The sequence below is a fragment of the Magallana gigas genome, chromosome 3 (assembly GCF_963853765.1).
Source record: "Magallana gigas chromosome 3, xbMagGiga1.1, whole genome shotgun sequence".
Classification (NCBI taxonomy): domain Eukaryota; kingdom Metazoa; phylum Mollusca; class Bivalvia; order Ostreida; family Ostreidae; genus Magallana; species Magallana gigas.
The window spans coordinates 10,206,579-10,276,937 of record NC_088855.1 but is presented as its reverse complement, the minus strand read 5'-3'; the positions used below and the strand labels follow the sequence as shown (position 1 = coordinate 10,276,937).

General features: G+C 34.2%; 8 protein-coding genes across 8 annotated transcripts; 4 read left to right on the top strand and 4 right to left on the bottom strand.

The window, feature by feature from the left end:
- The first annotated feature begins 5,366 nt into the window (after positions 1–5,366).
- LOC105346619 (aquaporin AQPAn.G) lies at positions 5,367–8,269 on the top strand. Its single transcript, XM_034481900.2, has 3 exons — positions 5,367–6,018; positions 7,169–7,249; positions 7,479–8,269. Exons 1-3 carry the CDS (start codon positions 5,461–5,463, stop codon positions 7,707–7,709), a joined length of 870 nt encoding a protein of 289 aa, XP_034337791.2. The 5' UTR covers positions 5,367–5,460; the 3' UTR covers positions 7,710–8,269.
- Positions 8,270–11,573: 3,304 nt separating this feature from the next.
- LOC105346617 (uncharacterized) lies at positions 11,574–29,825 on the top strand. The gene is made up of 7 exons (XM_066078451.1): positions 11,574–11,607; positions 17,169–17,285; positions 27,670–27,822; positions 28,135–28,278; positions 28,535–28,689; positions 29,117–29,280; positions 29,664–29,825. Exons 2-7 carry the CDS (start codon positions 17,269–17,271, stop codon positions 29,796–29,798), a joined length of 768 nt encoding a protein of 255 aa, XP_065934523.1. The 5' UTR covers positions 11,574–11,607; positions 17,169–17,268; the 3' UTR covers positions 29,799–29,825.
- Positions 22,259–26,439, bottom strand: LOC105346618 (uncharacterized). Its single transcript, XM_011455284.4, has 6 exons — positions 26,320–26,439; positions 25,312–25,509; positions 23,769–23,912; positions 23,309–23,460; positions 22,918–23,066; positions 22,259–22,462 (listed from the first exon to the last, which is right to left on the bottom strand). The coding sequence occupies exons 2-6, from the start codon at positions 25,491–25,493 to the stop codon at positions 22,319–22,321; spliced, it is 771 nt and encodes a 256-aa protein (XP_011453586.3). The 5' UTR covers positions 25,494–25,509; positions 26,320–26,439; the 3' UTR covers positions 22,259–22,318.
- A 41-nt stretch (positions 29,826–29,866) lies between the features above and the next one.
- LOC105346625 (hyaluronidase-4-like) lies at positions 29,867–34,569 on the bottom strand. The gene is made up of 6 exons (XM_034481876.2): positions 33,481–34,569; positions 31,477–31,699; positions 31,053–31,303; positions 30,770–30,910; positions 30,426–30,633; positions 29,867–30,294 (listed from the first exon to the last, which is right to left on the bottom strand). Exons 1-6 carry the CDS (start codon positions 33,663–33,665, stop codon positions 30,214–30,216), a joined length of 1,089 nt encoding a protein of 362 aa, XP_034337767.2. The 5' UTR covers positions 33,666–34,569; the 3' UTR covers positions 29,867–30,213.
- A 3,619-nt stretch (positions 34,570–38,188) lies between these two features.
- LOC105329279 (uncharacterized) lies at positions 38,189–42,001 on the top strand. Its single transcript, XM_034481877.2, has 5 exons — positions 38,189–38,397; positions 38,701–38,844; positions 39,069–39,223; positions 40,782–40,945; positions 41,840–42,001. The coding sequence occupies exons 1-5, from the start codon at positions 38,210–38,212 to the stop codon at positions 41,972–41,974; spliced, it is 786 nt and encodes a 261-aa protein (XP_034337768.2). The 5' UTR covers positions 38,189–38,209; the 3' UTR covers positions 41,975–42,001.
- A 145-nt stretch (positions 42,002–42,146) lies between these two features.
- On the bottom strand, positions 42,147–44,635 carry LOC105346616 (hyaluronidase-1). The gene is made up of 5 exons (XM_011455280.4): positions 44,329–44,635; positions 43,738–43,988; positions 43,027–43,167; positions 42,646–42,853; positions 42,147–42,514 (listed from the first exon to the last, which is right to left on the bottom strand). The coding sequence occupies exons 1-5, from the start codon at positions 44,617–44,619 to the stop codon at positions 42,167–42,169; spliced, it is 1,239 nt and encodes a 412-aa protein (XP_011453582.3). The 5' UTR covers positions 44,620–44,635; the 3' UTR covers positions 42,147–42,166.
- A 132-nt stretch (positions 44,636–44,767) lies between these two features.
- Positions 44,768–47,966, top strand: LOC105346615 (serine/threonine-protein phosphatase 6 regulatory ankyrin repeat subunit A). Its single transcript, XM_011455279.4, has 2 exons — positions 44,768–44,965; positions 46,368–47,966. Exons 1-2 carry the CDS (start codon positions 44,935–44,937, stop codon positions 47,492–47,494), a joined length of 1,158 nt encoding a protein of 385 aa, XP_011453581.3. The 5' UTR covers positions 44,768–44,934; the 3' UTR covers positions 47,495–47,966.
- A 212-nt stretch (positions 47,967–48,178) lies between these two features.
- On the bottom strand, positions 48,179–51,781 carry LOC105346614 (cytochrome b5-like). Its single transcript, NM_001305298.1, is given in 6 exon segments — positions 48,179–48,489; positions 48,620–48,663; positions 49,559–49,585; positions 49,745–49,836; positions 50,226–50,262; positions 51,617–51,781. Coding segments are annotated over 6 exon segments (396 nt in total). The 5' UTR covers positions 51,728–51,781; the 3' UTR covers positions 48,179–48,404.
- Positions 51,782–70,359: the final 18,578 nt, after the last annotated feature.

Sequence of the window (70,359 nt, the reverse complement as noted above, 5' to 3'; positions counted from 1 at the left end):
TATTCAGGTCAGTTGTGTATAGGCATATTTCTTTATCAAAAGAACAAGGGAAAAATAAAATTGGAATGAACCGTGTGCCAGTTACGTGTGATATGATTGATGCATTTATGCAGAGTTAAACTTAAAGATCAAAAAAATGTATATTACATGAGTTTTCGAAGACATTTTTATTATATCGTAATACATGTAGTTAATGTGTATATATGTAAGGGGGGGTGCAAGTATTTCATTCTAATTAATAATCAAAATGAACCATGTGTTGTTTAATACAAAAAAGTTATGAATTTATATTATATATATATTTATTTACTGATGTTGAAATGAACTGTGATGTAAAGATTTACATCTTGTTTTGACCAATTTGTCTCTTTAGTTTTATTTCACGTATTTTACTCATCTTTTCTATTTGCAATTGACAATCAATGATTCTCACCGGTTTTAAGAACTGAATATTTATATTTTTCTGATTGTTGTTCGCATTTCGTGTGAAGAAAAAATTCTATTTTACTGTTTGTAACATATAATAAAAACAAATCTACAATGTATGAAATGTTGCGTTCAGAGTGATTTATGGTTTTTCTTGTACGTGTACGATAGGTGTGTTTTGTCCATGAAAATAATGGAAGTTCTAGATTTTTATTTTTTGAATAAGATATATTAATATAAGAGAAACACGACTTTGGCTAAAATTGTATGCTTGATGTATGTATTTTTTTCGTATATCTCATGCAAACCATTCCGCAAAATCGGATTCTGTGACACTAAAAGACATACAAAGATTGCATTGACGGGAAATCGTGCGTTTATTATTAAGATACAGCAATGATTTTTTGTTTTCTGTAAAATGCAGATTATATTGGTTTCTTCGTCTTTTGATAAAACCAAGAGTAAATTTTTCTTAATGAGATATTAATGGCGTGACGCGAGCGCCGGAATTCACAACCCAATATTCAGGCCACGGGCTTGAGTTTCGGGGGCAGATGTACCACTTCATTCCCGAATAAACATCATCAAAATCCTCATCTGGAGATCGTCAAGCAGGGGGTAACAAAGAGCGAACCCCCCAAGTCACCGTTCCAGCAAGTTATCAAAATAAACGCGAAATTAATAAATAATTATGGCGTCTATAAATTCAAACAAATTTTATTGTCAAAACTTCTAGGTATCTAAAATTAAACAACGAAAATTTTTATGATTTCTTGCAACCTGAATTAGAAATTGTATATTTTATGTAGTTCTTACCAATTAAATTCTATTTTTGCAACTAAATAATGCACTTTAGTTTTTTTATAACGACTACTAAAAATGTCCTTTTTAGCCTTGCATTAGCCGAATATTTTCGTCTCATTCATATTTTGATTGATTATCATAATTATATTTAAACACTTCTTGGAATTAACCATTTTGGTGTATATTGTTAGGGAAGACTAGAGCATGTTTGAATATTAATGATGGCCCTATACAGGTATGCTCCATGTAAAAATTTAAGACCACAAAAGACGTATTGTTAATTCCTTCAATTGTCAGTAGTTGTTCCGTTGACCTTTATTTTACATCAATACATATAAAATTCACGATGCGGTCAATTCTTTGATCATTGTATTGATTCTTTACACATAATCTACTTTTTCTTGTATAGTTTGAAATTCAAATCTGACTGTAATAGGCAATTTCATTTTAGATATTATGAATATTAAGAAGCTTCTCTTGGTTGTGCATCAGAAGAACCACGTTTTACTGTAAAATCATGGTATGTATATATACGTATATATATATATATATACACACCACAATGTACTCACTATTACTTTGAAGATTTTTGGTGGTATTCTTATATCCTTACACCACGGATCTCCAAATAATAACAGTTTATATTCAGCTCTGGGGGAGCGTATTCTTATTTTAACAGATGGTCAGTTCCAACAATCATTAGTTTATCAATTTGAAAAGCTACTGCACAGACATCAAGACGTTTCAAGCTTGCTTGAATAAAATCAAGTTCAACCATACCAATTATTCTACAACACTGATGTTTTTTAGGTCGCAGAATACAAGAGAAAATATATGTATTCTTTAATCACACGTTAACTATATGTTAAATAATAATATAAATTTAAAAAAAAAAACGCTGTTTATTATTATTTTTATTTAAAATAACGTTCGGGCGTTTCCTAAAAACCTATCAAATACATGTACTAGTATTGAGCTAAAGGAAATTAAAATGCCTATGAAATCAAGTCGCAACAGCGGTTCTTAGAAGTCGGTCAAAGATGTCAGATTAACAAGCTTGTAATAACGCGATAGGCCTGCTGAAAATTTGTTTTATTAGAGCTAACTACACTCAGAAAAAAATTAGCAGAGTGAGGGTTCTGAACACCCTCTGCTCTCTCGGTGAGATGAAAACACAGCAGGTGCAAGTTTTATTGGTATTGACACATTCTTATACATAAATATACATATATGTGTACATTTTTTATGAACAAACGGAAGGGAGCACGGTGAGAGAGAGAGAGAGAGTGTGTGTAACTTAAAATTAAGTAAATCTTTCTGGCGGAGATTTCAATTGTAACAACATAATTATAGATGAGAGAAAAATCCTTTTAATAGAATGATGAATTTAATAATATACATGTATATATGTAGTTTTAACATAGTTATGTTAATTTCAAAGATCATACAGATTTTGCGTTTTCAGCCAATTATTTGTGAAATTGAAGCATAACGGCTGCAATGACTTTGTAATTGAGGACACATACTAAACTGTGTCAAACGTCTGTACACTTTCAATGAGTCCTTGATTTCTCATTGACATTATCTCAAACATTATATAAAGAATGTCAAAAGTTAATCCGTTCGGAAATTGTATGAGAGCGCGGGGAGTACATATCCTAGAAAAGGTTAAAACCAGATCCCCCGACCTCAGAGTATCGAGATAAGCTAGATCTTTGAAGTGTGATAGGCAGTGAACAAGAACAAGAGAAATAGAACAGGCTTTGGCGGTTTATATGCATTTGTTTTAATTTGTTTGAAACCAAACCAAGGCGAGGTCGTAATAGTTTAGCGGTGAGGCAGAGAAAGGTTACAAACTGCTGAAAAAACCCTCAAACATACCGAAAGGGCAGCGAAGAAAATCAAGATGGAATGACAGAGCAGCTGTGGAAATAAAATATATTGGTTGTAAATTCTTCTCGACTTTGTGTTTATCATACCCACCCACGATTCATCAACAAGTCATTGAATAAAAGAAAATGACGAAGAATGAAACAATTCTCAGTAAGCTTGGTTCATATTTTATGGAAATATGTTTACGCTTCGCATTTGTTGATTTTTGTATCATAAACCTTAAATAGAAGAGGTTAATGTAGGTTACAGCTACTATAAGTAGTGTTGACTTTACAGACAGACTACTTCACAAAAAATGGAAATAACTCTCTCTCTCTCTCTCTCTCTCTCTGAAATATGCAATCGACGACCCCTGTGAAGACGGGTTCCTCTCTCTCTTTCTCTCTCTCTCTCTCTCTCTCTCTCTCTCTCTCTCTCTCTCTCTCTCTCTCTCTCTCTCTCTCTGAGATATGCAATCGACGACCCCTGTGAAGACGGCTTCCATAAATCAGTATCCCAGGGAAATCAATTCCCTGAGCTTAAAATGTCACTGCAATCCTGAGTGAAAATGAATTTTAAATTAACTTAATGTCAATATCTGCATCACTAAATTGATTCATTTATTCTAGTTTTGATAGAATGATATTTTTAGTTAACACATAACATTGGAATTCCAGTTTGTTTACAGGACAGCGAAGGAGTGGCGGTACTAGATGACGTACCATCGGACAGAACTGGCCACCAAAGACGAGGGGTCAAAGGTTAAAATAGTACATCAAATGATTGAAATTAAAATTTACAGTGTGGTGTATAGATCATAGTCTCTTTCTTCATAAACAAATGTTTCCGTACTAGTATTGCAACTTCATGTTACTAAGTGATGACATGCCCTGAATGATATATATCCGCGTTTATAATGCAAACAATGTAGCAATAAACATTGCGGAGGTTTGGTTTTTTTAATATAAAAATGTAATAAGACGTGTTATGAATTTGACCCAATTTATCATGATGCATTTGTAATCATAAATGCAAATTTCAATCAAACTGTATTTGAACTTGACCTTTTTGACAGCTAATGACGTCATTACAGTCTTATCAAAGTGTCACCAAACACACAAAAATGTCGTAGTCCAAATTATGTATATGTACCAGTTTGTAAAACGCATCGTCATTACATTAAAAAAAGTTCACACAAAATATGAACAATTTTCAGTTTTATAATTTTCTTTCCTGACAAATCTTATCCAAATTCTACAACAATGATAGGTCTGGTAAAGAATCTCTCTGCACCCACATCTTACAAGAGAAAGTTTGTAACGAGTGGGGGGATAACAACACAAGGAAACACAGGACTCATTGTTGTCATTGACATTTATAGATTTCGTGGTGGCGTGAACATTATATAACAGACGGGTTTAACACATCTAGTTTTTCTGATTCCTTGTCCTTCGGTCCGTATGCGTGTGAAAAACATATCCTCTATTTAATTTGAACAAAAACGCAACAATCTCTCTCTCTCTCTCTCTCTCTCTCTCTCTCTCTCTCTCTCTCTCTCTCTCTCTCTCTCTCAATTTGTTTTGTACTATATATACAAGGAAGTTTTATTATCAAAAGTACATTCAACTAGCTTTTTTGAATTTGTCATCACCTCCATCTGTCTAAAAAAAATGACCCCGTCATTCGTCAACGGTTAGTCAAACCCGACAGTCCAACTATTTATTTTGGTAACTATACAATGCACTGTTTCGAGTTGCCCTGTTTACAAGTTGACCCCGTTTCTGAGTATGACAGTCTTTCATGAATTCGTTAATAATTTTACCATAGGAGACGTGGTTTTTGTTTATAAGGTGGTACATCTGACGACTAGAACTCGTCAAATTTCACACCTAGTCGCTCGTGCATTTACGTAATGTGGAAATGTCCAATCATTTTCTTTATCGGAGATGGAAAAATAAACAGGCTATATAAAATAAGAAAAATATGTTTCAGATATAATCTAACCAAAAATTCTTTGAAAATGTAAGTTACGTTAACGATTTTAAGTTCAAATTTGCAATTTTCTTACAAAATTTTATAAACTTTAAATCTACTTTTTAAAAAGGTTTTAAAAAGATGTGCGACTTTAAATATTACACTAAATAGATCGCAGGGAGCATTTCAATTCTCTGTTGATCTAGAGGCTTAAAAGAGAAAAAAATCTAGAGGGAGGTCACTTTTACAAACCTCCCTGATCATGCGCATTAAAGTCGCGCAGCGCAATTTGATTCCAGTCTAAAATTTTCAAACATCTCTCCCAGGGTGCACAGGAAGATAAGCCTCGAAAATCATATCCAAGTCAGCGCTTGGTCCTGTAACATGTGGAAAATCATGAGGGAGAACTTAGAGGATTTGACAAGCCCAAACCTATGGAGAGCTGCGGCGGCAGAGCTTCTTGGAACATTGTTCTTGGTCTTTTTCGGGTGCGCTACCGCCACAGGACAGCAAAACCAGGCCGATACTACAGTGGACTATGTACAGATTTCACTTACTTTCGGACTCATCGTGGGAACCATGGTTTGGGGTATAGCCCATGTGAGTGGGGGTCACATTAACCCCGCCGTTACCCTGGCGGCCCTTGTGACAAGACGGGTGAGCATTGTCCGCGCCCTGATGTACATTGTGTCCCAGCTGATCGGTGCCATCGTGGGAGCAGCAATACTATTCGGCCTGACGCCCGCAGCGGCCCGGGGCGGGCTGGGCGTTAACGGTATGAGCGGGGACGTAACGGAGGCCCAGGGGTTCGGGGTGGAGGTTATGATCACGTTTGTTCTGGTTTTCACGGTCCTAGCGTCCATCGACGAGAAGCGAACAGACCTGAAGGGCTCCGCCCCTCTGACCATTGGGTTAGCCGTAGCTGTTGGACATTTGGTGGCCGTAAGTAGACTTAACAAGTCATTTGTCAATTTTCTTATCACGGAAACTTTTGTGAATTTTTCGGTATCCGTAAACAGTTCTGACCACCAATATTTTGACCCAGGCTATCAAAAAAGAGTAAATAAAGTGCGATAGTTTTTTAGTATTTCTTTACATTTCTTCAATACTAAATAATTTTCAAGTAACTTTGCATTCTGGAATTTTAAAAAATTCAATCACCCATCGCTATGTACGGTTCCGAAATTTGGCGTGAATAAGTACATGATATTTTCATACTTTTTGGTTTTCATTATTTATTTCAACTTTATCTGCTTTGAACATTGTTAAAAAGTCTTTAAATTTGTTTGAACAGTGTAAAAACTCCATTTTCATATCTGACTTGCAATACAATGTACCGTATGGTCAGCACAGAATCCCAGAAGTGTGGTGGTAAACCCGCGGTCCATTTATTCGTTTATTGCCACTTCTATTCCGTTTACTGCTCTACAAAGAAACAGAAGGTCCGCTTAATCAAAAGTTTATCTCTGTTTAATGTTCAAATCAGCGTAATCTAAACAATTTTGCCTTTCCGGCTCCTTAATCAGCGCGTAAGACGAGACCCAGGAATGATGCTAACTTATTGTAGTAGCCAATGTAGTGTCTGTTTACATTAGTTTGAGGTCACTTTTACCTGCGTTGAAAACTTCATATTTCACGGTACATGTGTGAATCTCAAATTTTTGTTTCATGTTCTAAGCCTTTTTTTAAAAACCATTACGCTTAAAAATATGGTATAATCTTTTATGAAGGAAATAATTACATAAAATTATGGAGTTCATTTGTATTTCGTTTTATTTGGTCATTTCCTTTAAATATATTTCAATTAAATTTAAGTAAAAAGAAAAGCTTTCAGTAAATGGGGGAAAAGACGTTTGGTATTTTTTTTTTTAGAACAATCCAATATTAAAACGCATCAAATAGTGACCACTTATCACCGCTTAACACGTGCAATGGCAGGTTCCGACAGAGCACGGTGTTCCGCGGTGTTTGCGTCCGATACTTCAGAATTTTCTACATAACAAACTCATGTTCCCTCTCATCTTCTCCCCGTGATAGTTAAAACCATCTTGTTATAATTTGATTTATGGTATTTTTTTTCGTTAAATTACAGATTGCCTACACCGGATGTAGTATGAATCCAGCCCGAAGCTTTGGCCCCGCCGTAATTCAAAATGCCTGGGAAGCTCATTGGGTACGAGCAAATGTTTATTTACATACTGCATATTCAATTTACAGTAATATTAATGTTTATATGTATTTATTTATTTTGTATGTCATAACTTGGATGAAAAAACAATTTGATTGGTATAAAATAATTAATACCTGAAGAGCTGTGTTATGGAAAATAACTTATAAATGTTTTCAAATATATATAAACTGCGATGTAAACATTTGTTAATTTGGTACATTTCTTGTGATAGGTCTTTTGGATTGGTCCAATGGTCGGCAGTTTTGTGGCTGCTCTACTGTACGAATACATTTTCTCGGCCGGTGCAACCCTCGGAAGAACCAAGCGCTGCTTAACTCGCAGTCGCGCGCCATCGGAACCGGAAAAGGGCGAGGAGCTGGAAAAGGTAGAAATCTGTGAACTCGACGAAAAGAAAGATCTGGAATCTGAGGATGAGCAGGCGAAGACACAAAATGGACAATAGACTTTGACTTACTTGAAATCAGTATTTGATATATTTATATATATATCGTTTGTATACATGTACATGGGTCATTGAGAGCGTGGTGATTTAAACCAAACTGCGGAAGAAGTAGATTGCCACTCTTTATGTGTAATTTTGTCTAGTTTGAAACTATCACTAAGCACTGTAATTTTCCTCAAAGAGAAACGTAGTTAGCATCTATAACTGAAATTACAGTCTACTCGCAGCTATTTTGATGTAATGCTATAATTGCAATGCTTTTTATTGGCTTCTTATCAAGAAACAAGCGCCAGATTAATAGATGCAGGCGATAACAGGGTTCCCACAACATCGTAAAAGTCTAGAGTAAACTAGCAGGTATCAATGGGACATAACGAGTTTTATTTTGAATGATCTGTATTATGTAAAATAGTGTAGGTATCACAATTTCCCGTTTGGCTCTAAATCTTTGTTTACCAGGGTCGCGTGTGTCATTTTTTGTCATTTTCACAACATTTTTTGTCTTCTTCTGATTGTAATCTTAGTGAAATAAGATTCTGTGTGTGAAACTCTATCTGCTACTGCGCATCGGAAAAAGTTGACCTAAAAACGATATGCACTTTCAACTCATTCAGGTTATGAAACAGAATAATTTAGCTTTGCATTGTACCTAGTATGCAACAAATTTGAGATCTGAAAGTCATGCCGTATGCGCATATAATGGTTTTATATTCTTTAAGTTAGTCCCTGTCACGTCACGTGTCGAACTTCATCAAAAGGCACGTGCATATTACAAACTGTTTCACAACACAATATGTTATATTATACTTTAAATTTTGAATTTGAGTGCATAAAATGAATTGAATAAAGTGTGCAAGTTGTACCACCTGTGTGTAAATAGAACTTTTTTTTACTCTTAGTTAGTTTTATATTGTAAATGTATTTAAATATATAACTTGTAAAAGAAATACCCTTCCTACTATGTAGTTTTTTTTTCTAAATTATATATTGTATTGTAGATTAAATGTATCCGACAATTCTATGTAACTTATTTATATGAAAAACTGAAATAAAGTATTATATATGTTCAGGTGTTTTGGTGTTTATATTATGATCTCTAGATCTGCGTTTTACCAAAGAACTTACTACATAGTCGTAAATCTGAAAAGTCCTCAATGTGCAAAAATTATACCGAACTATTTCTATCAAATCATTTCAAACGCAATAAGTATATTTGATTATGACTTTATCGTGAAAAAGTAAAAAAAAAAATGCAAAAATTTCTTGTTTCTGATTTAGTTCGATAGGAGAATCTAGTGCTATGCTGTGTCATATATATAAAAACAAAATCATGTAGACTTGAAGAATAGCATCAATGTTGGATTTTTTTCCTGTTAATGAATGAATAATTGGTTTTTGGAAACAGTGGTATTATCATTATTCTATGAATATCGAAATAATATACAAAAGGTGATTGAAAAGAACCCTGGGTTATAGATTAAAATAGAGAAGCCTTATGTACATACCGAAGGAAATACCGCGTTATTAGAACATTTCTTTACCTGCATAAAGTGTGCTTTAGAAATCATCGCATAGATTAACTATCGTTATATAACTGTAGCAAATGATGTGTTAGTTTGAAACTTATCTTGACATGTTAATTTTAAAAGATATTAACAAATAAATTTAACAACACCAATGCACTGAAGTTTGAACTATAAGGATGTATTCCCGGAACAGGGCATGTTTTTTTCCAGGAACTGAAAAATATTTGCTGTGAAATGATAATTTCCCACTTAATTATATACTAACTTGATGTACATGTACATATCGTTAAGCGTACAGGGGAAGGTTTTAACATTACAGTGTAACGTAATTATTCCGTCGAGGGGTTTGTCGTGATGTAAATGTATGGTTACTATACAACCCCTATGTCCTGCTTTCCCGAGTTATTGCAGCATATATAAGTCCGTAACTGAACAAATGGATACATTAATGAGGAATTTCTCGTTTTACATTGAGGTAGCACAACGTAAAATATTTTTTTTTTACCAGAGATGGTATTCGTTGAATTTCCGTGATTGCATTTTTTTATTGCCAGCCGAAAAAAATGAATTCTGAACTGCATGCAGAATTTGAACATAAATTGCCTTTGATTTATCAATAGCTTCATTCTCACAACGTCAGGGGTCAGGGGTCAACTCGAGACCCTGACCGTGAACATTCAATAATAGCATGTCTATCTTCACTTCATATACAGCAGTTTACACATACTTAGTAATAAAACGCCCTCTAACTGCTGACGCCAGTTTTATTTTTCAAACACATAGATAAAGCCATTGAACGAAACACTGAAATTAAAGTATAACAAATATATAGTACTAGGTGCATCCATAATACATGTAATAGCATATTAACATGATTTAAGCATCCTCCGCCGCTCAGGAAAAACCATAGATTAAAAACATTTAGTTGAAAATTCTATGGAAACATATGTATCCGCGGTCAAATGAGGAGTCAGCAAACGTGTAGGTGGCGGGTCTCCACTCTTACTTATATCATCTGATATATTTATAGAACTTTGATATACGAAATACACAGTCACATATATTATATACATATAAATGAATTATTTTAAAAAAGAACACACTTACTTGGGAAAGCGTGCGCTAGAAAGTGAACCTTACTGACAACCCATGAATCAATTCGAACACGTACACTCAATAATGAAATCTCATTGGCTGAATCCTACATAACAAACTAAACGTAGTAACCCCACGCCCTCGTGATTACCGTCTTCCTTGGAAGACGGTATAAAGAGTTAAAATAATTTACAGTCTCCGGGTTGTGCACTTCCTTTCCTTTGTGATTGGTTGAAAATACATGATGTGAAAATTTACATTCATTTCATTGGTTAAAATACTGTTCGGCGCAAGGGAGATAATTTTCTTATGATCTTTTTCACGTATGACTGAACAAATTTCTTAGATTTTAAATCTTAAAAAGTGAGAAAAACGAAAAAGCAAGACAAATTGCTATGAATGAAATGCAGCCTTTGGTTTTCAGGTCCAACTAATTGAAAGTAACATTCTGTAATATCTATTGAAATTATTTGTTTTTCTTTTAGAATTATTTATTCAAATATTTATACAAAAATGTAAAAAAAAATTGATGCGGAATGCCTAATATCGGTAAAGTTATTTGCACCTTAGATTGATAAATGCAGTGGTATAACAATAATAAGAGTCTACGACCCTACCTAAGATCTCTTTCACCCTATAGTCGATCTCAACTTACAAGCTCGGGTACGCAGTTCTCAATTTTAGGCACGCAGGCTTAAACGACACATGACACAAAAATGTTTGGATAAATCCACTCGCCATGCTATCAGTATGTATAGGAAGGTGACATTTATATAAAAAAGAATTAAACTGTCTTTTATAACTAAGTGTTGTTTAGAGATTGTCATAAGACGGTAAGCTTTTTAAAAAAAGCCAAACTTGTAGTTTACATGTCGTCAGAACAATTAGTTTTCGCCATACTTCATAACGCGAACAAATTTTAAAATACATGTAGCCATTACGTCTTTATTTAACATTATACTTTCAGCTGACTACTGTATACAAAGTAATATTTACATCTACCAAGTAATATTCCCTAGATTTCTTACGGAAACTTATAGTTAATTCATAGCTCTATAGAAACAGCCAGACTGATATCTAAACGCCCCATTTATCGATTGATCGAAATCTACAGCGTTTGAAAGTGACAAAAAACTGACAGGACTGAAATTGACACGCCCTCTTTATCGATTGGTCGAAACCTACAGCGACGTAGGAAAAATCACGGACTGCACGAAAAATTCATGATGATGTCAGACTCAAAGTCTCGCAGGAGACGATTTGGCTGTTTCTTTTGGGTAACGTACCTATATATGTACATTAACAGTAATTTAGTGAATTTTACTTACTTTTCATAATCAATTTATTAATTAAAGCTGCTTGATCCGATTATTTTTGTTATTACAGTATATCAATTTTTTTTTCTATACAAACCATTTATCTTTGAAAGTTATGGACTTTCTCCTATTTACATCAGCAGAATCAGTCTCCTTTCAAAGTTAAAAATATTCAAAGTAAATAAAATTTATTTCTTTTTGGGCAAACGAAAAAACAAACCAAAATGCATCACGGGAATGTTTAGAAAAGGAAACCATTTGGTTTCGTCCCCCGAATAATTGGGGTTATTCAACCCGCATGCTATGCATCGATTGTAAAGAAAGCAAACTTCAGAAATATTAGCGAACAAAACGAACAATTGTTTATTTGTAATTTTTTAGCTGATCATTTCTACCTTTATTTAAAGCGATGTCAAAGTCGTAATACAACCGTCTCGTCGTCTGGGGTGAACTTTAACATGAGGCGAAATAACGCGGTATCCTTTTATGTCGTTTGTTTTGTACGTATTTTTCTTCATTGAAATGGCTTAATTGACTGGGAAAACCTACTGCAATGTCTATTATAATACATTTACTTAGCATAACCATCGTTTAAAAAGGGCATACAATTTGATATAAAATCGGACCAAGCAGCTTTAACTAAAAGAAAGATATCAATGCTTTCTTTGATGATTCATGCGGTACCGGTTTTGAAGGTAGCGACATTGCGGGTTATTTATTTTTTCTGCAATGTCGCTGCCTTCATATCCCGAATGAATCACCATAGAAAGCATTTATTGTTTAAGTATCTACATGTATGTGATTGTCACTAGATAACTGAGCATCTAAACAGGTGACGATCGACACATGCTTAAAAACACACCCAGTACTGGGATTTTGTTTAAAGAAAGAAAGGAATAAATTTCCATATTTTTAATGCGCAGTTTTATCTAAAATGCTGTTTTTACTAAATATGTTGAACAGATAACGCTTACACTTACTTTTTGCATTAAAGTTCATTCGATTGAAATTTCTAGTCAGCATTTGCAAACATATGTGTTTGTTAAGTCAATTCAATTTTTCCTTTCCGGGGGGGGGGGGGGGGTGGTGGGGGTAGTGGGATAATTGTGTTTTCCGGGTATCCGAGTCCTATTTTCGGTATATTTACTATGCGAATTTAAGAAATTTGAATTTCCCTGGAGGATAGGTCCAGACCCTTTCCCTTGAACCCCCCCCCCCTCCTACAATCGGCACATGTATGTGTTCAAAGAACCCAATCAATATTCATAGTTGCTAGCTGTAATAGCATGTGTACATGAAAGTTAACCTACTTATTTCAATCATGGCCATCCTCATATAAAGTCAAAACATGTTTTGGTTCTGTTGTTGACCTATTATTCATTTTTTGTGTATAATTGACGATATATGAGTGGGGATTTTTTCCCACTGTCATTATCTTGTTTACGTTAACATTCAGTGCACGGGTGCTTGTGGACTGGACCGTGCACTACCCCCCCCCCCCCCAACCTTTCTATTTTTTTTTTCTATTTTTTTTTAAATTTTTTTTATTATTGTCGTTAACAACCCCTTATATATGTCTCCAGTCGAAAAATAAAAGAAATATCACGACTCGGTAGCATTTTATATTCACACTCGTTTCCCATATATATATATATATATATATATATATATATATATATATATATATATATATATATATATATATATGTGTGTGTGTGTAAAATGTAAAAGAAATTTTAAAAAAAATTGAAAAAAAAAATAGAAAGGGGGGGGGGGGGGGGGGTAGTGCACGGTCCAGTCCACAAGCATCTGTGATTCAGTGGTATTGGTAGTCTATAACAAATAACATGTTGTTCTTATTTGGAGTACTGATCATGAGTGTCATGTTTCAGTTAGGATGGGTGTTTTTTAATTTTATTCAAAAAAATGTAAAAAAAAAAATTGTCTTGCATACTATAGCCTTTATGTTATAATATTTTTTTGTCTGTCATTTGATTTCATTTTGACTGTTTGCCAACATGATATGGTGATGTCAATAGACTGAATTGAATTGAATTACAAGTGTATATATCAATTCGAAAAATCGGGAAAAAATGCTATGATAACAATATTACGATTTTTTTTTACAATGCTACGATATAAACGATATTGCGATTTTTACAAATTTACCTTAATCATTAGGTGATACGGTCAATGTTGATATGTAAATGAGAGTCATTGATGCTGTTGCTAAAATAAAAGTTCGATTTCTCCATTTGTAAAAGCCTTTTTTCATTCATTTTCTATTCTATTTTTTTTTTATTGTTTTTCATTTTATGAGAGAGAGAGACAGAGAGAGAGAGAGAATACCAAAACTGGATTAGAGCAGGAAATACTAAAACAAACATGAACACAAGGCCGTGCTTCGCATTGACAACTTGTCACAACATCTCGTCACCCACAGGTTCATGGCTCGCGAGTTCTGGGTTCATGGTCGGCAAGGTTTGAAATCAGATGCATTAAGTACAATATTGAAGGACTTCACTGCGCACGCACTTGTTCGATCTTACACATCAAATACCTATTGCTCATTTACTAGCGAGAACTGACATTAGAGTAGACAATGCTCTCGCTTCTCACCGCTGCAACCCGAGTTCGATTCCCGTGATCGGCAGTCGCTGTATATTTAAGGGTTTGGTGGTCGCCCGCTTGGCACATGGTTTTTTTTTTTTTCGAAAGCTCCTGCTTCCTCCCACATCTACGAAAGCCTATTGAGCTCATTTTCGTCGGCAAAAAAAAATTTGTTTCGCGAACAAACACGAAACTTTCGCGAATAAACGCGAAAGTTTCGCAAATTAACGCGTAACTTTCGCAAATAAACGCGAAACTTTCGCGAATAAACGCGTAACTTTTGCGATATATCGCGAAACTTTCGAGAATTAACGCAAAACCATTATATAAATATTGTCATTTCATACAAGAACCCTTATGAAGAAAAACGATTGAAAACAAACACATTTTAAGTTAAAGTCATGAAATACTTATTATTCATTATTATTATTATACCCGTGTTACGTTGAGTTATGAAGACAAATTATCTTTATTACATATAGATATTAGTAAATCTGATAAAACTTTATATCATCTTTACATGTTCTGTAACCGAAGTAGATAATAAGTTTGAACATCATTTTTTTATTTTCATTTGTTCGCCGACCCTTTGTTCGAACAGACATTCATTGATTATCTTTTTCTTATAAAATTTATATAAATTCAACTGTCTGAAACCTTTAAAATCTTAGTATTGATTTTCATATGACATATGTGATAAATTTAAAGGACGAATTTACGTCATCTAGATTTGAACAATAGCTTAAAAATTTCAATTCACAGCTTGCCTATCTTTCTAATATTTGACTAGACGTTAATTTATGTCGCGGCGATATAACATATATTATAACGTTTTGAACAATGATATCCTTTAAATTCTAAAACGATACCTACAAAATGGTTATAATTAAACTATGTTGCTGCCTAATGTTCAATAATACAGCACCCATTGGATGTGAGAAGCGCGATGCAGTTTGTCCTTTGAAAATCAGTACTAAGATTTTAAAGATTTCCTACGTTTAAATTTATATCTATGTGTATAAGGTTGAATTTGATTCATTTACATCTTTATATAATATTATTTTTCTTTTATTTTAAATCAATATCTTTATTTTCAGTAATTGTTCTTCATATGGGTTCTTGTATGAAATAACAATATTAATATTTAAGTTTCGCAATTATTCGCGAAAGTAACGCGTTATATCGCGAAAGTTTCGCGTTTATTCGCGAAAGTAACGTGTTATATCGCGAAAGTTTCGGATTTATTTGCGAAAGTAACGCGTTATATCGCGAAAGTTTTGCGTTTATTCGCGAAACTAACGCGTTATATTGCGAAAGTTTCGCGAAAAAAATATTTTTTTTACCTACGAAAATGAGCTCAATGGGCTTTCGTACACATCAATGACCATAAAGTTTGTGGTTTTTTTTTTTTTTTAGTTTTTAACTTTACATCCAATATTGCTTTGAATATTACACCAACCACTCATATATCATATGAAGTGGACTTAATTGGTATTGGTATCAATGGACCGAAAGAACGTGAAATTATAGTACTTCATTTTTCACCCGCAGAAAAAATATATTGCAAAGATTCTGTGAAACAAAGCAGGTTTCTTATACACAAGTATATTATTCACAAAACATATTTAGATAAGTTAAGATTTTAATAATATAATACATTGTACATGTATACCGATGTTTATCCCCCAAATGTTGATAGAATTAATATATTGTAAAATCAATTTCAAAAAATATGTAAACTACTAGAATGTTATTTTAATAACATCTATATGCGTTAATTTCAAAACTTGTGTCATTCCCCTCTGCTTACAGACCCTGGTCAAACAGTCGGACTCAATGATCTGAGTACAGTTGTAAGAAATCTAATTAGCTGACTGTCCATTCCATTTAAAGTTTTTCTGGGTTCAAACAAAAGATATAGTCAAATATCAACGCGAAAGCATGAAAATATTAAAGTTAGACAAAGAGCCGGACGGTGTCGTATAATTTAAGGTCCGCCCCGTAAAATGGTCCGGGGCGGACCCATAATGTTAACATTTAGAGTCCGCCTTTGCTCTAAAAGGGTCCGGCCCGTTTAAGAAAATGTCCGCTTAACATAAAAGGTCCGGGTATACTAGTATTTTTCAGTTTTATTTTTTCAATATCGAGTGTTTTGTTACAAAATAAGTGGTATTATGTTGTAATTCTTATAAAGGAGTACCTACCCGAAGTGAGTAAGTAAATATCCAGCACAGGGTATAAATGAAAATACACATACATAGAGCTTGGTGAAAACAAATAAATCACAACAATTATTACAGTTTAAAACTGGATTTTCATTTCAACTTTAATTTTCACGGTCGATCTCATATAAACAGGAAAAGAAACTGATTGGTGTCATCAATTAAACAATGGTTCGAACCAGGCGTTGTATACACACACGACCCTGCAGGTGCGAGGGATTCACATCTTCAGATGTTTGACTGTTTGAAATAATCATGTAAACAATGGAAATTCCACACGTCCTCTTTTTGCACATCTTTCCAATACGATACACGCCTAAAAACGTTACCCATTTTAAAGTCAAATATTCTTTATAATTCAATTACAGCGATACCTGCAAACGGCATCATTGCTTTTTTTCATTGCACTAGGGCATATGTGTAAGTTATGTAAATTATTATAAATTGTTCAGTTCTTCAATCTTTCTTTCTATTTGAAATCATATTTTGGGATCGGACCTTTGCCTTTGTTATAAATATCAAAGAAGGGGAGTATCCAAAGGAATTGATTTGTTTATAAGAAATTAAACACATGTAAGATATATATTAAGTAAAGAGCCATATATTCCTTCGGCTGTATATGCATTTTGCATCTGGCAAAGAAAGTAAGGGGATTTCATAGAAAATATCACAGGTGCTTAAATATTACAGGTGCTTGAGGACAGGACCCCCTCCGAATTTAGAACTCTGGGCAGTTTACACATTTTTGGTAGAAAGTCATGTACACAAGGCGTCTTCCCACTTAGCCAACATGTTGAAAAAATACAGGTAAAGTGGTTTGAACATATTTTATTGCATAAATATATACAAATGGTTCGAACACAAGTTCTTACAACTTAGAGGTTCTTACCAAGTACATGTATAACAATTTACAACTGTATAGTAGTTTAGAATGGAAAGTACATAGAAATGGATATTATTAATATAGTTAAATTATTGAACAAACGTACATGTAAAAACAGTTCAATCTGTTGAATTTGGTCTAGGCAGTAAAATTGAAATTACAAGAATCTGCCACAATCTCTTATAAATCTTTGAACAGCTAAATAAATTGACACTCTGAGATTCATCTCCCCACAAAAGTAAATGACAATTATAATGTTAATTTGATTTAAGTTCAACAGGTTTGAAAACAATTCATTTCGTGCATTGGTATAATTTTTACAACCAAAAAACAAAAGATAAGAACCTTCTGGTAATCCATATTGGCAATTAGGGCTTTCAATAATATTTTTTCTGAAAAGGTCGAAGTTTAAGATACAGTTATGTCTAAGTTTTGTGTGTATGATGTTAAGTCGTCTCTTGCCGAAGCAAAAATAGGACGGGGGTTTAATTTGGTTAATTCAATACTACTTTTGAAACCTGTAAAGGAGGAATTGTTTCTGATAAGTAAACTTAAACTATTCCATTTATTGATCGTGTCAGGAACAAACGATTTCTTGAATATTTCTAGTCTACATTTTGGAATAGTATAGTCTTCTCGATTGCGTGTATTGTAATTCGATTCTAAAGTCCTGATAGAAGGGAAAATTTCTTTTAAATAATCCGGTGCCAAATTATTATGAATTTTATACATTGTGCTCAATTTTGCTAATTTTCGTCTCTCGGAAAGAAGCATCCAACCTGTTTCTAAATAAAGGGACTCTCTTGAAGATAATATGGGTAAGCCAGTGAAGATTCTTGCTGCATAGAGTTGAACTTTTTCTAATTTTTCGACATCTTGTAACGAACAACCATCCCAGACAACAGAGCAGTATTCAATTAAAGGTAAATTTGTGTTGACTAAGTGGGAATGTGGTGCAGGTGGAGAAGAAAGGAATTTAATTACAGGTACACAACATACTCCATATAAGATATCTGAAAACTAAATGAAAAACAACCGATTTATTTAAAACAACCCCAACCTGCACATAAAAGATTTTTTTTTTCAAATGCAGTGGGGGGATACATTAATCATTTATTTTCCGTTAATTTTTAGAGATTCAAAATGGAACATGTTATGTACCTGACTTTAAAGGAATTTCTATAGAAAAAAGTCAACTACACCGAAGGTTTAGATAGGGAGGGGGGTCCTGTCCAAGCACCTGTGAAAAATATTTGTGTGAAAAGGCAAATGTTCACATCCCGGTAAAATGTTATTCTAGACTGCTGCCTGCTATCCCCACATATAGCATTCATTTTTCTTTTCACAAATATCGTATCAACATCATGACATGCATTTTTTTATTGCCATTAGATAAAAATCGATACCGTCAGACAAATAGGAAAAACCTAGTATTTTAATATTTCTTTTCTTAATGAGCCATAACATTAATAAATCATAAGAACATCGGGGTCAATCAACGCAGTATTTCAACAGGCGGGCCTTTCCTTGGGCCATAATATTAGGTCCTACCCCTAAATTAAAAGATCTTCAGGATAAATCAAAAGAAGTATCAATATGAATATCAATTATCTGCATTCAGTATTTCAACGGGGCAGACCTTTTCTTGAACTTTATTATTGGGTCCTATCCACTGAAACAAAAGATCATCAATAAATTAAAGTCAGTACAAGTGTCAACTTAATTATTTTCCTATATAACAATGATACCATTGCTGCATCGAGGCTGTTCTTATCTAGGGATATGAAATTAGGCACTTCTCCTACATCTAAATGAGAGAGAGAGAGAGAGAGAGAGAGAGAGAGAGAGAGAGAGAGAGAGAGAGAGAGAGAGAGAGTTACAGTTATTAATCTATACCAATGCAAGACTGCTACTCTTAGACACTATCCCTTTTGATAAGGACGTCAATATTTTACTCCATGGAGATACATCTTTTTCTTAAATCAGCAAGGGTATTGTTTTTTATGCAGTTTACAAATATATTTCTTCATTAAAGCGCTTTATAATATAGCAGTTTTATCAAAAATCATATACATGTACCTTGCATATAAATCTAGTTGTTTTCTCCCTTAACGCAATTATTGTAAGTATGCTGTTAATTCAGCCTTTACTTTTCCATAAATGTGCTTAAATAGAAATCCCAACTTGGACATATCAAAATTTTGAAATTTGTAAACTTTATCGATGGAAACGGATTTACTTATTTAGTGTTAACTGGTTTCCAAATCCTTGCTAAATTATATGTGTGCAGCATTATATACATATAAAAGTATTTTACGTTTTATTAAAGGAAGAGGGAAATAATTCTTTGAAAATAATGAGGTAATCAAATACTGTCGGGAGTAAACACTTATTCTTTTTAACAATATTGCATGCGCATTTTGGAGAGAGAGAGAGAGAGAGAGAGAGAGAGAGAGAGAGAGAGAGAGAGAGATTATTACAACATTATCACTTTTATTACTTTTTTAAACAATTTACCGGTAGTCAATTAAATCATGCTTTTTTAGTTATAGGTACGCGTATCATCTAATTAAATTCTTTTTTTCTTTTCACATCCTTATATTTACACGTTTTACGGGGCGGACCTTAAATTATACGACAAGTCAACGGACAAACAGGCTAAAACAGAAACTAAGGCAGAAAGCCTGACAGGACAAACACATAATGCGCTCGGAGACAGTTGACAATATTTCTTCGAAGATGTTAACAGTTCCAAGCGAGATAACTATGGGCAGCGGAAAGGGCAAAAAATACAATTTTTCAAAATCAACGATAAACTCAATTCAGCAGTCTTAAATAATATTATCAATGGCCATAACTGCAAAACCAACAGTCTTCTTTGCAAAATAAATGTACATAAAATCAACCAAAGATATCTAAATACAAATCAAACACAAAAAGTAAAACCAACAGACATAAATGTAAAACGAACATACATCAACATGAAACAAGCGGACGCACAAATGAACGCCAGGTGGCGTGTTTTGGGAAGCAATATGCGTCATCGATTATTGGAATCCGGGATGGTTCGCACCTATTCTGTTTCGCCCTGAGATGTTTCGCACCTCGATGTTTCGCACCTGCCTCAGAGCGAAACATCTTACTGTATTAAGATACTTTTCTCGTATCATTTTTCCTCTGAAATTAATTATTACCTATACAAGAATTGAAATATGTTTTTAAAAACCCATTGAAACGGTGCTTGCTTTTATGCATGCACGGCCAAGACAGCGTGCTTGCTTTATTAGGATTTTTATTTATTAATTTTATGAAGTTATGTCGTTTTATATCGTTCAGAACAAGAGGTGTGAATTATGTTGTGATAACAATTATAGCCTGTCCTTACTTGAGAATTACCTGTATTTTATTATGAAAAATTCGGGAATGTTAATGTAATTACAAATGTAAAATATTATATAGTTAGCATAGCTCTATTTTGAGGATCATTATTTAATTACATAAACTATCTGCTTGATCTTTACATTGCCCCCCCCCCCCCTCCCCTCCCTTGCATCCACTATTTAACTACGATTTTTACCAGTCTTATAAAATTAATATAAATTTAATCAAAAAATTAAAATTCTTATAGCAAAAGTCAAACTTAATCAAACCTAATCGTTTAGAATTCGATCTTTTTCAATTTTTATGTTTGTTGGTTTGTTTGTTTGTAAATTTTTAATTAACCGGATGACAGTAAATAGAAAATTGACAAAGATGTCAAGTTGTATAGTTTGCATTACTTCCACTCAGTAAAATTAAAGTGATACGAAATGCAACAAATGACTGACATTACGTGAATAGAGGCGTGAAAATTTGGTTTGCTATAATTATCTATACAGATGTGCCTTAGCCTGACGGAAACGGAAAGTCTTAAAGTAAACATTTTGTATAAATTGTTATCATCAAAATATTCATTAATTGAAGCATACAATGTTTTCTATAACGAAGTTTGATTTATTTCCCTACATTCTTATGCATTGCCTGTACAAGTAGATTGAAGAAAATATAAGACATGGCAGTATTCATGTCGATAAGCTTGAAGTATTCTGATACATGCACTTTATGAAATTTTAATTTACAATGAACATATGTCTTGTCGCATTTTGAAAATGTTTCCTTCAATTTTTTGTCTATCATCATGTTTATGGACAGGCACGTAGCATCGGGGGGGGGGGGGGGGGGCTGCCCCCTTTTTTGGGGCTTGTCAAGATTTTTTGGATGAGCCCCCCCCCCCCCCCCCCCCCCCCCCCCCCCCAAACTTTCAAAAACGATGCTACGTGCCTGATGGATAACAATGAAATGACGTTTTTGTTTTTTTTATAGAAGACTATAAGAAGACTATATGAATATTTCGAACAAACGTACGAGTATAAACAGGTCATTGAAATGTCATTTTTAATTTTTAATAAATATATCAACGTCTCAGGGCGAAACAGAATAGGCGCGAACCATCCCGGATTCCTATAATCGATAACGCATATTGCTTCCCAAAAAACGCCACCTGGCGTTTATTTGTGCGTCCGCTTGTTTCATGTTGATGTATGTTCGTTTTACATTTATGTCTGTTGGTTTTACTTTTTGTGTTTGATTTGTATTTAGATATCTTTGGTTGATTTTAATTACATTTATTTTGCAAGGAAGACTGTTGGTTTTGCAGTTATGGTCATTGATAATATTATTTTAGATTGCTGAATTGAGTTTATCATTGATTTTGTAAAAATGTATTTGTTGCCCTTTCCGCTGCCCATAGGATAACTTTGAGTTTTTAAATGATACGTATTAACCAGACAATCTGTTCAAGCTTGGACGATACATGTATCTGTAAAATAAAACTGGGGAAAAGAATGGAAAGTGTTGACAGAGTAAAAATGTATCACTTTATTTCATATAGTATACAGTGCTGTGATATCGGAGTATTCTAGCAGGTGAGTCGCCACTTTGTAAGGTCCCAGTCCTTGATGAGCGTGATCAGTTGACGGGGGCGGTGACTGGAATGACAGACTTGATTCCTTTTATGGCTTCCTTGGCTGTGGTTGTCAACGTACTCAACGTGAAATACTGCCTACAAGACATATTGAAACATAATTAATTCAACAAGAAAAAAGTCATCGATCCTTACTTCTCATTAAACATCTTTAACCGAACTTTTGGATTTTGTCGTTCCAATTCAATTGATTTTTAGGAAAGTTGTTTAACTTACTCTAACATGACCAATTTAAATTCTTACGATTGCAAGCGTGCCCTTTATTCTAGCTCTTCTGTCGTTTTATTTTACTTTCTTATAAAACGCATTACAACAGATACACGTAATTACATATTATTTATACAGTACACAATGAATACGCCTGATATAAGGGTGAAAGCTTAGGGTCAAAATACATGTAAGTCTTAACAGTTCGCCAGCCCATCTCTCATAAAGTAAATGCAAAATGGATTATAGAATTTAAGCTGTTGTTCATGAACGAAATCTATTACAAGGATACACAAAATAAATGAATTCTCTTAAGGTACATGTACCTTTCCGGCGTCGAAAAACGGCTGGTATTTGTTGCATTCGTTGTACTGAACACATTCTTCATTTAGCGCCCAGTCAAAATGGCTGACGAGGGAGTGAATCTGATCTACGTCATTCTTCAGTCCGACTGATAGACCTCGGGAATGGGCCTCTGTAAACAGAGACAGTGTACATGAAGTTTGAACATTTTCAAATTTTCCTTTTTTTTTGGGGGGGGGGGGGGGGTGAACTAACATTCTTCGAGATTTTGAATTAATCTATAATAAATATTTCAAGATGGCTTGGTTCATGTATGTGCGACATTCCTGATCAAATATCTCACACACTATAGATTAAGATGTATTGAAGATGCCAAGCCTTATAAATGCTTTACGAAAATTCTGGTAGCCTCACCACTGGCCAGCCATTTGTTATAGCTGAGTTGGTCAGCTGCGGTCAGTCCCAGGCCGTTATGGTTAGTGTACCCATCTACATTGTCGGGCTCCACCCCGTCACAGCCACGTGTCACTGCCTTGTCCAGTCGCCGCCCCATGATGGCCTTCACTCTTCACCGGAAAAAAGGTTGACAGGTAAAATGTACTTTAAGTTAAGGAGGCTGCGTGGTCAAAAAAATAACACATCTGATCTACCTTAATTTGAGTATATGAGTATATAGTATTTTAATATAAAAGTATTAAGCATGGAGAAATTCCAAATTGTAAGCTTTAAAATTTGAATATAGTGTTTCTATACTTTTACACAGAGCTGATTAATGAAATCTAATTAAAACTGACAATCCAGGCAACAGTATTAAAACAATAAGCTGCAATTGCATTATCGTGTACTTTCATTGCTTTATTATGACAAAAAGTACCTGTCATCACGGATATCTAACCATTTCTCGCCTTCCCAATGCTCCAGATTATTGCCGAGAACATCCGAAGGAAAATCGTGTCTGTCCGGACGCCAGTTTTCGTAACTTCCGGCCGAAAAATAGCAGATCACTTTTCGACCCATGCTATAAAGTTAATTAAACGGCTTTCAGACATACACTTTAGTGACTATTGAATCTATGTGCTAAAAATGAATTGGGCGAGTATTTTCTCTGTCCCAGACGCCGACTTTAATCTTGGAATTACCATTATAAAACAAAAAATCTTTACATTTAATATAAAAATCTTCATCTTGAAATTTCTTAATCAAGTTATCTTCTAAAAACAAAATTTTATCTTATATCAATTGTGAGAATATCTTTTTTTTAAATTTCAATTTCAATTTGAGTCCTTAAATTTTCAAATTCAATCTTGAAATCTTTAAATTGACCATAATTATATACACTGTCAAAATGAATGATTGAGGCATTCACTATAGAACACCGTTTGTTACATATGACAGGTATAATAGCTATTTGAAATGAAAAAGCATATTTTAATTCTTTGCAATGTTAAGAGTTATTTGATCCTAAATAATGATTCTCTGAGATTCTATGAGATTGCAACAATTTAGGGAGGTGAGGAAAGATTTACCGACATTTCAGTAGATAAGATAATGGGTGTTTTCTTGATATGCACTTTGATTGTAAGAAAAAAACAGGGTATCATTTCGTTTGATCAATTTTGCTAAAGATCACGTTGTTGATTATGAAAATATTACTAAATTATCGATTGGTTGTTTGGGTTTTTTTTAAAGAGTTTTTCGATTGTGTATACCAAAGGCTGAAAAAGGATGCCAATTTCAGTGCAAGTGAAAATTATTAAGCGTAAGATTGGAAATTCCAACTTTAAAGTAATATGAGCTGCAATTTTCATGTTGAAACTTTTTTTTAAGAAAATGTTATTTTCTGCTTAGATGACAAAAAAATCGTGGCTTTTAAATTTCTGTTAGCTTTATTTTTGTGGGAAAAGCCGTTAAGAAGCCTTAATTCAAGCAAAATTGAATTATTGTCATCCTGTACAAAAATTGATTTGCTATATATTTCTTAGAAGAGAAATCTTTCTTCTGACAAAATTAAATGATTTTTTCAAATCTTATTTTATCATAAAAGCTTAAGTTGCATGCAGACTTATCATTCTAACAGGTTTTTGAACCAAAATAAAATTCTAAAATAATACAGCTCATATTGCTTTAAAAGTTATCATTTTGGGTGAAGTTTATTAAGAGACATCATTCCTCTTCTCTACTTTTGACTTTATAATACACGTGACCATTATTGTTATGAGTAACGGAATTATCTAAGACTGAAGGAAATCGCTGAATAAACATATTTTATGTTAAATCAACAAAAAGAAATAACCAACAAATTCAAAGGGTTGTAATTAACTGAGACAATTAAGACTGAAATATATCGCTGAATAACCTATATTTTCTGTATTGCAACACACATAATTGATTTGGTAAAATATTATACATGTACATGCCTGTGGAGTTGGGTTATGGCACTTTGATCGGCATCGAACAGATCGATATCGAACACGTGGGCGTTGACCGATGTATCGATGTGTCCACTGCTCAGCTCCCACTGCCAGGTATCGTGCACCCCGGGCTTCCACACCGCCCCCTGGGCCACGGCAAACCAAAGAACGACTGTCCAGATATGCATGTTTTGAAGAAGGTCGCTGTAATGTTATCGACTGATAAGAATCAAATCATAGAGAGTTCAGTAATGCCTGATATAGCGTCACCTCTTACACATATGATAAGTCACAGATTATAATGAATTCATTGTTTACAGTTGAATATCATCATTAAAGTCACTGTCTGTATTCTACAATACAGGTTTTATTGACTCAATTACAATCATAAACATTGCTTTAAAAGTCTTAAATAATACGACTTGGGTTTTTTTTATCATTTACCTATATTCTTAATGAAATTGACTAGTCCACGGGGATTTTTTTTCCAGTACTAGTTTCATGAATTTCATCCATTTAAGCATGGTGTTTTAGAGCGATTATTGTCGCAAAAATTACATCACCCGCGATAACTTTTTCCCGTAATGAATCCATTGTCATTATGAAACACCAAATAAAGCATTTTCATTATTCATTAAACTATGTTTATCCATAAAAAGTAAGTGAAATTATGCAAATTGTCGGTAATGATAAAAAGATAGGCCCTCTTTGGTGTTTGACACAGACATACAGCCTTTTGTCCATTGTTTAAATTCTCTGAAATGTTACAGTCATTCTTTCCGTTGCTCAGTTAAAAAAAAACTATCGGATAAACAGTATTGAATATGTTAAAGTTTGGCATGAATTTCTCCTCTGTGACCAGTATTACATATTTATTTACATCTTCCAGCAGAAAATTACAATCATATCAAATCACATCATACATTTTTGATGACCAAAGTATTCATAGCGCAATTAATACAACGTTATTCAAACTGTTTTGTTTTATGACAAATAAAACAATAACTGTCCTACCGTGTGTGTGTTTGTTGTCCGTTAATGAAGAAAACGATGATGTCGATGATCCCCTGTCTGAGAGTAAAACATGTAACTTTGTTCAAAAACACATTTATGTTGCTTTGACTAACATCCGGGATCCGGTTTACAAATAAATAAATCAGAGATAACCTTCTTTTAAGGAATGATGTTAGTTTTAAAAAAAATTAAATTAAAATTTGCATTTTTGCAGAATTGTCGAATGCCCTCGGGCTGATATTGATGTCTCTGGCTGATACAGCATGTAATATGGAAAAGGATAATGTATTTGATCTATTATCTTCATAATTATTTACAAATACATGTATATCATGTACACAAATTAATCTCGCGATCTTTCTATACTAAAACAATGGTGGCATATTGCTGCCACCTTCTTGAAAGATAAATTATATCAACATGCACGATATTTATGTCAACATGCACGGTAATTATGTCAACATGCACGATAATTATGTCAACATGCACGATAACTATGTCAACATGCAAGATGACTATGTCAACATGCACGATAACAATGTCAACATGCACGATGACTATGTCAACATGCACGATAACTATGTCAACATGCACGATAACAATGTCAACATGCACGATGACTATGTCAACATGCACGATAATTATGTCAACATGCACGATAATTATGTCAACATGAACATCAACATGCAAGATGATTATGTTGACAAGCAAGTTATAATCTTTTTAATGATTTGATTTTTATATTGGTAATATGACCTACTTAAATGCCAGACTCTGACATCATACAGATGTAGATACAAGATGCAACATAATTATAACATTATGTGACTTATTTATGTTGACATGCGAGATAATTATGTAGACATGCAAGATATTTATGTCGACATGCGATTTGTTCATGTCAACATGCCAGTTAATTATGTTAGAATGCAAGATATTTATGTGGACATACGAGTTAATTATGTCGACATGCGACTTATTTATGATTACATGCGACGTATTAATTTTTTATGATGATAGCGACTTATTTATGTCAACATGTGAATTAATTATGTCAACATGCAAGTTATCCCGCATGTTGTTATAAATAACTTTATAATGAATTCTAGTATAGTAGTACTCTAGATCTGTTAATACTGAAATAGCTGCCACAAATCTAGATGACATACTGTTACATGCAAATACAGCAGTTTTCTGTTAGAAATATTACGCTCAGGGTCAACGGAATCAGGTTAGTCCTACCTAAACAAGAAGTGAGTTATAGATAAGAGAAAACTATAAATGCATCGCTCTTAAATGAATTTCCTTATCCAATATGTTTGTTCTAAATGTAATATTATTCACGCTCAGTGTAGTCGATGTGTTAGGATCATATTGGCATCCGCATCAGCATATGTCATGGAATGACGTCATTGGAGAGACCCACGTCAACAGCGGTATACATGGGGACGTTTACGTCGTTGATTTGTTCGACCACAGGGGAATTATTCATGAGCTACTCAGGTACTTTAAAAGCATATATACATGTATTTGGGTGAAGATAAGAAAAAGTGAAGGGGATGAGGCATGTATATCCCACTATACGTTTTCGACCTGAGAAATGTAATGTAATGCTTGATTTAAAATAATATCACATTTCCTCTAGATGTAAATTGTTTCAAAATGTTCAAAATGGCAAATCCAATGTGAATGAGTTAAAATAAATAAGTATGGAAAATGTGGATAATTATCTAATCTTCAACGATGTCATGGTAATTAAAAAAAGCATCTTTGCGAGAACAGTACGATAACTAAATCGTTAACCCCATATTTTAGCAAGGGTAAGAAGGTAGTCTGCTACTTCTCGGCCGGAACTTACGAGGACTGGAGACCAGATAAAGGTCAGTTTCCGCCTGACGCTCTGGGTAACGAGGACCCAATATGGAGGGGCGAACGCTGGGTGGACATCAGGGATAACAGGTCAGGGGTCAGATTACCATCATAACACCATTCAAAGACAGCCTCTGTTTTCTGAGAAAATAACAAGCTTTTAAATAAAAATATTATTTTGTGGTATTCATTTATAACCATAATGCATAATTACAAAAGTTTAAGATGCATTCAGAATAATTACGATACCACGTACATTGTACTCTTTTACAGATACGGTTATTTAATACTACATGTACTTTAAAAAGTTGATTTTGAATAAACCGAGTTGAATTTTCTTTCTCAGAATCAGAGACGTCATGAGAAAACGCATCCAGATGGCGCAGCAGCAAGGTTGCCATGGCGTGGACCCCGACAACGTAGATGGGTATACCCAAAGCGACCTGGGCTTCCACCTCACCTACGACAACCAGATAGATTATAACCGATTCCTAGCCAGAGGTAAGTGTATATACTTAATGTACCATAAGTATCTCAATAAAGTATTCTTACCATATGAATCGTCTTTACTATTTTAATTTCGTCATGCAAAGCTCGTTGGCATTAATTTTCGTGTATTCGGTAAAATCCAATACTTCAAGAATGCGGTGCTCGATGGTTCTCGCAATACTTGTAAACAATTCTGCAGAGTTTCTTTCTTCCATGAATAGATCGGCTGAACAACATGACATATTAAAATTAGTGTTCAAATAAAAAAAATTGAAACCAGAGTATTTTGATATAAAACCATATCTAAGATGAAAAACAAATAACACACATTACGCGTTACCATGGAAACTGTTGACAAACCATATATTCTTAAAAAAAAACAATCGAAATAAGAACATGCATTTTAATTTAATAGTGCATATTTTTTTTTTTATTTCAGAGGCTCACAACCATGGACTTGCCATTGGACTCAAGAACGACTTGTTACAGATCAAAGACCTACTGCACGACTTTGATTTCGCAATCAATGAATCTTGTGAGAAATTTCATTACAATGGTCAAAGCAACTGTCTTCTGTACCAGCCATTCTTTGACGCCAGAAAGGTAGACATATTGTCAAATATCAAACTATAAAAGAATTTTCAGATTGATCAGATAAAACATATGCACAAAGGACATGTTGTGGCAATACAATAGGAGATATAGTTATTACATGTAATACACATGTACTTTATTACATATAATTTTCAATTGTTACAATATCTCATACAATAATTCTTAACTTGTGTTCGAAAAGTAAATTTCAAGTTAAAATCATCAAAAATAATTCATGACACTTTTTTTTGTACTGATTTTATATTTAACTTGTGATTGAATAGTAGCAAAGGGCACATATATTCAATTTACTGAAATGGATGTATAAATATAATTATATAAAAATTACAAAAGAACCAAAACATTCAGTCATTCATCCTTTCTCTCTGCAGCCTGTTTTCCATATAGAGTATGTACGCAGCTCTTCCGAGGCCCACACTCAACGTAGCGCCATCTGCAGCAACAGACCTTCCGACATGAACACCATTATAAAAGTCGCACTGACCAACTTCAAAGTCGGATGTTAAGCATTGCAATAAACAGGAAGACATTTCTTTTATATTTTTTTTATTTAAAACAAATAAATATCCATATCGCTGAATTTATGTGAGTATTTTCTTTATGGCGTACAGTTGTATTTATGTTCATAGGTTATTGGTCTAAAGTTGTTAGCTTGGTTGATTACAGTGCGTACCAAGCCATCCTTTATAACATTTACATTCATAATTTTCAAAATCAAACACATGTACATGCACATTATGTGCAAGAAATAACTGCAGTCCGGTAGATTTCACCCAAGAATTGCGCACGCATTTCCCGTGTCCACTGCACAAAGCCGCACCGCATTTCTCGGCAAAATCGATGATTTTTTTGACGAGCGGTCCAAGAGAAAATTGAAGGTAATCCTTGACATTTTGGCAGTCCGCCCGAGATTTGAAGTTCTTACTGCTGTCCCACTGGCCAGAGTATTACCCCGTCCATCCCAGCGTCAAAGGACTGTCCAATGGAGTTAATTAGGTCCTCCTTCATCATCAAAACAGATGGTACATGTACTTAACAAACGTAACATGACGGATGGAAAATTTCCGATAAATTTCATAAATCTCAAAACATTATTGAATTTTCATTAAACTCCTTTGGATTATATACGTTACCTGTGAATAGAACATGTCATTGTCCGTGTATCTGTAAGTACTGTATGCGTACATTCGTGTACTGCTTGTAGAAAAACGAGAATGGACTCTCAGAGTTTCGTTCAGGATCCCTTGTACACGCTTCTGACGGCTAGAAGGGGAGGGGAACTTGGAGGATAGATATATGGAGGGGTACAGCGAGTTACTGGCTCTGAACAACCAACTTAGTCTGAAATATTGGAGAGTAATTATACAAGATTGTATGATACATCCTCTCCAGCTTCTCTCTCTCTCTCTCTCTCTCTCTCTCTCTCTCTCTCCCGCATGTATAGTCATTGAATTCTAAATATGTAAACAATCCATACTGATCATTGAATTTCATCGTCTCCTCGCTGCATTTATCTTCATCTTTTTCGTAGTTGAAACATCTGGGGAAACCATAAAACCCCCACGAACCACGTGGTCGTAAATCTCGGGCTATCATCAACGTCTTTTCCATTAATTTTCTTAAAAACAAAACCAATCTACTCACTTCATGTAAGATTCATTATAATTCTATATATCACTGATATAACAGTATTTTAAGGAAGCTGACACACCTGTCCGAATTTTTATTACAATATACATGTATATACCGTGATTAAGTACCTCGCTGACTCTTCAAACATAATTCCCGCCATTTTGTCTATTATTGTAGAGTTCCAAGCCGGGTATAAAAATTTGGCCAGTTTCTTGGACTCGTTGATGTATATAAGTTTATCTGGTTCATATGTATTTCGTTCAAATATTGGCCTCCAGCTTTCCCAATCAATAACCCCTTTCCCCAAAAAGTCTTTGGCGGGAACAAGAACATCGATGTCGTTTGCCACTTTCTGGAAGTGATGGTCGAATGGAACTTTCTGGTAATATAAAAATAATCATGTCAAAAACAGTATCGTTTCTATATTGTGATATGCGATATGTTCGATACACGTATTTGAAGGTTGCTGGGAGGCGAATCGCAAAGTTTTGAACAGCGACATTTTTGCAGTTCCGTTTGTATCTTTGTACATGCATTTAAGTACAATCTTACTTGTGGGATTCCGCCGTTTAGGGCCGATCCATTTGACAGATATTTCGGATATAATCCCGGAAGTGGTTCATAAAACAAAACCACTTCTTCTCCCATGAATGATGTATTTTTGTTACTATCTATCCTGAATTGTTTGAGATCAAACTCAATGTTGAATTTTTGAGAGCATACTTCCGATGGCACATTCCATGTAGCAACAAAGGCCTGTCTAGTTTCGGATCGACTGGAAAACAGAAACAAAATGGAAATGTAAAAGACGGCAAAGATTAAAGTTTCATACATGTTTATCATGTGATTGTTATAAGGAGTTGGTTGGCGGATCCCTAAATTTTGACTTTACTTTACTTTACTTGAATTTTGATTTTTACTTTTTATGTTTTCATATAATTTATGGCATACTTTAACATGACTCCGTTAAATATTATTCTCTGTTTTTGTTTTTGTTTTTGTTTTTGTTTTTGGGGGGGGGGGGGGGGGGTTGTTGGGTTTTTTTTTAAATATAGGTACTTTTTAGGCGAATGATTTACTGAGCTTAATGAACGAATGATGATAATGGTTGAATTAACAAGTTTCTGTCACTCCGGAAGTGGACGGAATTGTATAATTCCTCCGTTTTGTACTTTTATACAAAAATGGAAAAACGGGCAATGGTCGAATCAAGAGGTAATGGGACTATGTCAATATGCTCAAGCCAAATAAACATATCGGTTATATTCATTATATTCCTTCGAATTTTCATCAGTAGGTAGGAATATGGAACGCCAAATTAACATATATTCAAATATTTGTACCTATCTTCAAATAATTGTACCTATCTTCAATTCAATTGTACCTATCTTCAATTCAATTGTACCTATCTTCAAATTAGGTACAATTATTTGAAGATAGGTACAAATATTTGAATATATGTTAATTTGGCGTTCCATATAGGAAAAATGGTCTAGAGCGAAAATCGTATCCCTATAATATAAGCACAGGCGCTTGTTTCATACAGGAGGTCTATTTAACTATACACAATAACAATAGACCAATATGAAACAAGCGCCTGTGAATATAAGGCCTCTATAAACGTTAATCATGTAAAAATCGCTCGTTTAGGAAATGTAAAGTGGGGGTTGGATCTGTTGATCTGGATTTGTATTATTTACTATCTACATAAAAAAATTGTGTGTGCCTTTGGACATATATGGCCAGAAATTAGTGCAGTAAATGGTCCAATTGTATTTATTAAACTGGATGTACAGCTGTATATGTAATCTGCCCTAAGATCTTTTTGCTTTCCGACGTACACAAACCTGTGAACGAAGTGCATATTAAAATCGATGAAATGGAAAATATCCAAGATATCTTCTTGGCACATTGGCATTTTTTCAATTGGAAAATTCACACAAAAGCAGATTTCATATAGAGACTTCTAATGGAAAAATGTTGACATCTTTTCTCCATTCGGAAGCTATTAAGTCACCCAGGATACCTTGCACAATTTTTCAATATTATCATCCAGGTACTGTCATGTCTGTTGCAATGCTAAATCCCCATAGACTTTTTATATTTAGCTGTGTATTGGAACCCGACATGCTATAGCTAGAGGGCGTGTTTCAAAAGAGAAATGTTGGTGGTTTTTTTTTCAATATTGAATGAAAATCGTTTGAACCTTGAATAATTTATAAATGTTATTTGATTTAAGAAAATGTGCTGAATAAATATCTTGGGACATACTATACAATATTTTACTAATTCATACTTAATAGTTAATCATTCCCCTTCTCTACTTTTGACTTTATAATACATCATTATTGTTATGAGTAACGGAATTATCTAAGACTGAAGGAAGTCGCTGAATAAAAATATTTTATGTTAAAACAACAAAAAGAAATTACCAACAAATTCAAAGGGTTGTAATTAACTGAGACAATAAAGACTGAAATATATCGCTGAATAACCTATATTTTCTGTTTTGCAACACACATAATTGATTTGGTAAAATATTATACATGTACATGCCTGTGGAGTTGGGTTATGGCACTTTGATCGGCATCGAACAGCTCGATATCGAACACGTGGGCGTTGACCGATGTATCGATGTGTCCACTGCTCAGCTCCCACTGCCAGGTATCGTGCACCCCAGGCTTCCACACCGCCCCCCCCCGGGCCACGGCAAACCAAAGAACGACTGTCCAGATTTGCATGTTTTGAAGAGAATCAAATCATAGAGAGGACAGTAATACCTGATATAGCGTCAACTCTTACACATATGTTATTATAAGCCACAGATTATAATGAATTCATTGTTTACAGTTGAATATCATCATTAAAGTCACTGTCTGTATTCTACAATACAGGTTTTATTGACCCAATTACAATCATAAACATTGTTTTAACAGTCTTAAATTATACGACTTGTTTTTTGTTTTTTTTTGGTTTTTTTACATATATTCTTAATGAAATTGACTAGTCCACGGGGATTTTTTTTCCAGTACTAGTTTCATGAATTTCATCCATTTAAGCATGGTGTTTTAGAGCGATTATTGTTGCAAAAATTACATCACCCGCGATAACTTTTCCCCGTAATGATTCCATTGCCAGTATGAAACACCAAATAAAGCATTTCATTATTCATTAAACGATGTTTATCCATAAAAAGTAAGTGAAACTATGCAAATTGTCGGTAATGATAAAAAGATAGGCCCTGTTTGGTGTTTGACACAGACATACAGCCTATTGTCCATTGTTTAAATTCTCTGTAATGTTACAGTCATTCTTTCCGTTGCTCAGTTAAAAAAAAACTATCGGATATACAGTATTGAATATGTAAAAGTTTGGCATGAATTTCTCCCCTGTGACCAGTATTACATATTTATTTACATCTTCCAGCAGAAAATTACAATCATATCAAATCACATCATATATTTTAGATGACCAAGCATTCATAGCACAATTAATACAACGTTATTCAAACTGTTTTGTTTTATGACAAATAAAACAATAACTGTCCTACCGTGTGTGTGTTTGTTGTCTGTTAATGAAGAAAACGATGATGTCGATGATCCCCTGTCTGAGAGTAAAAAATGTAACTTTGTTAAAAAACACGTTTATGTTGCTTTGAGTAACATCCGGGATCCGGTTTACAAATAAATAAATTAGAGGTAACCTTCTTTTAAGGAATGATGTTAGTTTAAAAAAAACCTTAAATTTAAAATTAAATTTGCATTTTGGCAGAATTATCGATTGCCCTCGGGCTGATATTGATGTCTCTGGCTGATACAGCATGTAATATGGAAAAGGATAATGTATTTGATCTATTATCTTCATAATTATATACTAATACATGTATATCGTGTACACAAATTAATCTAGCGATCTTTCTATGCTAAAACTATGGTGGCATATTTCTGCCACCTTCTTGCAAGATAAATTATATCAACATTCACGATAATTATGTCAACATGCAAGATAATTATGTCAACATGCAAGATAATTATGTCAACATGAACATCAACATGCAAGATGATTATGTCAACATGAACATCAACATGCAATATGATTATGTTGACAAGAAAGTTATAATCTTTTTAATGATTTGATTTTTATATGGGTAATATGACTTACTTAAATGCCAGACTCTGACATCATACAAATGTAGATGCAAGATGCGACATAATTATAACAATATGTGACTTATTTATGTTGACATGCGAGATAATTATGTAGAAACGAAGATATTTATGTCGACATGAGATGTGTTCATGTCAACATGCCAGTTAATTATGTTAGAATGCAAGATATTTATGTGGACATATGTGTTAATTATACGACGTATTTATGATTACATGCGACGTATTAATTCTATGATTACATGCGACTTATTTATGTCAACATGTGAATTAATTATGTCATGTTGTTATAGATAACTTGCATGTAAACATAATTATCTCGCAGGTTGAAATAAATATATTGCATGTTAACATTATTTACTCGCATGTTGACATAATTCTGTTGCGTCTTGCATCTATGATGTCAGATACGGGCGTAAGTTAGTGATTTTACCATATTAAAAAATCAAGTTCTCTTAAAAGATTTGTAAATTGCATGTTGACATAATCATCTTGCATTTAGACTTTTAAATTATCTTGCATGTAGGTGGTAGAAATATGCCACCATATTAAATAAATAAAAAGCAAGTTGTTATATAACAAACGTGCCATTGAAGAGGTTTCAGACAGGTAATTTCGACAAACTTTATAATGAATTCCATTGGCGGATCCAGGGGGGGGGGGGGGGTTCTGGGGGTCGGAACCCCCCCTTTCTCTGGGACATATGATTTTTTTTGAAAACGTTTAGTGCCTATTCAAAGACAATTTTCCCATTTGTAATAGAAATACTGTAATTATCTCAAATAAACGTTTTTAAAATTGCTTATTTAAAGAATTTCGTACTGCGTCCCATAATTTTGTTCTTATGTGAAAAAACCCTATCGATTTTTTTATTGAAATAAAGTACATTGTACTCCCCTTCAGCATCCGGTGTTTACTACACTGAGTAAACATAAGGGAAATTAAAGAAAACATTACATAATATTAAGGATGACGTTTACTCAGAATGAAAAAAAATTCCACTGATGATAATGAAAAACCAACTATTGTGTGTTATAGACCTTACATGGTAGCTTTCATAAAAATTGGTCAATGACCTACTTTTTGAGTTAATGGCCATTGAATATTTTTTTAAAATGTAAGAAAAATCCATAAAAATTTTACACTATGATTGAGATTTTCTTAATTGTGAAATAGATACAAATTGCTTAACTCTTTAACAAATGAAATACAGTTTATGAATGGTAGTGACATTAAATAGATACAAATCATTAAGTTTTCATTCACAATTTTTAAAGACATTCTAGTCCGAATTTCCTCTATCAGTTTTCAAATCACTACCCATTTTTGATTCAATATAACAAAAAACTGAACGATGATAATGCTTTAACATTTATAGTATTAAACTAAGTATATTGACCTTTCTCTGCTGGCATAAAATTTATATGAGGTCAATGATCAAAATTTTGAGATATGGTGTCTTATATCATTTTAAAGCATTTTTCAATTTTTTGTTGTGTGTGCCATACTTTTATATATACGAAAAGGCAAGATAAAACCAACAGAAAATATGCAAAAATATGTTGACTAACAAATGAAATCTTAACTTTAAATATTATAGTACTACCAAAAATATTTCAGTGGAAAACAAAATATGAAAAATTTAGTCCGAATTTCCTCTGTTTTGCTAAAAGTCAAACTTTGTCTTAGCCTAATTCCATAATTTAGTATAAAAAATCAATTGTTATTTCAATAATAATTCATTTCATAAATTCCTTTTGTATTTAAAACAAATTTTACTCATGATTTTGAACTTTTTAACAATCCGGATTCGAGAACTCAAACCCTGAGTAAACAACATCCTTAAGCAGTATCGCTAAAAACACAGATTTATAATAACATATGCACTGTATATTCTACCCTATTTCTTAAAATAAAAAATTATTATAGTTCATACAGTTTTGAACTGACAAGCTATCGAGTAAAACGACGTTCAGGTATGAGTACACGCATTCGTTTTACTTTATAGAGCCACCTTCAAATTTATTGTTTAGTTAATTAACTGAAGTATTTATAATAGATGAGTTTTACTTCGTTTCAAAGGAAAAATACAAAGAAAATTACATGACCCGCTTACGCGGGTTATGCTATTTTTCTGGAATGCTAGCTACCTTCATACCCACATGAAACACAAAAGAAAGCCTTTTTTGTTTGTTTCCAAAAGTCGGAAATTCTGTTACAAAATTACCGTATAAAGGGTTTATATGTAAACCATTATGAAGACCATTATGAAAATGCCCAATTTTTCAGAACTTTTCTAAATATGATTGCATCTGTACTAGTGCCGAATGATGTAGCGCACCCGGCCATTACAGAGGTCACATCAATTGCTTGTAGCATTGTATTACACACGTACCATCTATTCAGCACATAAATTATCCCCATTTTTTGTCATATCCTATCATTTAGACCTTTATTTAAGAAGGCAATCGATAGAACTCAAAATCGATAAATAGTTCAGAATTTAAAAACATCAAAGACATAAAAAAAATTACCAAAATATCAATTTTTATAATAGTTTGTCGTAATTAGTCTGAGTTATTTTTTGCTTCTTAGTGTTTCTTTTCAGTCAAGCATAGACGCACTTTCTCATTGCTGCATGGAGACTTGTGTGTCTTGTGGCTAGATAGTATGCAAATCTTCCTTACCTAAACCAAAACGGCAAAACGCTCAATAATGCAGTGCACTCTGCTGTTGAAATAGATGTGAAATAGAAAGTGATGAGATAAATGTTTATAAAATACAGTTGTATACGCACGGAAAACGTTAAAAAGGTCCTTGTTTATTGACAAATGATGAATTTTGCAAATTTTTGGTTTTCATCGAATGGAACCCCCCCCCCCCTTTTCCAAATTGCTGGATCCGCCTCTGAATTCTAGTATAGTAGTACTCTGTTAATACTGAAATAGCTGCCACAAATCTAGATGACATACTGTTACGTGCAAATATAGCACTTTTCTGTTAGAAATATTACGTTCAGGTTCAACGGAATCAGGTTAGTCCTGCCTAAAACAAGAAGTGGGTTATAGATAAGAGAAAACTATAAATGCATCGCTCTTGCATGAATTTCCTTATCCAATATGTTTGTTCTACATGTAATATTATTCACGCTCAGTGTAGTCGAGGTGTTCGGATCATATTGGCATCCGCATCAGCATATGTCATGGAATAACGTCGTTGGAGAGATCCTAGTCAACAGCAGTATACATGAGGACGTTTACGTCGTTGATTTGTTCGACCGCAGGGGAATTATTCCTGAGCTACTCAGGTACTTTAAAAGCATATAATTTATACATGTATCTGGGAGAAGATAAGAAAAAGTGAAGGGGATGAGGCATGTATATCCCACTATACGTTTTCGACCCGTGAAATGTAATGTAATGCTTAATTTAAAATAATATCACATTTCCTCTTGATCTAAATTGTTTCAAAATGGCAAATCCAATCCGAATGAGTAAAAATAAATAAGTATGGAAAATGTGGATAATTATCTAATCTTCAATGATGTCATGGTAAAAAAGCATCTTTGCGAGAACAGTGTGATTACTAAATAGTTAACGCCATATTTTAGCAAGGGTAAAAAAGTAGTCTGCTACTTCTCAGCCGGAACTTACGAGGACTGGAGACCAGATATAGGCCAGTTTCCCCCTGACGCTCTGGGTAACGGGGTAACAACATGGAGGGGCGAACGCTGGGTGGACATCAGGGATACCAGGTCAGGGGTCAGATTATCATCATAACATTACTCAAAGCTTCTGTTTTCTGAGAAAATTCCAAGCTTTTATATTAAAAAAAATTATTGTGTGGCATTCATTAATATCCATAATGCATAATTACAAAAATTTAAGATGCATGCAGAATAATTACGATACACGTACATTGTATTCTTTTACAGATACGGTTGATTTTGAATAAAGCGATTTAAATTTTCGTTCTCAGAATCAGAGACGTCATGAGAAAACGCATCCAGATGGCGCAGCAGCAAGGTTGCCATGGCGTGGACCCCGGCAATGTAGATGGGTATACCCAAAGCGACCTGGGCTTCAACCTCACCTACGACAACCAGATAGATTATAACCGATTCCTAGCCAGAGGTAAGTGTATATACTAAATGTACCGTAAGTATCTAAATAAAGTATTCTTACCATATGAATCGTCTTTAGTATTTTGATTTCGTCATGCAAAGCTCGTTGGCATTAAGGTAGTCCATCTAACTAAGGTGAATTTAACAATTTTGATTGATCTTTACTACATCAAATACATATTTTAAAGCTATTATATGGCTGACATAAACCAAACTTGGGTGTATGTATGTAGTCAATGAAATGAACTTTTGGCACTTAAAACTTTTTAAGAGTTGTCTGCCCTAACGGAAAATTTAAAAAATCATTTTCTGAAAATATGTATGGTAAACTATGAATAATTTTAGCATATTAGAAGACGGAGAAAGCTTTTGCAACTTTTTACCAAGAGAAATGTGAGAAAATTACTTGTACTAAAGAAATATAATTTAAAAATGTATTTTTTCAACATATGATAAATTTATTAATTTTTTTTTTAAGATTTCAAAGGTGAAACTTTATTATTGAATAAACTCCTTAGGTAAGGTTTGCGGTTACAGGGAGATAACTCACACATTTTCATTGTGACGTAACACCAACTACCCTTTATTTCAGTTATGACGTCAAAATTTATATGACGTCATAATTGATTTCAGGTTTTTTTTATTTCGCGGGTTTTTTTAGTTTCAATGAAAAAATAAGAGAACACAAGCATTTTATCAATTTCCACGAAAACGAAATCCGCATCATATTGTTTTGAATAGTGTTTTAGAAACATCAGATTACACATATTCTAAGATACGTTTTTCCTGAAATCGGTGGACTTGGAAAGGTTTCAAATAAGATGTTTTCGTTTACATAATAGTAGTCCAAAATTATGACTTTTGTTGCATTTTATTCTATTTTTAGATAGTTCATCAGAAATCAATAAAAGTGAATCATGATATTAATAGTGATATTATTTTCGAACATTTTAAGCATAAATAACCCCCATAATAGTCACATATAAAATGTACATATTTTCACGAAATTGTTTACATTTCATCAAAATGAAAATTGGAAATCATGAACTTTGACCTTTTGTAGTTATAAAACGGGACGGGCAAAATTCATTTGAATTTCATGAGAAAAAAGACTTTAGTATAGTGAACAAAATGGTATGTAACTTTGGTACAACCTCTAAAAAATGCAAGCCGCAAACCTTACCTTAAAATCACACTAAGATATTAGTGATCAAACTTGCAATCTGTAAGATATGAAATATGATAGTTATTGATGGACTACCTTAATGTTCGTGTATTCGGTAAAATTCAATGCTTCAAGTACTTGTAAACAATTCTGCAGAGTTTCTTTTTTCGATAAATAGATCGACTCAACAACACAATTAATAAAAATTAGTGAAAAAAATGAAACCATGCATTATATTATAAAATAGATCTAAAAGTTAACCATCTTTAAGATGAAATACAAATAACACACATTTTGCTTACCATGAAAACTATTGACAAATCATATATTCTTTCTAAAAAGGACAATCAAAATGGGGACGTGCATCTTAATTTCATTGTGCCTAAATTAATTTATATTTCAGAGGCTCACAACCATGGACTTGCCATTGGACTCAAGAATGATTTGTTACAAATCAAAGACCTACTTCACGACTTTGATTTTGCCATCAATGAATCTTGTGAACAATTTCGTTACAATGTTCAAAAAAACTGTCTTCTGTACCAGCCATTCTTTGATGCCAGAAAGGTAGATATGATATAGAGGTTTCGCATAGCTATTTTTACATATAATGTAATTAAAAGGATTAACACTGTCCCATGTATGAATAAAATAACTCACAGTCTGCGCATAGAATTTGCAACATTTAAACAATAAAATGCTTTCTTTGGTGATTCATTAGGGATATGAAGGTAGCGACAAAAGCAAAAGTAAAAGCAAGTAAAATTCACTTAATTACTGTTAACATACATAAGTACGTTAGCGAAAAGAAACAGCTACATCGTCTCCTGTGAGACTTTGAGCTTTGACATCATCATGATTATTTCGTGCAGTCCGTGATTTTTCTTAGGTAGTTGTAAGTCTTGACCGATCGATAAACACGGCGTGTCAATTTCAGACCTGTCACTTTCATGTCAGTGTCAGCCGCTGTAAATTTCGATCAATCGATAAACGGGGCGTGTTTATTCCAGTCTGGCTGTTTCTATAGAGCTATGAATTAACTATAAGTTTCCGTAAGACATTTAGGGAATAACACTTGGTAGATACATGTAAATATAAAACTATAAAAAAAAATCAGATTGGCAGGTTGTGGCAATACAGTATAAGATGTAGTTATTACAATCATGTAAAGCGTGTGTACTAACTGCATATTATTTTCAATTTCAAGTTTAAATCATCAAAAAAATTAGTCATGGCAAAATTTTCAAGCAATTATTTTTAAATTGTGTATTAAAATTATCACAAATAATTCATGACAATTTTTTATGTCATGATTTTTAACTTGTGATTGAATATTAGCAAAGGGCACATGTATTCATGTATATTTCTTTCAATACACTATAATGAATGTATTGATATATATCAAAAAGTACAAAAGAACTTAAACACTGCAGTCATTTATCAGCTCCTTTCTCTCTGCAGCCTGTCTTCCATATAGAGTATGTACGCAGCTCTTCCGCGGCCCACGCTCAACGTAGCGCCATCTGCAGCAACAGACCTTCCGACATGAACACCATTATAAAAGTCGCACTGACCAACTTCAAAGTCGACTGCTAAGCATTGCAATAAACAGGCAGAATTTTCTGGGGTTTTTTAATTGAAGAATCTAGCTGAGTTTTAAAATGAGTATTTTCTCCTCTGAAGAATTTTGGTAAAGCTTGAATGTTAATGCAATAATGGGGTAAATACATGTATATGGCGTATAGATGTATACTAGTATATGTGCTGCTAAGTTATCGGTCTAAACTGTTAGCTTGGTTGGTTACATTGTGTACCAAGCCATCCTTTATAACATTTACATTCATAATTTTCAAAATCATATACATGTACATGCACACTATGTGCAAGAAATAACTGCAGTCCGGTAGATTTCACCCAAGAATTGCGCACGCATTTCCCGTGTCCACTGCACAAAGCCGCACCGCATTTCTCGGCAAAATCGATGACTTTTTTTACGAGAGGTCCAAGAGAAAATTGAAGGTAATCTTTGACATTTTGGCAGTCCGCCCGAGATTTGAAGTTCTTACTGCTATCCCAGAGTATTACCCCGTCCATCCCAGCGTCAAAGGACTGCCCAATGGAGTTAATTAGGTCCTCCTTCATCATCAAAACAGATGGTACATGTACTTAACAAACGTAACATGACAAATGGAAAATTTCCTATAAATTTCATTTATCTCACAACATTATTGAATTTTCATTGAATTCCTTTGGATTATATACGGTACCTGTGAATAGAACATGTCATTGTCCGTGTATCTGTAAGTACTGTATGCGTGCATTCGCGTATTGCTTGTAGAAAAACGAGAATGGACTCTCAGAGTTTCGTTCAGGATCCCTTGTACACGCTTCTGACGGCTAGAAGGGGAGGGGAACTTGGAGGATAGATATATGGAAGGGTACAGCGACTTACTGGCTCGGAACAACCAACTTAGTCTGAAATATTGGAGAGTAATTATACATGATTGTATGATACATTCTCTCTCTCTCTCTCTCTCTCTCTCTCTCTCTCTCTCTCTCTCTCTCTCTCTCTCTCTCTCTCTCTCTCTCTCTCTCTCTCTCTCTTACATGTAAAGTCGTTGAATTCTAAATATGTAAACAATCCATACTGATCATTGAATTTCATCGTCTCCTTGCTGCATTTATCTTCATCTTTTTCGTAGTTGAAACATCTCGGGAAACCATAAAACCCCCACGAACCACGTGGTCGTAAATCTCGGGCTATCATCAACGTCTTTTCCATTAATTTTCTTTAAAACAAAACCAATATACTCACTTCATGTAAGATTCATTATAATTAGAAGATGGGTGTAAACTGCCTATACGAGGATAGATAAGATACTATAAAATTGAAATATCAACAAATCTCATAATTTCTTTCTAAATTATTGAAAACAATGTATATTTACCATAACAACCCTTAAATATATTAAATATTTGGAATAGGTTGATTTAAACTGGAGTATGCGTGTCAAAACCTCCTAATAGTGTCATTTTTAGAACTTCATTGACTTTTCTTTTATAGAGTGGGTCTTAGCTCCATATTTTTGTCATGGTCTATATAAGGTATAAAGGAAATCAAACCGATTTCAATCAACAAAAACGTGGAGAGATGACCCACTATGCTTTAAAAATCAAGTATATTTAGTTTGAAAAATTTTAATTTAAAATTGTATTTTACGACTTAACCAAATGGGCATTTGTGCTATCTTGTTCCCCCATCTTCTCTTTATATCACTGATATAACAGTATTTTAAGGAAGCTGACACACCTGTCCGAATTTTTATTACAATATACATGTATATACCGTGATAGAGTACCTCGCTGACTCTTCAAACATAATTTCCGCCATTTTGCCTATCATTGTAGAGTTCCAAGCCGGGTATAAAGATTTGGCCAGTTTCTTTGACTCGTTGATGTATATAAGTTTATCTGGTTCATATGTATTTCTTTCAAATATTGGCCTCCAGCTTTCCCAATCAATAACCCCTTTCCCCAAAAAGTCTTTGGCGGGAACAAGAACATCGATGTCGTTTGCCACTTTCTGGAAGTGGTGGTCGAATGGAACTCTCTGGTCATATAAAAATCATCATATCAAAAACAGTTTCGTTTCTATATTGTGATATGTGGTATGTTTGATACATGCATATGTAAGTTGCAGGGAGGCGAATGGCAAAGTTTTGAACAGCGGCATTTTTGTACATGCATTTAAGTCATGCGCGGATCCAGAAAATTTTTCCAGGGGGGGTCCGAAGGATAATTGTGTTTGCCAGGGGGGGTCCGAGGCATATTTTCGCGATAATTTTACTATGTAAATTTAATAAATTTTCATTTTCCAAGGGGGGTCGGGACCCCCCCGACCCCCCTTCTAGATCAGCGCATGTAAGTACAATTTACTTTTTACATCTTACTTGTGGGATTCCGCCGTTAAGGGCCGATCCATTTGACAGATATTTCGGATATAATCCCGGAAGTGGTTCATAAAACAAAACCACTTCTTCTCCCATGAATGATGTATTTTTGTTACTATCTATCCTGAATTGTTTGAGATCAAACTCAATGTTGAATTTTTGAGAGCATACTTCCGATGGCACATTCCATGTAGCAACAAAGGCCTGTCTAGTTTCGGATCGACTGGAAAACAGAAACAAAATGGAAATGTAAAAGACGGCAAAGATTAAAGTTTCATACATGTTTATCATGTGATTGTTATTAGGAGTTGGTTGGCGGATCCCTAAATTTTGATTTTTACTTTTTATGTTTTCATATACTTTATGGCATGCTTAAACAAGACACCGTTAACAGTGGTTAAATATTATTCTGTTTTGGGGTTGTTGTTTTTTTTTTTTTGGTTTTTTTTTTATATAGGTACATGTACTTTTTAGGCGAATGGGCTACTGAGATTTATAAACGAATGGTGATGATGGTTGAATTAACAAGTTTCTGTCACTCCGGAAGTGTAAGGAATTGTTTTATCGAATATTCCTCCGTTTTAACGTTTGTACTTTTGTACAAAAATGGAAACCCAGGCTATGGTCGAATCAAGAGGTAATGGGACTATGTCAATATGCTCAAGTCAAATAAACATATCGGTTGTATTCATTATATGGTGCCTTTGGATGCTAACGCAATACTTTTTTGACACAATTAAATCCTTCACCCACCGTGCCGATCGGAGGTTCTTCATGTTCTTATTCCATTCAGCTCTCTTCACCGTTTACCACTGTTTATGTAGCGTATTAATACTAGGCCTATAGTATAAATACTTATCATTAAAAGAGAGCTTATAGGATAAGATGCCCCAGTGCTTTACATGTTTACCCCTAAAGGTAAGCACTGGTAATTGCAGTAAACGGTCCAATTGTTACAATTAAACTGGGTGTATATATAATCTGCCCTAAGATCTTTTTGCTTTCCGACAAATTCTAATAGCAATACACAAACCTAAGAAGTGCAACTAAAATCGATAAAAGGGGAAATATCCAAGATATCTTTATTGCATATTAGCATTTTTCAATAACAGATTTCTTACAGAGACCTCTAATGGAAAAATGTTGACATCTTTTCTCCATTCGGAAGCTATTAAGTCACCCAGGATACCTTGCACAATTTTTTTAATGTTATCATTCAGGTACTGTCATGTCTGTTGCAATGCAAAATTCCCATTGACTTTTTATATTTAGCTGTGTATTGACACCGGACAAGCTATAGCTAGAGGGGGTGTTTCCAAAGGAGAAATGTTTGGATTTTTTTTTTTATATTGAATGAAAATCGTTTGAGCCCTGAAGAATTTATAAATATTGTTTGATTCAAGACAATGTGCTGAAAATAATATTTTGGGACATACTATACAATATTTTACTAATTCGTACTTAATAGTTACTTTAAATTCCTTATATTACGCGAGTACAATGTACTTAATTCCGCGATAACACTGTTTTGTATCAAAATCGCGAGAATATAAATTCGCGAACGCAGAACATTTTTCCATATTTCTTATAGTTCCCAACTCTCAGAAAATAAAGGCGAGATTTTAAAATCCGTGATGGGTGTTTCTCGCGATTTTACGCGGATATAAATTCCTCGCCTTTAATTACTAGGAATTTACAGTAATAACAATCAGATTTAGATTTTAAAAACCAATTCTACCAAAGTAAGTTGTGAGTAATTGCAATGAATATGTCATAGGTTCTCCCCACCTTTACCATTTTGTAAAACACTGATTGATCATCTTTGATAAAATATATCCTTTTGTGCATCCAGAACTGCAATATTTAATAACTGAATAATAATTAAGTATGATGCGTGTTAATTCCATAAGACTGTAAAAATATGGTAGATTCGGTAACAGTTCTTTTAAGAAAATGTAATTGAGCAAATGGCTACATGTATATACCCATACATTGTTCACAAAAATGAAATTTTAATCAATATATTGCACTACTTTCAGACAAAATGAAGAAAAAGAAACTCCTCTTTGAATTGACAAAAGCCATTTCAAAAGTGGATGAAAGTATGGTGAAAATGACCATCAGTCAAGACGTTGATCTGGATGCAACAATAATTTACTCAAAGACTCCTTTGTCATACTCCTTAGAGATGGATGCTGAAAACATTGCAATCTTACTTCTTGAAAAGGGAGCAAACCCTGAAAAGCCAGCTACCTGTGAAAAGTCTAATCATGTTCTTTGTCCGATTCACTTTGCATCCAAATTCAATCAAACTAAGTTTCTTTCTGCATTGTTGAAAAGGAATGTGGACTTGGATGTAAAGACCAGTGCTGAGTTAAGTGCACTACATTATGCAGCTTATGCAGGTCACCTTAGTATTTGCTCAGACCTAATTAACCATGGAGCTAATGTAAACAGTAGAGATTCTCATTCTAGGACTCCTCTACACAGAGCCGCTGAAAATGGACAAACAGCAGTCATTGATTTACTCGTCAAATCTGGGGCGGATGTTTGTGCGGAAGATGAAATGGGAAATACACCTTTGATTATAGCCTGCTACTTAAACCAAACATTAGCAGCTAAATCCTTACTGGATATGTACAACAATGTAAATTTTTGTAATAAGGAAGGAAACTCAGCTCTTCATGTCGCTTGTAGTCAGTCCATACAAAATTCTGACAATTTCAAGAAGACTACATATGGACGTGCTATTTTTGGACGGCAAATGTTCCATCATAACCATGTATTTCATTTTGAATACAAACTTGCTGATATTTTAGTTTCGAGTGGTGCTAATGTTGAAGCAGTGAATACAATGGGATTAACTCCCTTTGAATGTGCAAGAACCTTTGTGACTCCAGAAACACAGTTAGCCTTGCTAGAAAAATTTGTCAATGCTGGACTCTGGGTATCAGATTTTTCACCCGATACATATGTACCCCTGAATCCTACATTTCAACCTGATTATGAAGAAGTACTTTCATTTATGCGTCTTAAGCAGATTACTTTAAAACAGCAATGTAAACGAATCATTCGTAAAAGTATTGTTATGAAGGGAGGTAAGAGCATGCAGTGCTATGTTGGTTGTCTACCTCTTCCAATGCAGTTACAAAACTATTTACTATAAAAATGGCAAAGATTTACAAAACAGAGTTGACCTTAGATTTCTGTTTAGTAGCAAATCTACACCAGGTTTTGTTTGACAAAATAAAGATACCAAATTGAATTTCTAAAAATTTGATGAAGTTTACGGGCATGGAAAGTCAGTTTTGGTTTCCTTTTTCAAATGCAATGGCAGTTAATCAAGTACGGTGTGTATTCGATTTCTGGCAAGAAGATTGCACAATATGCATGTAAATACGTAAATATTAGAAGTGTGAACTTGATCTTTTTGATTACAGCTTTTATGTAGTTTATGCATCTTTATTAATTTTTCACAAAGGTACTTCGGTAGTACACTTAAATTAATTTAGATAATAATGAATTTATCACATTTTCTATAGTACAAGATAGAATGGTTCAACTTCTTGTATTATTATTGGTTGCAATCTCATTATGGGAAAATAAGGTTGGTTGATCAATTTGCCCCCCCCCCCCCCCCTCCAAAAAAAATAATTATAATTGATAAGTGGTTAAGAGATTCAAAAGTGTGGCACAGATCATGTTTAATTTGTGACATCATAATTCTGTCTAGGAAGTTCTGTCATGTCTATTGATCACTAAAACCTTGCTAATTCCAAAATTATAACTTTTGTGTTGTAACAAACTTAGCATTGAAAAAGTGATTTAAAAAGCGCTCAAAATCAATTCATTTAAATTAAACATTTATTGGAACTTACATAAAAGTAAACATAATCAATAATAATTTACATGAGTTTCAGTTTGAACTACGATATAATGTCATAAATTGCTGGTACATACACTTAATGTCATAACATGATTGTGTGAAATAAAATAAAACCACAATGAATCTCCAATGTATCACCATATTCTGCGAATGTTGAACCATCAATGGGTTTAGAAGTAACATAAGATTTTCAGCTGGCTTGGGACATGAAGTATCTGTAGACAAATGCTGCAGCCAGGGCTACTCCTAGGGGTAGCAACCAACCAGTCCAGTTCCTGAAATATAAAACCACAGTTGATACTTGTACATACATTAAAATTAAAATGATCACAGAAAGTTCATATATATCGAAAATGTTTACTGATTAAAATCATTAAACAAACCCAAAACCAAAAATGTACTTGCCCTGATGCAGAGCCTGTATTTGGAGGATTGAAAGAGGTGTTGGTCTGAAATATACAGAATTAAAGATAAATCAGGCCTAGAACAGACTACAATAAAAATAAGGTCCCATGGGCTCAGAAATTCCAATACTTCACGACATGATCAAGGGAGCAACTCCAACTCCCCAACCTCCTTACCGGTACCTGCATGAAATTGGGGTCTGTGAATTTTTTATTTTCAGTTAAGATACTACATGTATTATACTATATCAATGTTAGAGCCCTCTCCAAACACCAGAATTACTGGCCCCTGGGCCGTGAGGTTCAATTATACATGTATTGCATTTCCTTCTCAAGAACATGTATTTATTCATCTTGTGTTCATTTAGTCACAAAAAAATTGTAATCTTAAATCTTTTAATGTTAAAATTAAGATGGACTGCTTTCCCATTATGTTTTAGACAGTGAAAATGTCAATTTCATCAAGAAAATCAAAAAGAAATACAATGTACAACAAAATTGTACGAGTAACTTAAAATTGGTCTGAAAGTATTGTTATAAGAAAACTTGTGACTGTTATGTTTTATTTCATTAAATTACATGGCTAAAATGATTAGTTTTTAAGAAATATTTAGTATAACATCTTCAAGTTTCATATCTTTATAAGTACAGATTATTGCACAGGATTGCCCATGCATCTTTATTATAACTACATGTATTTTGAAGAAAAAAAATTATGTAACAATTGTCATCAAATATGAATCTGTTTACCGGTACTATTCCCAATAAGTAGGCAACAAATTATCCATCATGATTTTAAGCTGATTACCGGCGCTCATCACCAGCAAAGTCCCACAAGACCGTATCATTCATATATTAAAGAATATACTTGCATAACAAAAGTTAACTATTGTATAGAGATACAGATAGAGGCTTAAACATTTGTTAAAATACTGCTTACCTTTACTGATGTTCCCTTTTTATCATCCTAAAGTAAATAAATAAATTAAAATAATTTTCGTTATACATTTATAGATATATGAAATATTTTTTCATCTCATATTTTGAATCAATTATATTATCAGGGTTGTGATTGTCAAAAAGTTGCTCCTTCAGGTGCATTTTGATCATCAATTTGTGAACTTACTGGGTGAAGTTCGCCTATTAAATAATCTTTCATCAGCTCTCTGGCATCATTGGAATGTCCAACATCTTCAAATGCTTCTGTTGCATCTCGGCCTGTAACAATGAAGACAATGATGAAAACAATGGCCAACTGTCTAGTAATATCAATTACTGATTCCAATGATTGACATTTACTATCAGGCCTATAAAAAAAAAATTGTGTGTTTAGGGTAACACTAATGAAAAAATTAGGTTAGGTAGGTAGGGATTTTTTTTAATTTTATCATATTTTTTTCTGCATGAATCCTAAGAATGTTTGTTTGTGTCATATTTAAAAACAGATTTTTTAATAGAAATAATATAAAATTCACAATCAGATAAAAAGAGACATCTAAAAATGGTAGGATAGGGGCATTTTTGTAGGTTAGGTCGGGTTACCCTAAACACACAACTTTTTTTTTTAGGCCTCACTGATGAGTCAGTTTATAGATTACAGCACATACCTGCTTGTTCCAACAGAACCTCTTCACCACCGGGATGCTGTTCAAAACAAGTTAAATCAATTCAATTTATTGACAAAAACCACATGTGGCGCAAGTCATACATAAGTATACAAATATAGTTAGTACATACATTTTTTATGTTAAATTCATGTATGAAGTTACAAAATATTTCTTGTTGACTTAACATCTGCTGGATTAAAAATTTTATAAGATATACATGTGTAAGTAATTAAAAAGTGAACAATATTCACTTCGTAGTTGTTTATAAAGAGGACAAGCAAATAAAAAATGATGTCCTTCTTCAACAACAGTAAGACAGTTAAAACAATGTCTTTCATCCCTTGGAATAATAGGATTGCATTATCTGCCAACCTCTATCTGTAATTCGTAGGCGCCAAGTCGCTTATTCTTCACTAAGTCAAAATAGAATGAACCCTCTTGGAAATGGAGAAATTTAAGTATGGTTGAATTTCTGAATTTCAATCTTGTTTAGATTTTGTATACTTATTAAACAATGGGAAGTGCACCCAACTCTACCCCAAATGCTAAATAAGAAGCTTTGTTAATTATAACGAACCCGTTAAATCATCTCTCAAGATAAAATTTTGAATTTTTGTCAAAATCTTTTTTTTTTTTTTTAAATCACATATCCAAATTTCAAAGCACAGAACAAAAATTGCACAATGCATGATTTATAAATCGAATAAATTGAACCAATCCTAAAACAGTCTGTGAAAGACTGTGATAGTTTGTTAGTTTTGATTTGATTATAAAATATGCCTTCCTTAATTGCTTTACCTGCTAAATTCTCACATGCATATTTCAATTTACCATTTTTACTGTTTTTGTGCTTACTTATTATGTTTCCTCAAAGATGTAAATGTGATTTATATATAGTAGTTATTTGGGGATGCTTGCAACTTCTTACCTAGTTTTCTGACTTCATTTCGAAGCTTTAAACATTGAATTTCAACATTCATTCTTTCAACATTTAATCAGTTATCAAATCGAGAAAATGGACAGGTGTTAAAGAAATTATACTGCATTATTCTTAACATTGATTTGGGGCGTTTAGTATGTTTAATTGTGATCTGACATCAGTAATCAGTGAGGAAGGCAAAAACCTTATACAAAGCTTCATAAAATGAAGCAGCCACACCAAAAAAGATAGCTGCACGGTTTCTTCGGGGATGTTGACTTGAGGAGGCGAATATTGAAAAAAAATCACCCAAAATTCATTTCAAACCGTCGACCATTCATATCATTCATAGAAATATTACATAAAACTTTTCAAACTGACATTGAAACCTTTGTGAAATAGACATGATAGAGGTCACAGTTCTACTTTTTGACCAGTCTAGATATTGCGAAGTGATCAACTTGTTGCTTACCTCTTCCAAGAATTTTGTCACATCATAAACATTGTCGTGAATGATCAGCCACGTAGATTTGTCCTTTTTGCCAGTGACCTCAGACTCTCTATAAATCTTTTTCTCTGACATGACGATGCTAAAATCTTTAAAATTCTCTACCGTCTACGTGCTTGCACCTTGTTATTTCACCGGATGTTGTGTAACTACAGAACCGTATACGAAAGTTCCCGGAATCATGTTCGTCAGTTATGTGGTGTAAAAGAGATGCCTTATTGATCATATTTTGAACAATCTAGAACAAAGTGTTTCCGATCTTCGATGAACAGCATTTTAAACACTTTTATCCAGGAGGGAGTTCAGAATATCAGTTTTAATATACACTGTACCATTGATGGGCACTGATTCTTATAATTATGATTGTTAAAACAGATTCATCATTGGCGGATCCGGGGGGGGGGGGGGGGGGGTACCGGGGGTACCCCCCCCCCCCCCCCTTTCTCTGGGACATGTGAATTTTTTTGAAAACTTCTAATGCCTATTTAAAGGCAATTTCCTCATTCATAATATAAATACTGTAAACAAATTACATCTCAAATAAATGATTTTAAAATTGCTTATCTAAAGATTTTACCGTAATTTACATGTATTTCTGATATGAAATAACCTAACTATTTTTTTATCGAAAAAAAGAACTCCCCTTCAGCATCCGGTGTTCACTTCTATGAGTAAACATACAGTTTGAACTAACAATCCATCGAGTAAAACGACGTTCAAGTACGAGCACATACATTCGTTTTACTTTTAAAAGCTGCTTTCAAATTTATTGTTTAGTTAAATTAAGTAATGAATATGTTTTACGGTGTAACCGTTTGGAGGGCGAAGCCAATATCAATGGGGCTAGATCAGTAGATCGTCTCTGGCATGTCATTTCATAAATTGTTTTGTTTGAACTCTAATCTTATTGTTTGTAAAATTTGTTCAAGCCCGGCCCTGATATGCTATAGAGTATAGTCTGCCCCAGGTTACTGTTTCCATCACATTTTGACAATGTTATAGAAACGTACACAGCTAAAAGAAATCATTTGCAATACAAATCTCCATAGATTTGTATTTAACAGCCGCTTTTTCAGCCAAACAAGTCAGAGAGAGAGAGAGAGAGAGAGAGAGAGAGAGAGAGAGAGAGAGAGAGAGAGAGAGAGAGAGAGGGGGGGAATTCAAATACAAAAACCTGTAAACAAATTTTCATTCTGGTATGAAAATAAATATTGTTTGAACCCTGAAATATTTCATCTTCATAAGCCAAGGGTTTTTGATCTGCGCCGCTTCTGGAGATCACAAACCCTTGGCTAGCAAAGGTAGGGATATTTATGAATAACTAATCATGAAGCAAAAATCTTGGGACAGTTAAAAAATATTTTGATTCCATCAATATACATGTGTATTATTTTGATGTCTTATTGTCTAGTCTGAAGTAATTTATACATATATTGGATAATACCTGGCTGCAGCTACATGTAGTATCTACATCGCAGATCTCTGGATAATATTTCTCAGCATGAAGTATTTTAACTTTTTACTCCCTTATTTTAAATGTATGTATAAAACATGAATTAAAGAGCAATGACGTATATTTTCTTAAAATAAGAAAATCGTATTGCTACAAATAATCTTCCTATTTGCTTTTATTTTTATGGCAGATTGGGGGTAATTTGAACATTTATTGTATTTTTTAATCGTATACGAATTGGTTTACACATTTTATTTTTTTTTGGGGGGGGGGGGGGTGGTGAAATAGATTGGGGAAATATTTTACAATGTGTCTGTCAAAGATTAGGATGTCTACAAAATTAAGTTTTGATCATGTTTTTTTTTATATTGAATTAGTTATTGGTCGTTACTTAAATTTTTTTGGATATTGATAATTAATTTGAATTCTGGGTACGAAATGACCTGGGTATGAGTATGTTAGGCTACGATTTGAGATGAAACCTAAAAAACGAAATTTCAAATTGAAAGTTGGAGAAAAATCGTCTTTGGTGTCTTCAAAAAGTAATCAGAGAGCAAATTTAATTCAAATACATGATGTTATTTTAATAACAATGAAATTAAAAAACTGCTTCACTGTTGAAACACGTTTTTTGTCCAATCAGATGTCCTGAAATTCATTTGATCGGATCTAATGCAACTGTTAAAAGTTGTAGGAAACGAAAATTTGTTTTCTTAATTAGGAATTAATTTTTCAAGAACACACTAGGTAAGTTTGAATGTATTTATCACTCATTAAACAAAGCTGATAAATTTTCACCAAACGTGAAGGCAGATGGATAAAACGTACGCTCAACTAGGACCCCAGGTCACCTGCTTATTCACAACTACCAAATCTGTGCACTCCGCTACAAAATGTAGTGCATTGCAACCGCAAAGTGAAAGTAGAATAACTAGTGCCACTACTTAGCATTTAGAAACAGGCAGAAATGTATTTTTATTAAAGAATACCCCTCTAAGTATTGGAAGTACACTATAGAGGATAAAAAATTCAACATTGACTGTTATTTGAAAGATATATGATATACGTTATATAGACATAAGGTGACCTGTGGTCCCCCTAAGGATATATAAGTTAAATGTGACACAAAATCCTCCTCATTGAAATATGAAAGTACTTCACCTTCTTACTCTGTATACGTAGGTGTAGCCTGTAGAAAGAAGTAGTTTTGCCCCCCCCCCCCCCCCAGCCACCCACCCATAGACTTTTTACTGATACTTTAATATAATGGTAAAATGATTTGATAATAAATTACATTAGATGTCATCTGGTTTCCGTAATGGATGCATGCCAAAACAGTTTTGTATAAAAAAAATATCTGACATTTTCGAGCCCGTTAGTGATGAGAACTCTGGTCTCCCCAATGATGTACAATATATGGCGAACTCTGGTTTACGTATTTATTATCATTTTTATGTGACACATGTTCCCTCTAACAATTATGTTCTTCCTAATAAACAATATAAATATAGTGCATGATTTTCGTCTTGTAAAATGACATATGATAACCTCTGGTATCCGTATTGATTTTCAAAATATAACATTGATTTAGAAGCTTAGGTGACCTCTGGTCTCCTAATAGACATTGGTTTCTTTACAGTGGATGAATTCTGCATGGTAATTCTCCATCTTGTAAAAGAAGGTGGCATCTGGTCTTTGTATTAATGAACAATTTACTACAATAATTTAGGTCTAAAGGTGACCTCTCATCTCCTTAATGATAATTCATAAAATTTTATCTCTAGTCTCTCTACCGTGGATTACTTTGGTCTCTCTACAGTGGATTACTTTGTTACTTTGTTACTTTATTTGTTAATGAAATAAGATGACCTCTGATCTCCTTCTTAATTAACAAAATTATTACGACACATATCCAAGACCTAAAACGAACTCTGGTTTACCTACAATAGATGATATTTTATGATTCTTCATCTTGTAAAATAACATTAACGGATCTCTTATCACCGCATTGATTAACAGAATTAATAATTATACTACATCAATTTCGATCATAAGGTGACCTGTGGTCTCCTTTTTGATAGTCCACTTAAGGTGACCCTTGGGTCCCCTACAGTAAATGACTTTTTTAAATCTCCATCTTGTAAAATGACATTAATTCGTTATTAGTTAACAAAAATATAACGACATAGATCGATTACCAAAGGTGACCTTTGGTTTTCCTACAGTGAGAGGCTTGTTGGGAATCTCCATCTTTTAAAATGACATTATCTGACCTCTGGTTAACGTATTGATCTTTGAATTAAATCTAAACCTTTTTGAAACTAAGGTGACCTCTAAATTCCTTTTAGTTATTCCTCTTATAATGACCACTCGGTTTCTCTACAGTAAATGACTTCAGGTAAATGTCTATCTTGGAAAAGAAGGTGACATCTGGTGTTCGTATTTATCAACAAACTATTACATTGATTTAGGACATATCGAGACCTATCATCTTGAAATTCCATTCAAGCTGACCCATGATCTAACAAATGGATGACATCTAGTGAGTATACATCTTGTTTAATGACATTTGGGGACCTCTGGTATCCTATTGATAAACAAAATTATTGCTACATTAATGTAGGACATGAGGGGACCTCAGGGCTCCTCATGGATATTTTACTAAATGTGACCTCTGCTCTCCCTATAGTAAATGACTTATTTGAATCTACATCTTGTAAAATGACATTAGGTGACCCCTGATTTCCGTTATTAAAGGACAAAATTATAACGACAGACATCGATTTCCAAAGGTGACCTTTAGTGGATGGCTTCTAGGGATATCCATCTTGTTATGACATTAACTGACCGTTTCTATATTAAAATTATTTTATTGATGAAGGACCTGAGGTGACCTCTGGTCTCCTTGTGCATATACTTCAGGTGACCCCTGATCTCCCTACCATGGCTGAATACCTATCATGTAAATGACATAAGGTGACCTCTGGTCTCCCTATAGATAAGGAAAATAATCATTTAATTGATAGGGGACATGATCTGACCTCTGGTCTCCTTATGGGCGTTTTTGTACATGACATACGTTGACATCTGGACTTCATGTCATTTTAAAGAAAATTAAAACTACATTGTCTTTATACCCAGGTTGACGTCTGGTAGCCTTTTAGATATTCACTTAGGGTAATCCCTGGTCTTCCCACTGTGGATGGTTTTGGTAAATCTTTACCTTTTGTATTGATATTTTGTTAAAACTCAGTTCTCCATATTGAATCAAAGAATTGCAACGTCAATCTTAAACTAATGGTGACCTCTGGTCCCCTTATCCATCTGCAAAATGCATCTGCTGACCTCCAGTTTCCGTATTGATTTACAAAATCATTACGACATTTGTGTAGGAAATACATGTCACTTCTCTTTCTCTCATGATATTTCAATTACTACAGTGGATGACAGGTAGCTCTCAATCCTGTAAAATGACATAAGGGGACCCCTGGTCACCCTACAATGGATGACCAATGACTCTCCATAGTGTAAAATGATATAAGGTCATGACTGGTGACTCTCTGTCCTGTAAAATGACATAAGGTGACCCCTGGTCACCATACAGTAAATGACCGGTGACTCTCTGTATTGTAAAATGACATAAGGGGACCCCTAGTCACCCTACAGTGGATGACCGGTCACTCTCCATAGTGTAAAATGACATAAGGTGACCCTTGGGCACCCTTCAGTGGATGACTGGTGACTCTCTATCCTGTAAAATGACATAAGGTGATCCATGGTCTCCGTATTGATATAAAGAATTAATACAACAGTGATAAAAAAACTAAGGTTACCTCTGGTCCCCTTAAGCACATTTCAAATAAGGTGACCCCTGGTCTCCCTACGTTGGATGGCTTGGGTAAATCTTCACCTTGTATATTGAAATATTTGTTAAATTTGGTCTCCGTAATGACTCAAAGAATTACAACATCAATCTAAAAACATTGATGACGCCACTTATTCATTTTTCACTTAAAGTGACCCTTGGTTATCCTACAGTGAATAACCTTAGTGAATCTTCATCTTGTAAAATGATCTGAGGTAACACCAGGTAGTCAAAGAATGGATGAAGACTGATTAATCTCCATCTGCAAAATGCATCAGCCCACTTCCAGTTTCCGTATATATTGATTTACAAAATCATCACGACATTTGCGTAGGAAATACATGTAAAGAGGTGACTTCTCTTTCTCTCATGATATTTCACTTAAGGTGACCCCTGGGCACCCTACAGTGGATGACCGGTCCCTCTCCATCGGGTAAAATGACATAAGGTTCACATAATCATAACGACATTTATGTGGGAAATACATTAAGGAGGTGACTTGTCTTTCTCTCATGATACTTCTGTTAAGGTGACCCCTGGTCACCCTACTGTGGAAGACCGGTAACTCCCCATAGTGTAAAATGACATAAGGTGACCCCTAGTCACCCTACTGTGGAAGACAGGCAACTCTCCATGGTGCAAAATGATATGAAGTGACCCGTGGACATCCTTCAGTGGATGACTAATGACTCACCATCCTGTAAAGTGACATAAGGTGACCTCTGGTCACCCTAGAGTAGATGACCAGTGACTCTCACCTTATGTCATATAACATGGAGAGTCACCAGTAATCCACAGTAGGGTGCTCACAGGTCACCTTATATCATTTTGGAGAGTCACCGGCCATCCTCTGTAGGGTGACCAGGGGTCCCCGTATGTCATTTTACACAATGGAGTGTCACCGGCCATCCACTGTAGGGTTACCAGAGGTCACCTTTTATCATTTTACACGATGGAGAGTCACCGGTAATCCACTGTAGGGTGACCAGGGTTTCCCGTATATCATTTTACACAATGGAGGGTCACTGGTCATCTGTAGGATGACCAGGGGTCACCCTATGTCATTTTACACTATGGAGAATCATCGGTCATCCACTGTAGGATGACCAGGGGTCACCTTATGTCATTTTACACTTTGGAGAGTGATCGATCATCCTCTTTAGGGTGCCCAGGGGTCCACTTATGTCATTTTTAACTATGGAGAGTCACCGGTTATCCTCTGTAAGATGACCAGGGGTCATCTTATATCCTTTAACACGATGGAGAGTCACCGGTCATCCACTGCAGAGTTACCAGGGGTCCCCGTATGTCATTTGACACGATGGAGAGTCACCGTTCATCCTTTGTAAGGTGACTAGGGGTCCCCGTATGTCATTTTACATGATGGAGAGTCACCGGTCATTCACTGTAGGATGACCAGGGGTGACCTTATATTATTTTACACAATGGAGAGTCATCGGTTACCCTCTGCAGGGTGGCCAGGAGTCACTTTATGTCATTTTACACTTTGGAGAGTCACCGGCCGTCCACTGCAGGGTGACCAGGGGTCTCCGTATGTCATTTAACACGATGAATAGTCACCGGTCATCCACTGCAGGGTGACCAGAGGTCACCTAATGTCATTTTACACGATAGAGAGACACTGGTCGTCCACTGTAGGTTAAACAGGGGTCACCTTATGTCATTTTACACGCTGGAGAGTCACCGGTCATCTTCTGTATGGTGACCAGTTGTCACCATGTCATTTTACGCCATGGAGAGTCATCGGTTATCCTCTGGAGGATGATCGGTGACTCTCCATTGCGTAAAATGACATACGGGGACCCCTGGTCACCCTACAGTGATTGACCGGTGACTCTACATTATGTAAAATGATATAAGGTAACCTGTGGTCACCCTGCAGTGGATTACTGGTGATCTCCATCCTGTTATATGACATAAGGTGACCCGAGATCTCCGTACTGATATAAAGAATTAATACAACAGTGATAAAAAAAACCTAGGTTTCCTTTAGTCCCCCAAGGCATATTTCATTTATTCATTGTGTAAAATGACATACGGGGAACCCAGGTCACCCTACAGTGGTTGACCGGTGACTCTCCATTGTGTAAAATGATATAAGGTTACTTGTGGGCACCCTGCAGTGGATTATTGGTGACTCTCCATCCTGTTATATGACATAAGGTGACCTGAGATCTCCGTATTGATATAAAGAATTAATAAAACTGAAAAAAAAACTGAACTTTATTTATTTTACAACGATTGATAAACAAGTTCTACAACTTACATTAATATCTCTCGTTGGCACGGATGTTAGCGCGAGGGGGTCATTGGTGTGGGAAGAAGCCGGAGTACCCGGAGAGAACCCACGTGTCCAAGCGGGCGACCGCCATACCCTATCACATACAACCACTGTCGATCACGGGTATCGAACTCGGGTCGCAGCGGTGACAAGCGAGTGCGTTGTCCACTACGCTACATGGACATCTTGTATCAAGAATTAATACAACAGTGATAAAAAAAAACTAAGGTTACCTCTGGTCCCCCTAGGCATATTTCATTTATTCATTGCGTAAAATGACATACAGGGACCCCAGGTCACCCTACAGTGGTTGACCGGTGACTCTCCATTGTGTAAAATGATATAAGGTGACTTGTGGGCACCCTGCAGTGGATTATTGGTGACTCTCCATCCTGTTATATGACATAAGGTGACCCGAGATCTCCGTATTGATATAAAGAATTAATACAACAGTGATAAAAAAAACTTAGGTTACCTCTGGTCCCCCTAGGCAAATCTCATTTATTCATTGTGTAAAATGACATACGGGGACCCCAGGTCACCCTACAGTGGTTGACCGGTGACTCTGCATTGTGTAAAATGATATAAGGTGATCTGTGGGCACCCTGCAGAGGATTACTTGTGACACTCCATCCTGTTATATGACATAAGGTGACCCGAGATCTCCGTATTGATATAACGAATTAATACAACAGTGATAAAAAATAAACTTAGGTTACCTCTGGTCCCCCTAGGCATATTCCATTTATTCATTGCGTAAAATGACATACAATGACATACAGGCATCCCAGGTCACCCTACAGTGGTTGACCGGTGACTCTCCATTGTGTAAAATGTTATAAGGTGACTTGTGGGCACCCTGCAGTGGATTACTGGTGACTCTCCATCCTGTTATATAACATAAGGTGACCCGAGATCTCCGTATTGATATAAAGAATTAATACAACAGCGATAAAAAAAAAGTAAGGTTACCTCTCTCCCCCCCCCCCCCGGCATATTTCAATTAAAGGGGCATGGTCACGACTTCGGTCAAATTTTATTTTTCTATTTTTTCTATTTTTATTTTTTAGAAATGCTTTAGACATGCATTTCCAATGATCAAATTAAATTTGAGAGTCATTCGTGGAGTTGAAAGCAAGATACAGAGCTGAGAATTCTTTGTAATGTACACAACACTCGTGCAATATACGAGTAAAAAAATTGTAAACCTGATTTGTCTATCTTTTAATTTATTTTAAGCATAAACAGTTTCTAACGTTTAACACATTCATTTGAGGTCTAAAATTGGAATTTTCACTTTAACATTTAAAATATAAACAAACGCTTTGTTTACTTTGCAAAGAAGTTCAAGCTCTGTAACTTGTTCAAAATTCAACAAATTACACTCAAATTTCGGTTGCTTTTTAAGAATGCCTTACTGAAGCATTGTAAATATTAAAATAGGAAAGGTGATTTTTGACCAAAATCGTGACCATACCAATATAAGGTAACCTCTGGCTTTGGTAAATCTTCACCTTGTTTATTGAAATATTTATTAAATCTGGTCTCAATATTGACTCAAAGAATTACAACATCAATCTAAAACAATTGGTTACGTCACTTATTCTTTTTTTTTTTTTACCTAAGGTGATCATTGGTTATCCGACAGTGAATAACCTTAGTGAATCTCCATCTTGAAAAATAATCTGAGGTAACACCAGGTAGTCAATGAATGGATGAAGACTGATTAATCTCCAATTTGCAAAATGCATCAAATGACCGGTGACTCTCCATACTATAAAATGACATAAGGTGACCTCTGGTCTCCCTAAAGATAAAAATTATTACTCCATTGATTTCAGACCCACGTTGACCTCTAGTCTCCTTGTGAATGTAATTTGATATTTAGCTTTCTTACAGTGATTGACTTTTGGTGAATAGCCATCTTCAAAACTACATTAAGGTGACCTTTGGTCTCTCTATAGATTCACAAATTATTACTTCATTGATCTAGGACCTAAGATGGCCTCTGGTGTAATTTTGAATAGTTTACTTAAAGTGACCCATACTCTTTAGACTAACAACATTATTTTATTGGTTAAAGACCTAAGGTTACCTCTGGTCTCCTAATAGATATTCCACTTAAGAGGACCCCTTGTCTTCCTACAGTGGCTGAATTATGTTGAAGCTCTCCACCTTGTAAAATGACATAAGATGAACTCTGATCTCCAATAGGTGAACAACATTTTTATATGATTGATTTAATACCAAAGGTGACCTTTAGGCTCCTTACAGTGGCTGACTTCTGGTGAACCTCCATCTTCAAAAATGACAAAATGTGATCCCTGGTCTTCTTATAAATTATTAAAATTATAAGAACATTGATAACGGACCTATAGTGACCTCTGGTCTTCCTTTGGATAATCTATTTAAAGTGACCCCTGGATTCTCTACAGCGGATGCCTTCTGGTGCAGCATCCTTTACACATTTTTTTAAAGATAGAGTTTGGTGGTGAACGTTAATGCATCAGGTCTACCTTAAATTTTAGAAATTATGTTTTAAGCTATAAACTATATCTTTTTGTAGAATTTTATTATAAAGGAGATCAATATAATATAAAAATGGTCACGATCATCGAACCTCCTTAATATGTGACCTCCGGTCTCCCTAAAGATTAACAAAAAAATATTACTTCAGTGATCTAGGACCAAAGATGAACTCTGGTGTCATTATAAATGGTTCACTTTAGATTAACAAAATTATTTAATTGGTTACCTAAGATAACCTCTGTTCTCTTTATTGGTGTTCAAAGTAAGGTGACCACTAGTCTCCCTACAGTTGCTTCTGGTGAATTAATCTCTATCTTCAAAAATGCAAAAAGGTCACACCTCTGGCCTTTTTTTTTGATATTTCACTTAATGTGATCAATGGTCTCCCTATATAGATTAATAAAGTTATCATTTCATTGATTAAGGACCTTGGGTGACGTTGGGTCTCCTTATTGAAGTTCCACTTAAGGTTAAGGTAGTCTCCTACAGTGGCAAACTTTTAGTGATTATCCATCTTCAAAAATGGCATTAGGTGAACTTGGTCTTCCAATATATTACCAAAATTATTACACTTGATTCAGGACCTAAGGTGTTCTCTATTGATATCGTTTTTATAATGATCCCTTGTTTCTCTACAGTGATGGCTTCTGGTGAATCTGTATCCTTAAAAATCTATAAATCTCTAGGCACGTAGCATCGTTTTTGAAAGTGGAGGGAGGGGGGGCAGAGTCATCCAAAAAATCTTAAAACTCTTGACAAGCAAAAAAAAAAGTTCCCCAAAGTCTTCAAAATCGTAATCCGTGGAGGACTGGGGGGAAGCCCCCCCCCCCCCCCCCACCCGTTGCTACGTGCCTGGACCTCTAATTTCCCTATAGATTAATAGGTCCTTATATAATATGACCTCTAGGCATATTATGAATATTTCACTTAAAGTGACACCTGCTCTATCAATTACCGAATTATTTTTTCTCTCTTCATATTTAGGACCTAAGGTAACCTCTGGTCTCAAACGAACATTCCACTTAATTTAACCCCCGGTCTCTCTAAAATGACTGACTTCCAGTAAATATTAATCTTGTAAATTGTCATAAGATGACCGGATAACATCTCCCCATTGATATTACACATTAGGTGACCCCTGGTCCCTACAGTGGATCACTTCTGACGAATCTCAATATTGTAACTTTTGTTTCCGTATTGATTAACAAAATGATTACGACATTGTTTTAGGACGTAAGCGACCTGTGGTCTCCCTATGGATATAGAAAAAAAGAAAGTAGATTTACATTCTTATCTTCACTTGTAAAAGAGTTCCATAAGTGCTCATTAATACACTCCTTTTGGAGAACTTTTTTCGGGTGACCCAAGGTCCTAGTTGAGCGTACGTTTTATCCTTCTGCAACGTGAAGTTAGTACGAGATTCAAATTCAACATGGATGCCGGTGATGTCACGGCGCGTGAAGTTATTCTTTTTGTTTGTATACATGGTTACACGTTAAACTATTCAATTCAGAAAAAAATTCCTTTTTTTAAATTCACTGGAGAAGTGTACACATATAAATAATTTAAAAATTACAATACGTCATATTGTTTAATTTTGGTTTTACATTCACCCAATAAAATGAAACTTTGATATTGTTCATTGTATATTTTCTGGGTGGGTGAAAATACAAAATTAACAGTATATCATGTTGAGATTTTTGTGTTTGCACCCACTCAGTTTGTTAAAAAAATTTATTCGCACCCATCCAGCCAATAACAGTTTACAAAATGATGATACGCTAACATGTACTCTTTCGTGAACAATGCTGTAGTAACTATATATCTTGGAAGCCGATGTTTTTTTATAGCATTGAATCATGATTTTTTGAAGTATACACTCTCATAACTGCAGCGGTGTGTGCATACAAATTGAGTAACGCGCGTTAGCGCGTTAAGAAAATTTGTATGCACACACCGCTGCAGTTATGAGAGTGTATACTTCAAAAAATCATGATTTAATGCTTATATTTACATTTTTTTAACTTCTTGCCTTGTCTGCAAATGTGATTCATACCTTAACATTCCTATCTTATCCTAAGGGTAAGTTAATATTAATGGAAGAGCCACAGTAACAGCCACAAGCGTGAACTTTGATTTTCGCTTGTGACGTTGCAGTTTACAGCGTTCAACGTTTGTGACGTCATACTTAAACTCGTCGATTTGACCTTTGACTACTTGTTGCATTTAGAGGCATTTGAAGATCACAAAATTTAATGGAAAAACACAGTAGAATGTAAATATAGTGTTATATTTTTTCCGTTGTAGGATAACTTCTTATGTAACTAAATATCATCAAATCGCTAATTTTTCTAGGCATAAACAATTCTGCTTCATGGAATCTGTAGCAAGTTAGCAACCTGATTTTTGTACAGGATGGCAATAAAATAATTTGCTTTGATTGTTTCTAAATTGCTTTGATCAGAAATATTTAAAATCAATTTACTAACAGTAATTGTTTTCGTTAATAAATAGGTAAATTACATTTTTTGAATTTTGTACAAGCTTATACAACAGCGTTGGAGTAGATGGTTGACCTTCCTATCACAGGCACCTACATTGTTAATTTAAACGTGTTTTATTGAACGGAATGTTCAAATTATTGAATGGATTGGATAACAGATAAGCCTATGTTAACCTTTCCAAACATACAAAGTCAAGAAGAAATTATCTATGGGCATAAGAATATGGTATAATTACAAATTTAAAGAATATTATTGATATAATGTGTATAAAAGACAGGGGATACTTAAATATTAAATAATTATCTGAACATTTACCATATATGATTGTAAAACATGTTGATAGACATGTTCACTCACACCTACATTAACAAACCTATCACCTTCATTTATAATTGCAAATATACAAACCTAAGAATGAGATGTTCATGATCCAGCCCATTTGAAAAGAACAGTAAATAAAAGGGAACTATATAATAAGTAAATATTCATGTATAATACTTAAATAGGTTTAAAAAGTGTAACTTAAGATAATCAAAAACGCTTGGGAGCTCCAATATAACTAAAAACATGGGAAACAATTTTATTTATATGAAAAATCAGAACTACCATAAAGTATATTGATCATATGAAAAGGTACACTAATGCCAATAAGTTGTATAAAAGGCCCGTCTCTTTGTTGAGTGTATCTTGGGCATCCGGGGGGGGGGGGGGGGGGGGGGGGGGTCACACTTTCCTTCAGATTCAGACCTACAGTATAAACATCGACTTTCATCAATTAAAAAAACCCTAGATAAGTAAGCTCTACTAGCTTTTTTCCGTAATTGACGTAGAATAATATTTCCTATTTCCTTAACTGAAGTGTTTATAAGCTCTGGGTATATTTTGTTTTTTTAAGTTTTGACTTAAAGACAGATAAAGTTAATTTTCTTTATTTCATAATTTACATGTAGACGGAACAAAGCTATTGTAATAAGTAGTCCGACATATTGGTAGATAGTAAACAAGAGGCCCATGGGCCACATCGCTTACCTGAGTAACAATAGGTATGATAAAATCAGCTTAAAAGAGTCATAATTCAAACTATGTAGAATGTAGAATATTACATGTAGACCCTGTATAAGTACGAGTCCATTTTTCCCCTGGATATTCTTATGTTTATAATCAAGTCTTTTTTCTAAAAAGATGATTTTATAGTCATACATGTCTCACTTGTTCACATTGCAGTTCTCAAAGAGATCTCAAACAATCGTTTATATAAAGGATATAAACCTACATCAAACTCTGAAACCCCTGTGAGGCCCAAGAATCGTCCAGGGGCCAAAGTATAAATAATATGAAGGAATCGGCAATACTGTAAACAAACATTTATTCGCGGCGACTATATTTCGCGATTTACTTCTAATAAATTGGTTGGCGACGACTAATGTTCGCGACCAAGCCTTATCCAAACCCGTATTTTGTTATAACAACCATACAATAAAGACTTGTTGGCGGCGAGAAATATTCGCGACGACGAGGCTCTCGCAAACCTCGCAAAAAATTCTAGCACGTGAATATATTTTCAATTGTAAAATTGGAATCCAAATGTGGCCCAATCCTACTCCTCAAGATTTTGATTTAAAGAATTAAAATCTATATTATCTGAGGTTGCTTACAGTAAATTTACAACTTTTCTGGGCAAATTTTTTTTAGAAAAAGATATTTTAATTTTTTTTTCTGTTAATAGTTTTATGTAAATTTTTGTCATGATTTTCACAAATTTGTATCTACACTACATAAGGATGCTTCCACACAAGTTTCAGCTTTCCTGGCTGATTAGTTTCCGAGAAGAATATTTTAAAAGATTACACTATGTATTCCTTAGCTGCAGATCTGTAGCTCTCTGGTTGAAAAAATTCGGATAGACAAACCAGAGAGCTACAGTTCCAAGCGTTGTAAAAACCTCCGATTTACGCCGCCGTTTTTGTGTCGCTCGCTTCGGGAATTATATCCGACTTTAAAAGCATTCAACCGCCTAAAAAATTGGATTTATTAATTAAACATATAGTTTACCCTAACTCTGCTAACTTTGTTTTCCTTTCAATGGTTCACAACGGCCATAATTAAAATTATTTTAAAAAGTTGTTTTATTTTTATATAATATATATATTTATATTATTTGAATATAATTACATACATTATATACTTTTACAAATCGAGATAAAATGCTCATCTTTATTTTTCAAAAACAATTTTTAAAGATATACTGAAATAATTTTAATTATTGTTTTGGACCTTCGGCTTTTATTTTTCCAAATTTCCCTAAATTATGAGGATTTTATTATAATTGTTTTCCACTTTAATCGCCATTTGGGTCCATTTGGGTTCATTTGGGTCCATTTGGGTAAATCGACGCACCCGAGATCTCGCTACTAGGTAATCATGGTTGTCATAAGGCGAGTTTTTTAAAACGATGACATTCCAAGGCGAAGGATGGCCGTTGTGAACCATTTAAAGGAAAACAAAGTTAGCAGAGTTAGGGTAAACTATATGTTTAATTAATAAATCCAATTTTTTAGGCGTTGAATGCTTTTAAAGTCGGATATAATTCCCGAAGCGAGCGACACAAAAACGGCGGCGTAAATCGGAGGTTTTTACAACGCTTGGAACTGTAGCTCTCTGGTTTGTCTATCCGAATTTTTTCAACCAGAGAGCTACAGATCTGCAGCTATGTATTCCTATGTAAACCTTCGACCCCATTGTGGCCCCACCTTACCCCCGGGTACAATGATTTGAACGCACTTAATATTACACTATCTGAGGATGCTTTCATACAAGTTTTAGCTTTTCTGGCCAAATGGTTTCTGAAAAGAAGATTTTTTAAAAATATCATCAAAATTTCAATAAATCCTATTTATCTCCCCTTAAAAGAGAGTGTGGCCCTTCATTTAAACAAACTTGAATCCCCTTAACCTAATGATGCTTTGTGCCAAGTTAAGTTGTTATTGGCCCAGTGGTTCTGGGGGTTAAAACGTCGAAAATGTAAAAAGTTTACAGAAAGACAGACGGACGGACGGACGCCGGACAAAAAGTGATCAGAATAACTCACTTGAGCTTTCAGCTCAGGTGAGCTAAAAGCTAATTCGACCAAAGATTATTTGCATGTTCAGTTGGGAAAATATGATTGAATTAAATCTAACGTGTAATAGCTTGTGGTGCTAAGCCATTTATAATCGTGTAGAATATAATTAGCTTATAATGTTTATCTCTTCGAGATTGTAAGGTTTCCAAATTAAGCTCACTATATAAAATGATTTTAGAAGAATTAACTCTGTTCCCTGTCACTGTTCTGGTTGCTTTAATTTGTACATGTTTAAGTAATTCGAAGTTTTTTGATACAACTGCTCAACACAACATCACCACATTCCAATCTAGGTCTGTTAAAAGCCGAATTTTAGCAAGTGTTTATCTATCAATTGTATTCTTGAGTAATCTTAATATATTCAACTTTTGCATGCCTTTACATATATACCATTAATATAATTAGATCAACCATTACTTTTTTAAATTGTTTAACATTTTTGGTGTAGAGGGTATATGTTTTTAATTTTAAGAAAACATATTACGTCATTTGCCCGTGTTTTTAATTTAAAGGTAAATAATGGAATTATAAACTCAAAATAATAGAAATAAATTGCTTTTTCAAAAAGAACTATGATTCTATCTGCATATGCAGAAAATTGGCGCTTCAATAAAGTTAATCTGGCAAGTTTATGGAAAATTATTGTTAAGTCGTAAAAAAAATTATTTGAAAAATATACAACGTCAGGTGCCTGTAGAATAGAGGTCTGTTGAATTGCCTGAAATTATATATTTAACAAATCATTTATTTTTAATCTGGATATGTTCAATACTTGGAATATGTTGACTCGAACAGGCGTATACTATCAAAACCTGCAAATACTGTCATTTTTTAGAACTTCAAGGCATTTTCTTTTATAGAGTGGGTCTGTGCTCCATATTTTTCTCATAGTCTAAATAAGGGCTATTGGAAAACAAACCGATTTCAATCAACAAAAAGGTGGAGAGATGACCCACTGTACATTAAAAATATCATTTTGTATCCCAACAATTGAACGTTTTGAAAAAATAATACAAGTCCGTTAATTCGTGGCCAAAGTCACACATGATATTTAAACAACCCCCTTTGTTCTGTCTGAAATGGCTCAGTGGTTAGAGTACCTGACATAAGCTAACCTTAAATATCTAGGGTTTTTATGTTATGGGTTCAATACCACCAAAATTAAAGACAATATTTTTTTTCTTATCTTTTGTTAAATATATTAAAAACTGAATATAATTAGAAATTGTGCTTTGCAAACTTGTATCATAATATATTTAAATAGATTTATTTGGGAAAAAATAAATTCAAAATTGTATTTCACTACTAAACCGAATGGGCATTTGCGCCATCTTTAAAATATTCCCCCATCTTCTTTAAACATGTTTGATTCAATGACTACATGTGCATGAATACATTCATTATCATTTGTATGTTGATGTACATGTAAGCATATATTCAAATATCATTTTAATAATCATAATGTATCTACTTTAAAGTATCGATTCATTTTTTTCAAAATTTGGTTTATAAAATGTCTAAAAGTATATTAAATCAAAAATTTGATAAACTTAAGGTAGTGTAATAAATGTAAATATTTGTGAAGTCATATTTAATGATTTTACAATAAAACGTTTCAAAAAATCACTACACTTGCAGAGAATGTCAAAAAATGTTCTTGCCCGACTCGCCTGTTTCATTCCGAAGCAAACGGTCATCTTTTTAGCTTTATTTACATAGTTTTGTAATAATAAATGGATATCATATTTTCAGTCTCAAAATTAAATGATCAACCTAAAAAGAAATCAGCCACGTCCGCATACGTATTGGAGTGTATGAAAATTTTAAAACTGAAACTTTCAAATATGTGCAAGATTGTACATTTAAACCGTGTGGAGTAAGTTACAGTTCAGATCAAAACTCTGAGGTTGGGGTCAATTCTCAACAGGATCAATTTTCAACGTGTCGTGGTCATCAGAGTTTAGAAAAATCTTTCTCATAACGTTGAAAAATGACCCCGGGTATAAATTTCACGATTTTGGTCTCAATTTTCAACGTTGAAAAATGACCCCCCCCCCCCCCCCGGGTCAATTTTCAGCCTGGGTCAATATTCTTCGTTACACCGGATGATGTGGCGCACCCATTACAGAGGTCACATCAATTAAGTTCCCTGGGACGACTATATTGCTTGTACAATTGTATTACACATGTTCGATCTTTTCAACAGATAAACTATCCCAATTTTTTGTCATATCCTATCATTTAGACCTTTCTTTGAGAAGGCAATCGATAGAAATCAAAATCGATAAATAGTTCAGAATTTATGTTACATTAAAAGTTTAAAATTTATCAATTTAAACTTAACTATAACAGAAAACTGTTATAGTTAAGTTTAAATTGATAAATTTTAAACTTTTAATGTAACATTTACACAACGAAGACACATTATATTGTCTTAATATGTCCACTCACTCACTGCACATTGCACATTTGTATATAATTTTATATGTATTATAATTTGTATTCCGATGAGTTGTAAAGCTCAAGGATAATAAATTGAATTGAATTGAATTGAATAAAAAAATTACCAAAAAATTTATTTTTTTAATAGCTTGTAATTAGTCTGAATTGTTTTTTGTTTCTTAGTGTTTCTTTCTATTGAGCACAGACTCACTGCTGTAGACTTGTTTTTTTTAAGGCTAGAAATTATGAATCTTCCTTACCTAAACCTATACGCTTAATAAATGCAGTGCACTCTGATATTAAAATAGATATGAAATAGATATTGACGAAATAACTGTTTACTAAATTTACGCACGGAGAACGTTCAAAAGACCTTGTTTATTGACAAATAATGATTTTTGTACGCATTGATTTTCATCAATTGGAACCCCCCCCCCTTTCCCAAATTGCTGGATCCGCCTCTGTTCATCATATCTTTTACATTTATATAG

Coding starts and splice junctions, on each gene's coding strand:
- LOC105346616 (XM_011455280.4), bottom strand. CDS start 44,619: ATGATAAACATGTATGAAACTTTAATCTTTGCCGTCTTTTACATTTCC. Junction 42,854..43,026: donor ACGATGAAATTCAATGATCA/GTATGGATTGTT, acceptor CCAATATTTCAG/ACTAAGTTGGTTGTTCCGAG. Junction 42,515..42,645: donor ATGACATGTTCTATTCACAG/GTACCGTATATA, acceptor TTGATGATGAAG/GAGGACCTAATTAACTCCAT.
- LOC105346625 (XM_034481876.2), bottom strand. CDS start 33,665: ATGCAAATCTGGACAGTCGTTCTTTGGTTTGCCGTGGCCCGGGGGGGG. Junction 30,911..31,052: donor ATGTTTGAAGAGTCAGCGAG/GTACTTAATCAC, acceptor TTTGTTTTTAAG/AAAATTAATGGAAAAGACGT. Junction 30,295..30,425: donor ATGACATGTTCTATTCACAG/GTAACGTATATA, acceptor TTGATGATGAAG/GAGGACCTAATTAACTCCAT.
- LOC105346615 (XM_011455279.4), top strand. CDS start 44,935: ATGGAAACCCAGGCTATGGTCGAATCAAGAG. Junction 44,966..46,367: donor GGCTATGGTCGAATCAAGAG/GTAATGGGACTA, acceptor CACTACTTTCAG/ACAAAATGAAGAAAAAGAAA.
- LOC105329279 (XM_034481877.2), top strand. CDS start 38,210: ATGTTTGTTCTACATGTAATATTATTCACGCTCAGTGTAGTCGAGGTG. Junction 38,398..38,700: donor ATTATTCCTGAGCTACTCAG/GTACTTTAAAAG, acceptor GCCATATTTTAG/CAAGGGTAAAAAAGTAGTCT. Junction 38,845..39,068: donor GTGGACATCAGGGATACCAG/GTCAGGGGTCAG, acceptor TTTCGTTCTCAG/AATCAGAGACGTCATGAGAA.
- LOC105346618 (XM_011455284.4), bottom strand. CDS start 25,493: ATGCATATCTGGACAGTCGTTCTTTGGTTTGCCGTGGCCCAGGGGGCG. Junction 23,067..23,308: donor TAACAAATGGCTGGCCAGTG/GTGAGGCTACCA, acceptor CTCTGTTTACAG/AGGCCCATTCCCGAGGTCTA. Junction 22,463..22,917: donor CGTTTTTCGACGCCGGAAAG/GTACATGTACCT, acceptor TATGTCTTGTAG/GCAGTATTTCACGTTGAGTA.
- LOC105346619 (XM_034481900.2), top strand. CDS start 5,461: ATGTGGAAAATCATGAGGGAGAACTTAGAGGATTTGACAAGCCCAAAC. Junction 6,019..7,168: donor CTGTTGGACATTTGGTGGCC/GTAAGTAGACTT, acceptor GTTAAATTACAG/ATTGCCTACACCGGATGTAG. Junction 7,250..7,478: donor ATGCCTGGGAAGCTCATTGG/GTACGAGCAAAT, acceptor TTCTTGTGATAG/GTCTTTTGGATTGGTCCAAT.
- LOC105346617 (XM_066078451.1), top strand. Junction 28,690..29,116: donor TAACCGATTCCTAGCCAGAG/GTAAGTGTATAT, acceptor TTTTTATTTCAG/AGGCTCACAACCATGGACTT. Junction 29,281..29,663: donor CATTCTTTGACGCCAGAAAG/GTAGACATATTG, acceptor TTCTCTCTGCAG/CCTGTTTTCCATATAGAGTA.